The sequence below is a fragment of the Bidens hawaiensis genome, unplaced genomic scaffold (genome assembly GCF_021521415.1).
Source record: "Bidens hawaiensis isolate Kalapana, Puna unplaced genomic scaffold, B.hawaiensis_p1.1 tig00009513_1, whole genome shotgun sequence".
Classification (NCBI taxonomy): domain Eukaryota; kingdom Viridiplantae; phylum Streptophyta; class Magnoliopsida; order Asterales; family Asteraceae; genus Bidens; species Bidens hawaiensis.
Window position 1 is genome coordinate 551,910 of NW_027491706.1, and position 72,089 is coordinate 623,998.

Below are 72,089 nucleotides of genomic sequence, written 5' to 3' on the forward strand. Positions count from 1 at the left end.
AAACGATTGGTGAATAAATGAAAAACGTCAAAACAATAATTATGTGATAATTATGTGTTAGACTTATGTGTTATGTGATAACATTGTTATAAACGTTAACTCAATGTGCTAGAACTAGTTAATTAAGCTAGAAAAGTAACATTTGGAAGTTGAGGGACTAAAGTGTAACATGTTATTATTATTAATAACAATAAACCCTAACTCTCTCTTCTCCCTTTCACTCTACCCGACGGCAGCCCTCCCCCTCCCCTCTCTCGCGATCGGCAGCCTCACACACACACATATACACAAGATCTTTCAAGTTTGATCGAAGATTAAGGTGCTAGGAAGGTATAAACAACTATCCTATGCATTCTTCTTGCTTAATTTCGATTTTTAATGGGTTAATTGTGAACCCTAGGTTCCGAAAATTTTCATATATGGTGCTCATATGATTTGTTTGATTAGATGATGTATTGATTGTGATTTGATAACTAGAATTGATGTTATCACATGTTAATTGTTTGTGTCTTTGATTTGAGTTCAAGCAAAAACCCTAATCATGTATGTAATGTGTAATTGATGTGCATGGATAGTGATTATGGAGTCTATAGTGTTATATGAACGGATTATAGTCTATAGATGGTTAATATGTTGAGTTTTGTTGCAAACAGTTTCTGGACAGATTATGTTGTTGATGTTCAATTGACTGTAACGGGGTGTAAATGTGAAAATTGGTTGAGATTATTGATACTACAGTAAACTAGGTTGAGTCTAGTTTCTAAAGAATATAAATTTGCAATTTTTGAACGTGTAAAAGTTAACTTTTATGATTTTACAAAAACGTTGTGCAAAGCTGAGTTGTTAGACCTGCTGTTAGGTTGTTTTGTAAATATTATATCTCATGAACTACAAGGACAAATGGGTTGGTTCCACTTCTGGAAGTTAACTTGTTGAGTTAAGAACCAAACCCAATTGATCTTGCATTTGTTGGATTTTTCATTTAACGGGAATTTCAAATAAAATTCTGTTACGCATGAATTTGAATGTTATGAGCTTGCTGTAATGTTTTGATCATTATGAGAAATCTATGTGGAATAAAAATAAAATAAAATATGTTCTGGAAATCTAACAAATGCATGCTTTTGTGATGATTTTTGGTAAATTAATTGAGATGCTATGATCGGTGGAATAGTACAATCTTTCAAGTAGAATTTCTGTCTCGGTGAAACTAGCTGCTGAATTTTGTGAAAATGCATGAGACATGATAATTGCTAGTTAATTGTTATGATTTGACCAAATTTCCCCTGCGGGGAATACTTGCTAAATAGTTGTCGTGTTTTGACCAAATTTCCCTTGCGGGGAATAATTGCTAGTTAATTGTTATGTGTGACCAAATTGCCCTTACGGGGAGTAATTGCTAGTGATGTACATTATTAATACATGACATGTAAATAATTGCTCACACATGTAATGTATCACGAATGTACTTGTTAAAGTCACACACGATTCACAAACGAAACACGAAACACATTGTGTGCATAGGTATTATGTACCGAGTCTAGAGACTCGATAATAGTTCCGACACTTAGAAAAATCTCTTTGTTGTTATAGAACGCTAGAGAGAGTTTTTCTGTGACGCGCATCCTTTGGTGATTTATTTTGGGAATTCTTCGCAAATAGTGAGTTCACTTACCCCTTTTAAACTGTTTTCAAACGCTTTTCACTTGGGGGAGATAACATACTCCGAAAACGCTTTTAAGATTTTGTTAATATAAATTATATATCACTTGTAAAGAGTAAGTGGCAAACGCAATAACTAAAGTCCTTCATTCACATCGAACCGTTTAATATTGGATAATAGCGAGTCATTGTTGAGTAGTACTACTGGGTTTGACAAACCCCACCCAACGCTAAACTCGACTGGAGGTCGAGTGGGTGTAATCTTGGCTAAACACATACCATGGTCGGGATAGACCTGGTGGCAAGGCAAATGATAAACAGTCAGCTTCGGTGTCGAACACTTAGTAATACTTGTTTTATAGGCTAGCTACCTATAGATATATAATTGACATAACGCAAAACGCTGAAACGCAAAACGCTGAAACGCAAAACGCTGAACGCAAACGCTGAACGCTTTATTTTATATAAACTTGTGAACTCACCAACCCCGTGTTGACACTTTTAGTATGTTATTCTCAGGTAGCCGAGGCGGGCGCGCGGTTTAGGATCATGCATTGCTTGAAACACTTTTAATTATGCAAACTTATTTTAAACTGTTATCATTGGGTTTTAAGTCGTCCTGCGTGACGCAACATTGGTTTCTATGGTTTTACGCTTCCGCATTTGATTACTCGTAAATGTTTTTATGGTTTGATTATAACTAATGAATCCGATCTTATTAGTTCACACCCTCTGACGGTAAAACTCCGTTAGTGGATTTTGAGGGTGTGACACATGTAATACCTAGTGGGATGTTGATGCAAAAACCTCACTCGAAACAGTCCCGGAAAAGCTCAATTGGGCAGCCACCCGGTTAGCCTACAACACGACGTTTTTCGATCAATACGCGCAATATGAGGACCAATTAACGTGAAAAAGACTTGGGGAATCGTAGTACATACCTTGAATTGAAGTTCTAAGGTTTAGAATTGGCTGCAAAAAAGAAAAATCGCGGGTCTTGGCCTTGATGTTCCTGCCGATCGCAAACAGCCAAGGGGGTTAGGGTTTTGTTGTGTTATAACATAAGATATTACACTCTAGTCCCTCCAGATTGAGGTGTAAGGCAAAACGGAAGGAATAGTTAGGTTCTTTAACGTATCGGGATGACGTAAAGGCTTCCGAGAAACGTCGGTTAAGTCCCGAGAGTTATACATACTCTACAAGCTTTAGTTCTTGAAACCGGAATTAACGGGTGTTACAGCCAGTTATAGAATAAATTAGAGAGCAAACATAAATAGTAGTTAATGATATATTTTTTTGGCAAGTGAACCGTGAAGTGCCTCTGAACTTTGAAGAGAAGATGGAGGAAGAAGGTGATGAATGCGACTTTGTTTGAATTAAAAATGTCTTTTATATATATATATATATATATATATATATATATATATATATATAGATGGAGGAAGAAGATGATGAATGCCACTTTGTTTGAATTAAATATGTCTTTTATATATATAGATATATGTGTGTGTGTGTGTAATATGTATTTTAAAATTTAAAGGGTGGTGTGTAAAAGAGCAATATTGCCCTTTCATGTGCCTCGAAAAGTTCATTCCGCTTTTCGCCTCCAGAATGATTGGTCGGTCATGTTCTTATTGACTCAACCCATTTTTAACCTAATCCATTTTGAGCCAACCCTAACAAAAATTTCTGAACCCGCATCTGACAATGGAAAAACATGAATGATATACTACATGGCATTTGAGATTTCTTAATGTTAAAAGTCGTGTATGTCCGGTTTGGACATAAATAACAAATTTAATTTAATAACAATAACAATAATTTATTAGAGCACGTAATTACCAATTAACGACATAATTAGTAAGCGTTAAATAGTAACATACGGAAACAACAATATTCCTTTGGTCAATTCACAGTCCAAAAATGGCCACTTCACTTCTATCCTCTATCTTCTCTCTTATAATAAATAAATAAAAACTGTCAAGCTTTCTCTTTCTCTCTCACACAAACACCACAACACCTACCAAAATATCAAGCAAAATGCCAAAATAATAACTTTTTTCTGCTGCTCGTAAACTGTTTGAAATAATATTAATTCACCTTTCTTCTTGTAACATCCTAAGATTTTTATATGATAAATAAAAGAAAGTTATGTTTAGTAATTTCACGTTTTAGTTATTTAATGTCGAGAAAGGAACGGGTCATGGGCTTAGATTACGTAAGATGGGTTAAATGAGAATGGGCCTTGGGTCCGTGGGCTCGAGAGATATAAATACCCATCCCGAGCCCAAAATACCATTTCACTAACTCCCTTTCACACCCACACCCAAACACTCTCAATTCTAGAGAGAGAAACTAGAGAGAGAAAGTTCTCAAATCACAAATCCGAGTTCACAATCTTGTTCCTAGTCGTTTTTGGTAAGTCCCTCTCGAAAATCATCCGTTTTCATAACCATTTCGGCCTCAAATCGAGCAAAAACGTAACTTGAGTTTTCGGGTCAAAAACCGCCTTGTTTTGGTGTCAAAATGCAAGCTTTTGTGTTTAAAAGTACTAGGAATCGATAGCCCTTTCAATCCCGAGCATTTCCATGTCAAAAACTTCGATTTTGGGTCAAAAATCTGGAAAATCTGGAAAACCCGTAGTTTTCTCCGTCGCCCAGCTTGAAGGAGTCGAATCAGACTCATTCGATCGAATCAGTCGATCGAATCAGTCCATTCGATCGAATGTGTAGATCGAACAAGTCCAGTCGATCGAATAGGGAAGCAACCGAACGGTCTCCATCTTATTCGACCGAATGAGCTTCATATCCGACCGAACGAGTTCCTATTCGATCGAACAAGTGCCATGTCCGACCGAACGAGTTTTCCCAACTGGTTCGATCGAGTGTGTGTCTAGTTCGATCGAGTGTGTCTCAGATTCGATCGAATATGTCCCTATTCGATCGAATCAAGCCAGAACCAAGTTGTTTCCAAGATTCGCCTGAAGTGAAGTTCGTTTATGAAATAAATTAAAAACCTAATGGAAAATGTGTTAAGGCGGTTATCGAAAATGAGTAGTGGTAATAGTAGTAGTAGTAATTGATATGTGTAAATATTATACAGTTAGCCGAGCCCAGTTAAAGAAAGGAATTACAATCAACGGCGAGCGTAACAGGATCCAGGTGAGTTTCTAGCCCCACTTATGTGTTATGTTTTCGGGGCTGTGTGCATACTCAATATGTTTGTTAATACGCTTATCCTAAGAGATAAGTGTATGCCTTATGTGAATAATATGTAAGTACGAATGATTGCTTGATGGTGCGTGAACGATCTTCGGATATTGCACGTACTGTCAGGTTGTAAAGTTATGTATAAGGTAGGTATGTTATGCACGAATGATTGCTTGATGGTGCGTGAACGATCTTCGGATATTGCACGTACTGCCAAGTTGTACGCTAGCAGGAATGTAGATATGATATGTATGCTTATGTGTATGAATGTGATAATGTTAATAAAAGAAGGAAAGGACGGTTGTATGGTTACGAAAAGGGTACCGAGCCCTAATAATACTCGAAGTATGATGTATGGTTGTATGGTAACGAAGAGGGAATCGAACCCTACTAATATTCGAAAACATGGGACCAGACCCTAATAATATCTGCGATGTTAGGGACCAGACCCTAATAATATCTGTGATGTTAGGGACCAGACCCTCATAATATCTGTGATGATAGGGACCAGACCCTTATAATATCTGTGATGTTAGGGACCAGACCCTTATAATATCTGTGATGTTAGGGACCAGACCCTTATAATATCTGTGATGTTAGGGACCAGACCCTTATAATATCTGTGAGGTTATAGGGCGAAAGGCTCTTTAAAACGTATGATTATGAATGTAAAGAAAGTATGTAAGTAAGAAAGAAAGTATGTAAGTAAGAAAGAAAGTATGTAAGTAAGAATGAAGGTATGAGTACTTATGTGTGTATGAAAGAAAGTTATGAGGTTAAGTACATATGTATGTAACAAGATATTGTATGGTAGTGTATGATTAACTAGAACTCACTCAGCGTAGCTGACTTTTAGTATGCACGCAGGTGAGTAGGATGAGACAGCTGGCTTGAGTGGAGGACACATGGCAGAAGACTAAAGCCTGGCATCCGAAGATCCGATATGTTTTATAAGTTACGTTTTGATTTTGAAAGACAAGGGGAATGTTTAAAGACATGATTATGAATTGATATGTAATGTTTTATGAAAGTTTTATATTCCGCGTAAAGTTTTTAATTAACTCTGATATTTAGAACTGTGTTTATGAGTAAATCCAACACGAAAGTAGGGTTACCGGTAACGGGGCCTTACAAGTTGGTATCAGAGCAAAGTTCGAGAGATTTAAGCATCCTACATGCTTAGACTCGAACAGAGAATGGGATTTAAGTAAGAAAAGAAAGAAGATGCCAGTCCAAGAATGCCATGTGTCGCTCAAGGAAGATCAGTGAAGGTAAGGTGTATGATTAAATGATATATATTAATGAGAAAGGAAAGATATGTGAACGTCAGGGATAGGAATAATTGATTGTTTGATTTGACAAACTGCTTAAGTAGAACCAGCACAAATAGACTCATAAAGGGAAGTGTATAGGACACGGAAAGTAACGTGATCAGCTAATCACAACTGGCCACTGTTATTACCTGTTAGCCTTACTATCCTTGTACTAGATAGTTCCTTGAGTGATGATGTTTGTGTTTTCTCATATAGGATACTGATGGCTGGAGCTGGAGAATTTATTGAAACTGGGGGTCGCACTGGGCGTCGTGGCAGGCCTCGTCTTGTCCGGCAACCCTCGGTAGAAGAAGCTTCCCACACCGAAGATGAAGGAAGCGCAGCTGGAGGAGACCAGAACAACAACGAGGAAGTTCAACTTAGCCCTGCAGTTCAAGCAGCCATTGTTCAGGCTGTAGTTGCTGCTGTGAAGAACCTGAATCCCGAAGGATCTGCTGGAAGCCGTGAACGAACTGCCGAAGGAGCGGGTGGTGATGGTAGAAGGGATGGGGAAGGTGAAAGAGGGGCCTCGAGTGGGGATAAGTCTGTGAAAGTCGATGATAGGAGAGAAGGACAAGGTGGGTGCAGCTATAAGTCCTTCAAAGGTTGTGACCCGCCTAAGCTGACTGGTTTAGGAGACGCAATCGCTACTCTCCAGTGGATAACCGCTATGGACAAGGTTATCCGCATTAGCGAATGCCGTCCCGACCAAGCTGTGGGCTATGCTACTCAGTCATTCATAGATGAGGCTATGTATTGGTGGGAGAGTGTGGAGCAGAGGAAGACCCGTGAAGAGATCAAAGGGATGAAGTGGGAAGATTTGAAAGAGTTGGTAATGAAGAAGTTCTGTGCAGATGCCGAGGTTGAAAGAACGGAGATGAAGTTCCAGAATTTAAAAGCCGGTATGATGACGCATCGTGAGTATACCACGGAGTTCAACCGACTATCTAGGTTGGTGCCTGACATGGTTGACACTGAGGTCAAGAGAATCAAGTGTTATGTGAGGGGGTTGCCACAAAAGGTCCGCATGTTAGTCAGGGCGATTCAACCTGCTACTTTTGATTCGGCTGTTGGACTCGCGGAAATGGTCTATGCTGACGTGGCCGCGGATGATAGGGTGGAAAGGGACGAAGAGAAAGAGAAGAAAGGGGTCACTCCTGCTAAACGACCCGGTACTCAGTTATGGAACTCCAGGGATAAGAAACAAAAAGTGTGGGAGAAGAGATCGTGTAAGACCTGCGGAAAGAGGCATGGTGGTGAGTGCAAGTGGGGTAAAAGTTCTAATGTTTGTCTCAAATGTGGAAAGGCTCATGGTGGAGAATGCAGAATGGGGTCGAATGCCTGTTATAAGTGTGGGAAGGTAGGGCATTATGCCAATGAGTGCAGTGCGAAGCCAGCATGTTACAAATGTGGCAAGACAGGCCATATGTCAAGGGAGTGCACTGAAGGTGTAGCTGGAGGTAGTGGAAAGAAGGATGCCGATCAAGCTAGGCCCAGAACTAGAGCCTACATGCTGACCCAGGAACAAGCCAGGCAGATTCCGGATGTCGTCACAGGTACGTTTCTAGTGAACGATGTTTCCGCTTCTGTATTATTTGATTCTGGTGCGAATAGAAGTTTTGTAGCTACGACGTTTAGTAAACTAGCTAAAATGAAAGGCTGCCGAGTGTCTGAAACTTTTGTAGTAGAAACCGCAAGTGACACTTCGGTGAAAATAACAAAAATGGTGAAGAATTGTAAGATAGAGTTAGAGGGACATGAGTTCCCTGTTACTTTGTATGTTATGGCCTTAGGAGGATTCGATGTAGTCTTGGGTATGGATTGGTTGTCTGAGTTTGAGGCTCAGATAGTATGTAAAAGTAAGATGATAAGGTTAAAGTCATTGGATGGTAGTGCGGTGACGGTTTATGGTGATAAGGAGAGTTATGGACTTAATGTCATTTCGATGATAAAAGCCGAGGGTTTGTTAAGGCGAGGGTGCGGTGCCTACCTGGCGTATGTTGTCAACGCTACGGCCGAGACGAAAGAAATGAAGAATGTTCCTATTGTGCGCGACTACCCAGAAGTATTCCCTGAGGATCTTCCGGGGTTGCCACCTGAGCGAGAGATAGAATTTCAGATAGATCTAGTACCAGGAGCCCAGCCCGTCGCGAAAGCGCCTTACCGTCTAGCACCGTCCGAGATGAAGGAATTGATGTCACAACTGCAAGAACTCCTCGATAAAGGTTTCATAAGACCGAGTGTTTCTCCGTGGGGCGCACCGGTTTTGTTTGTGAAAAAGAAGGATGGAAGTATGAGAATGTGCATAGACTATCGTGAGTTGAATAAGCTTACGGTAAAGAATAGATACCCCTTGCCTAGGATTGACGATCTGTTTGACCAACTGCAAGGTTCGAGTTGGTTCTCTCGAATAGATCTCAGATCAGGCTACCATCAGCTGAAGGTGAAAGAGGTAGACATCCCTAAAACAGCGTTCCGAACGCGGTATGGACACTACGAGTTCCTTGTAATGTCATTTGGTCTAACAAATGCTCCTGCAGCATTTATGGACATGATGAATAGGGTGTGTCGACCGATGTTGGATAAGTCGGTTATCGTCTTCATCGATGATATATTGATTTATTCAAAGAACGAGTCTGACCATGCTGAGCATCTGAGAGAGGTATTGGAGACACTGAAGAAAGAGAGGTTGTACGCCAAGTTTTCGAAGTGCGCGTTCTGGTTAAGAGAAGTGCAATTTTTAGGTCACGTGATTAATCCTGAAGGGATTACCGTGGACCCAGCTAAGATTGAAGCGATAACGAATTGGAAGACTCCGCAAAATCCGACTGATATACGAAGTTTCCTAGGGTTAGCCGGCTACTACAGGAGATTCATCGAAGGTTTCTCCAAGATAGCCGCACCGCTGACCGGTATGACCCGAAGGTCGATAGTATTCAGCTGGGGAAAATTTCAAGAAGAAGCCTTTGAAGAATTGAAGAAGAGACTCATGCAAGCTCCAATCCTTACTCTACCCGATGGTGACGAGGATTTCGTTGTTTGTGCTGATGCTTCGCATCAAGGATTAGGTTGCGTGTTGATGCAACGAGGGAAGGTGATAGCTTACGCGTCCAGACAGTTGAAGGTCCATGAGAGTACTTATCCGACGCATGATTTGGAGTTAGCAGCTGTAGTGCATGCTCTTAAGATATGGAGGCATTATCTGTACGGCACTAAGTGTACTATCTATACCGATCATAAGAGTTTAAAGTACTTCTTCGAGCAGAAAGAACTGAACATGAGGCAGAGAAGATGGTTAGAATTGATAAAGGATTACGACTGTGAGATTAAGTATTACCCCGGTAAAGCTAACGTGGTCGCTGATGCGTTAAGTCGGAAGAATGAGGAAGTCCTTGCAACAGTGAAGTCATACAAGTTGATCATGAACCCGAGTCTTTTTGAAGAAATCATCAAGGTGCAGTCAGAAGTGTTAATAGATGAAGGGTTAGTAAAGAAGGAAAGGATTTATGGCCAGCAAGATGAGTTGGTGGAAAACACTCATGGAGTTAAAACTAGGTTCGACCGTATGTGGATCCCACGCCATGGTGATCTTAGAAGTCGAATCTTAGATGAAGCTCATAAGTCAAGGTACTCAATCCATCCAGGAGCTACAAAGATGTACCAAGACTTGAAAAGAGATTACTGGTGGCCAGGATTGAAGAGCGATGTAGTGGATTATGTTGGTAAGTGCTTAACTTGCTTACAAGTCAAAGCCGAACACCAAAAGCCTTGTGGGAAGATGCAACCGCTAGAGATACCTGAGTGGAAATGGGAACACATCACCATGGATTTCATAACTAAGCTACCTCGTACAGCTAAGCAACATGATACCATCTGGGTGATTGTGGACCGTTTGACCAAGAGTGCTCACTTTCTGCCCATACGAGAGGCCATCTCGTCAGAAACGTTAGCAAGCTTGTTCATTAAAGAAATTGTAACCAAGCATGGAGTACCGTTATCGATCGTGTCTGATAGGGATACACGGTTTACTTCGAGGTTCTGGAAGAAATTTCATGAAGCTATGGGGACGAGGTTGAACATCAGTACGGCGTATCATCCTCAAACCGATGGACAGTCTGAAAGGACGATCCAAACCCTTGAGGATATGCTACGTGCTTGCGTTTTAGATTTTGGTGGAAGTTGGGATGATCATCTGCATCTGGCAGAGTTCTCCTATAACAACAGTTACCATTCGAGTATTGGTATGCCACCGTTTGAGATGCTGTACGGTAGACGATGTAGAACCCCGGTGTGTTGGGGTGAGATTGGTCAGAAGGAAATGGGAAGTATAGAAGTGGTTCAAGAAACGTCTTCAAAGTTCGATCAGATCAAAGCAAGAATGAAAGCCGCTCAAGACAGACAAAAGTCTTATGCGGATAAGCGGCGACGACCAATTGAGTTTAACGTTGGCGACTATGTGATGCTTAAGGTCTCGCCTTGGAAGGGGATTATCCGTTTTAAGAAAAGAGGAAAGTTGAGTCCGAGGTACATTGGACCGTTCAAGATTGTAAAACGTGTGGGTGAAGTAGCTTACAAACTGGATTTACCCGATGAGTTAGAAGGAATTCATTCAACCTTCCATGTTTCTCATCTGAGGAAGTGTCTAGCTGATGACACGTCTCACGTGCCCTTAATGGACATCGAGGTTGATGAACAATTGAACTACATCGAGCAACCGATAAAGATCGTTGATCGCAAGGAGAAGCAGCTTCGTCACAAGATTATACCCTTGGTCAAAGTGATATGGAAACACCGCAAGGGATCAGATGCTACTTGGGAAGTCGAGGATGAGATGCGCAAGTTTTACCCTAGTTTGTTTATGTAATAGTTAGGTTTCGGGGACGAAACCTCTTTAAGGGAGGAAGACTTGTAACATCCTAAGATTTTTATATGATAAATAAAAGAAAGTTATGTTTAGTAATTTCACGTTTTAGTTATTTAATGTCGAGAAAGGAACGGGTCATGGGCTTAGATTACGTAAGATGGGTTAAATGAGAATGGGCCTTGGGTCCGTGGGCTCGAGAGATATAAATACCCATCCCGAGCCCAAAATACCATTTCACTAACTCCCTTTCACACCCACACCCAAACACTCTCAATTCTAGAGAGAGAAACTAGAGAGAGAAAGTTCTCAAATCACAAATCCGAGTTCACAATCTTGTTCCTAGTCGTTTTTGGTAAGTCCCTCTCGAAAATCATCCGTTTTCATAACCATTTCGGCCTCAAATCGAGCAAAAACGTAACTTGAGTTTTCGGGTCAAAAACCGCCTTGTTTTGGTGTCAAAATGCAAGCTTTTGTGTTTAAAAGTACTAGGAATCGATAGCCCTTTCAATCCCGAGCATTTCCATGTCAAAAACTTCGATTTTGGGTCAAAAATCTGGAAAATCTGGAAAACCCGTAGTTTTCTCCGTCGCCCAGCTTGAAGGAGTCGAATCAGACTCATTCGATCGAATCAGTCGATCGAATCAGTCCATTCGATCGAATGTGTAGATCGAACAAGTCCAGTCGATCGAATAGGGAAGCAACCGAACGGTCTCCATCTTATTCGACCGAATGAGCTTCATATCCGACCGAACGAGTTCCTATTCGATCGAACAAGTGCCATGTCCGACCGAACGAGTTTTCCCAACTGGTTCGATCGAGTGTGTGTCTAGTTCGATCGAGTGTGTCTCAGATTCGATCGAATATGTCCCTATTCGATCGAATCAAGCCAGAACCAAGTTGTTTCCAAGATTCGCCTGAAGTGAAGTTCGTTTATGAAATAAATTAAAAACCTAATGGAAAATGTGTTAAGGCGGTTATCGAAAATGAGTAGTGGTAATAGTAGTAGTAGTAATTGATATGTGTAAATATTATACAGTTAGCCGAGCCCAGTTAAAGAAAGGAATTACAATCAACGGCGAGCGTAACAGGATCCAGGTGAGTTTCTAGCCCCACTTATGTGTTATGTTTTCGGGGCTGTGTGCATACTCAATATGTTTGTTAATACGCTTATCCTAAGAGATAAGTGTATGCCTTATGTGAATAATATGTAAGTACGAATGATTGCTTGATGGTGCGTGAACGATCTTCGGATATTGCACGTACTGTCAGGTTGTAAAGTTATGTATAAGGTAGGTATGTTATGCACGAATGATTGCTTGATGGTGCGTGAACGATCTTCGGATATTGCACGTACTGCCAAGTTGTACGCTAGCAGGAATGTAGATATGATATGTATGCTTATGTGTATGAATGTGATAATGTTAATAAAAGAAGGAAAGGACGGTTGTATGGTTACGAAAAGGGTACCGAGCCCTAATAATACTCGAAGTATGATGTATGGTTGTATGGTAACGAAGAGGGAATCGAACCCTACTAATATTCGAAAACATGGGACCAGACCCTAATAATATCTGCGATGTTAGGGACCAGACCCTAATAATATCTGTGATGTTAGGGACCAGACCCTCATAATATCTGTGATGATAGGGACCAGACCCTTATAATATCTGTGATGTTAGGGACCAGACCCTTATAATATCTGTGATGTTAGGGACCAGACCCTTATAATATCTGTGATGTTAGGGACCAGACCCTTATAATATCTGTGAGGTTATAGGGCGAAAGGCTCTTTAAAACGTATGATTATGAATGTAAAGAAAGTATGTAAGTAAGAAAGAAAGTATGTAAGTAAGAAAGAAAGTATGTAAGTAAGAAAGAAAGTATGTAAGTAAGAATGAAGGTATGAGTACTTATGTGTGTATGAAAGAAAGTTATGAGGTTAAGTACATATGTATGTAACAAGATATTGTATGGTAGTGTATGATTAACTAGAACTCACTCAGCGTAGCTGACTTTTAGTATGCACGCAGGTGAGTAGGATGAGACAGCTGGCTTGAGTGGAGGACACATGGCAGAAGACTAAAGCCTGGCATCCGAAGATCCGATATGTTTTATAAGTTACGTTTTGATTTTGAAAGACAAGGGGAATGTTTAAAGACATGATTATGAATTGATATGTAATGTTTTATGAAAGTTTTATATTCCGCGTAAAGTTTTTAATTAACTCTGATATTTAGAACCGTGTTTATGAGTAAATCCAACACGAAAGTAGGGTTACCGGTAACGGGGCCTTACACTTCTACAAATCAGTTTCAGTTCATATTATTATTATTAGAATACAAATGGCGTTCGTTGTAGGATTAGTGTCCGGAATTGTAGTCGGAGTTGGACTGATTGTTGTGTTCGTTCGCTCTGAGAATGCTCGATCTAAACAGCGTTCTGTACTCGTAAGTAGAGGTGCACAAACCGGTTTTTTTAAAAAAACCGGTTCGGTTATTAACCGGACCGGTTTTTTTTGCCCGGAAAAAAACCGGTTCGGTTAATAACCGGACCGGTTAATAACCGGTTTTTTGCTGTCAAAACCCTAACCGGTCTAACCGGTTAGGACCGGTTTAGAAACCGGTTAGAACCGGTTAATAAACCGGTTTTTTTATTAACCGGTTTTTTTTATTAACCGGTTTTTTTTATTAACCGGTTTTTTTTTTTTTTTTTAAATTTCGCGGTTTCAAATACGAATATTTGTTTTTTATATTTTGTACTTAATGAAGACCATTATTTTTTCACAGTACAAGGCAAAACGGTAACTACAAGGCAAAACAGACTGACCGAAGCCATTCTTTGCTTTCGTTGTTAGGGTTCTTTGCTTGGAAGATGAGTATGAGTGTGTGTTGGTGAATGTGTTTTCAACAAACCAAAGATTAAAAACACATAACTTTCATTTATAGTTTTTACATTAAAAATACAAACATTAAATCGTTATCGCATATTCGTAACTCAAAAATACAAACATTAAATCATTAACACTGAAGAAATCTCTGCCAAGAACTGTTGTTCATGATTTAACTCAAAAATACAAACATTAAATCGTGAACTAGCAGATGCTCCTATTGTTCCCAATCGCAGTTTGTTCATGATTTGCCTCCATGTTTGCTGTTTCTTTAACTAAATTAGAAAAATCCAAATCAACAAGTAAATAAGAGCACATATTAGGAAAAAGAATGCTTAGACACGATTACATGAACAACTTGCTGTTTCTTACTCATGATTTGCCTCCATGTTTGCTGTTTCTTTAACTAATTTTCTTCGCTACCCGATCCCGAGCTATTTCTTAGGTAATCGTCGTACGCGGCTTCTTCATCGGTCATTGGTTGAGTGTGTCCTTCATTGACCTCGTCTTCATACAAGCCCGCTTCATACTCCATTTCCCCCTCGAGTGAGCGTTGATGTTGTGCCCTATCTAAAGAGTCCAAGTAATCCTTGTAGCAAATCGACATCTCTATAGCTGGTGCAGTGAGTCGAGTCCTCCTAATCGATATAACCCTGCCAGAAACAGAAAAAGCAGACTCCGAAGCTACCGTGGAAGCTTGGACCGTTAGTAAATCTTTGGCCATGGCGGCGAGGATCGGAAACTCATCCTCCTTACCTCTCCACCAAGCCAGCAAATCAAGACTTCTAAATTCATCCGGAGTCATGTGTTTCACAAAGTTGGTACCACCATACCTTCCAAGTTCACTGCTTGGGGTGTTTACCTTTTGACGTTTACCGGCGTCTTCCCAAATCATGTAGTACATCCCCATTTCAAGGTCGGTTTGGGATTGGGATTGGGCAACAGCTCTTAACGAGTCATGAATTTGGGAAGACGACCCGTATTTTGTAAGGTAGACATCATACATGTTTGACAAGGTGGTGTTGAAAGCATTCTTTAAAGTTTGGCTATAATAGGGGTTTTGATCGTCGTTTAACCCTAGCTCATCACAAATTTTTTCTATTAAAGCTTCAACACCACCAACATTGATGCAAGGGTTTAACGCAGCAGCACATGTCAAAACAGCGGGTAGTTCTTGAAAATATTTTCTAAATTTTTCTTTCATTTTTACACCCATATCAAAATAAGGTGCACCCCTACAATGAAGTTCACTCAACTTTGTGCACATGACAGCAATTTTTGGTAAAGCAATGGGGCTTGTTGGATAGTAAACCCCGGATAAACTAGTTGTGCAAGATTTAAAAATTTGAAGGACCTCCGTAACGATCTCAATCAATAACCAGTTTCTAGGATCGTACGGTGCACATTTACCCCTACTTGACAAAATTTGATGAAACGCAATTAATGATTCTTTTTGTTGGATGGCTTTCTCAAACATATTACAAGTCGAGTTCCATCTTGTTGGACAATCCCAATTTGGCTCCAACCATTGACAATTAGCTTCTACACAAAATTTTTTGTATCTTGAAAATGTTTTATTGTTGCTAAAAACATCTCGTAACATTCTTTTAAAATTGTTTCTTTGCGTTTCGATCACGTTTAACCCATCTTGCACGGCCAAGTTGATAATATGTGCAATGCATCGGCTATGAAAAAACGCTCCATCACAAATAGCTTTATACTTTAATTTTAAATGGCCAACCGCGGCCGTATTGTTGGACGCGTTATCAAACGAAATTGAAAAGATTTTATGTTCAATCTTGTATTGTCGAATGACTTTATCCAAGATTTGAAAAATATTTCTACCCGTGTGCGGGTAATCAAACAATTGAAACGCAACGGTTCGTTTCATCATTTGCCACGACTCGGGGTCAACCCAATGAGCCGTCACACAAATGTATGAGTCGGGCGAACCATGAGGTACCGACCACACATCCGTTGTTAAGTTTACACCAGTTTGTAAGTTTGAAAAGTATGAAATTAGTTCGGATTTAGCGTTTTTCCATGCTTTAAGACAATCTCTTCTAAGGGTCGAACGACTTACGTGTTGGTAGCGTGGTTGAACATAGTTTTGCATCATCTCCGTGAATTGAGGGTTGTCGAAGTGGTTGAAAGGAAGTGTTTGTTGAATCACAAAGTTTGAAAACTGTTGACGTACCGCTTCAACGTCGTACGTAAACACCGCTCCTTGATTCGTCATCTCCGGCTGCGAACTACTTCCCGATTCGTCCTTCAAGGCCTTGCAAAAGGGCCTTTGTACATGCGCTTTTAAAGTGGAGTTTGCATCTTTGCCATAAAACTTCAATCAATGTTTGCATCGAGCTTTTTGGCTACCGTTAGACATTTCGCATAGGTCGAAATGTTGCCAAACATCATGGTTTCGTTTCGTGGGGATGACCCGAACGACCGTTTCTCCCGTGTTCGAGGCACCCATGTTGACGGATGAAGCAGCACTTTGGGAGGCCATGATAATCGACTACGAAATAAGAGTGGTATACTCGAGTATGAAATAAACGACTACGAAATAAGAGCGTATGGAGTGGTAATGTGGTATAATTGAGCGTGAGATAACAAAATAATCGCGTATGAAATAAACGTTTAGAGCGTTTGGAGTTGTATAATCGAGTGTGATCTAACCAATACCCAACCTAAACTATATATAGATGTTTGTGGGGGTAAAATGGTAAAAAAAAAAAAAACGGTCCAAAAACAAAAAAAACGGGCATATAGCCGTTATAAACCGGTTTTTTTATAAACCGGTTAACCGGTTTTTCCATAACCGGTTAATAAAAAAAACCGGTTTTTTTATAAACCGGTTAACCGGTTTTTCCATAACCGGTTAATAAAAAAAACCGGTTTTTCCATTAACCGGTTCGTTAACCGGTTTTGGATCTAGAACTTGTAACCGAAAGACGAACCGGCGGTTTCTAAACCGGTCAAACCGGTTTTTAAAAAACCGGTTTTCGTAAAAACCGGTTTCCGGTTTAAACCGGTAAACCGGTTCCCCAACCGGTTTTTTTGGCCATCTCTACTCGTAAGTTTGATTGATTTTACTTTTAGTTTTCTTCGTGTTCGTATTCGTATTTGTAATTTAGATGAATTGATGTGTGGATTGTGGAATTGGAACTTGATAAGTTGATATACTTTGTGTATCATAATAATTGCATTTGTATGTTTGTAGATTTTGTTACTGTTAGGTTAATTAGGTTTACTGTAGCTTACATGTTCGTCAGTTAAGCTTTTATCGGACAAGTTAACGGTTCACGAACAGCTAACAAAGAAATTTTGTGTTTGTTCGTGTTCGTTCTTTAAGGAAATGAACCTGTTTGTGAACATAAGCAATGTTTTATTTGATTTGGCAGTCAGTGCCAATGGTTCAGTATGCAGTGGCGAAGCTTGGACTAAGACACCGGGGGGCCGAACTCAAAACGTATACAAAATTTCACAAACGAAGGGGGCCGTGCTCAAATTTTCGGCCAAAAACGGCTAAATTTAAACTACGTATAAAAAAATTCGGCCGAAAACGGCTAAATTTACACGACGTATAAAAAATTTCGGCGAAAATGGCTAAATTTTACACTACGTATAAAGAATTTCGGCCGAAAATGGCTAAATTTACACTACGTATAAAAAATTTCTGACAAAAACGGGTAAATTTACACTACTGCGTAAAAAACAGGGTGGGGGGAGGGCACCCCGGGCCCTAAGCAACCTTCACCATTGTCAGTATGAGAATTCTCGATCTAAGCGTCGCTCTGCACTCGTAAATTCAAATGTTCGATTACTGTTAGTTTTGTTCGTGTTTGTACTTTAGATGACTTGATGTGTGAATTTTGGAATTGGAACTTGGTAAGTTGATGCAGCTTGTGTATTGTAATAATGGTTGTTAGGTTAATTAGGTGGTTTAGTGTAGCTTTCATGACCTAAAACTGTTTTGAGTTTATGTTAGTGATGAATTTGTATGCAGTTATGGATAAACTGGCAGTAACAGTTATGTTAACACACATACACAAACAGTATATGCATATTACTAGGGCTGTAAACGACTGAACAAGGGGTTGTTTGTGTTTGTTTGTTAAGCTAAAATTGGACAAGTGAACGGTTCACGAACTGTTAAGCGAACGAAATTTTTGTTCGTGTTCGTTTATTAAGGAAATGAACTTGTTTGTGAATGGTTCACAAACACAAACGAACGAACACAAGTGAACACAAAGTCGAACAATTTTTTTGAGCTTTGAATTTTTAGGTTAGTCTATCTGGCTTTAGTAGTTTAGTGTAGCTTTCATGACCTAAAATTTGTTGTGAGTTTATGTTAGTGTGCTGAATTGTATCCGTAAATTACCAGTTATGTTAACACACACAAACAGTATGTGCATATTACTAGGGCTGTAAATGAACCGAACAAGGCGTTGTTCATGTCTGTTAACCTTTTATCGGACAAGCAAACGGTTCACCAACAGCTACCCAAACGAAGTTTCTTGTTCGTGTTCGTTTATTAAGGAAATGAACTTGTTTGTGAACGGTTCACGGACAAAAATGAACACAAACAATGTTTTATTTGATCTGGCTAACTGAAAATGGTCAGTGTCAATGGTTCGGTCCGGCTACTGAGTTTGTGTGTTTTTTAAATATTTATATTCATAAGTAATCCATACTCTTTAATAAAAAGCTACAATATTTTGTCATTTGTCATTCTGAAGTTAATCCTCACAATTTGGAACCAACTAAATCCTTAAAATTATTCATTACCACTTTTTTGTTAATTGATAGCTAGTACATATTAATTTGAAGTGCAAAAGTAACTAAACAAATGCTAAAATTCTTTTACAAAATACTGTACAACGGTTGTCTATTGACAATGTATGATAAATTTATTGTTAATTGTATTTCACTTTATTATTAAATATTATTTTTTTCATCAGTTACATGTGTTGTACACGGGTCTCAAGCTAGTTTGCATATAAATTAATCATATATTTTTGTTTGATAGTTAATGATTTTGCTTAAATGTATATGATAAGAACAGAAAAGTCGTTAAAAATATAAAACAACCTTTAATGAACAAACATAAACAAACAAAATTCACAAACATAAACGGACGTAAACGAACACATTATTGATTGTTCACGAACACAATTGAATGAATATGGCCTCTGTTCGTGTTCGTTCATTTAGTTAGTTGAACGAAATTTCTTGTTCATGTTCGTTCATTTATTAAACAAACAAATATAAACCAACTTCCTGCTCAATTCACGAATAGTTTGGCGAACGTTCGGTTCTTTTATAGCCCTAATGTTACCGAATGTATGCCCTAAAACATGACACTAAATATATGTATCTAATTTTGGGCTAAAATGCATGATGAAGGCGGTGACAATTGCAAGTCTTGCAAGAATGACTGTTGAAGATTCAAAGAAGTTGCTGGCACCAGAATATTATCCTTCTTGGGTTGTTTTCTCACAGAGACAGAAGTTGAGTTTTTTATAATCCTCCTGCGTGGTTGCTTTATGTCAATGCTGTTTATATTTCTGGGGACTGATTATGCTGTTTAATATTTCAGTTGACCTGGCTTAATGCTCATCTTACAAAGATCTGGCCATATGTTGATCAGGTCAGTTTTGCACATACCGACTACATTTTTGCAACTAGTATGAAAGTATTATTAAAAACTTATTATTTAGCATTTTGCTTATTATGTGATTTTGGATTGTCATGTAGGCAGCATCTGAACTTATAAAGGCTAGTGTGGAGCCAATTCTTGAGCAGTATAGACCAATAGTATTATCTTCTTTGTCATTTTCCAAGTTTACCCTTGGCACAGTTGCTCCACAATTCACAGGTATGATGTTATTACCAGTTGCTTCTATTCTTATTTGTTTTCATGCTTTAAGTTCTTTCATTTATTTCACTAGTTATAGCAATTAGGTATCAGGGCTGTGCCATGACAAAGGTATTAGGGCTGTAAACGGACCGAACGGAACAAGGCCGTGTTCGTATTTGTTCGTTAAGCTTTTATCTGACAAACGGATGGTTCACAAATACATAACTGAACGGAATTTCATGCTCATCTTCGTTCGATAGGGAAATGATTTGTTCATGTTCGTTTGTTAATTTTTTGAGCGAACTTGCACGAACATAAATTTAGGGTCAGTGAGTTAAGTTGGTAAAGCGCTAAAAAATAAAAATTGTAAGTGTTTAAATAAACAAGTATAAAAAGCCTTTAATGGACAAACAATGAAACAAACATGAATGAACGTAAACAAACAAACATTAACTAACACATTACTGGACTTTCATGAACATAAATGAACGAGCACGACCTTTGTTCATGTTCATTCATATGAATTTTGATTAATCAAGCCGAATTTCTAGTTCACGTTTGTTTGTTTATTAAATGAACTTCACGCCGAACGTATAGCTTCGATTCGTTTACAACATTAGGTAGTAGCATGCTTGGAATCTAAGAAGATTTCACCTAATTGTCATGTATAATGTTTAGGAGTTTCTGTTATTGAAGATGAATGTGAAGGAATAACTATGGAATTAGAGATGAATTGGGATGGAAACCCGAGTATAATACTCGATATCCAGACCCGACTTGGAGTTGGATTACCTGTGCAGGTAATTTGGGTACCCAATATCCTTTTTTTTTAATTATTTTATAAGAAATACAATTGGTTCTAACTTTGTTTACCAGTAACACCAATACGAAATACATATTTAATCTTATTTATGAAAGAGTTTTCTTTTTTCTTAGCAAGACATTATATAAGAATGTTTTGACGTGCCTAGTAAAAATGATTATCGCAATTGGTCATCAAAATATTATCAAAGATTGATTATATTTATCACAAGATCATGAGATGCCATAACACATACAAAAATGAGAATTTTTTTTTTGTATAGGTGAAGAACATTGCTTTTACTGGCGTTTTTAGGCTGATTTTTAAGCCTCTAGTTCCCGAGTTTCCTTGTTTTGGAGCTGTGTCGTTTTCCTTGAGACACAAGGTACGTATTCCTTCTCCATTAGTCTTTTACTTTTGTTACACATTTATTAACAAGAGTAAAATGACTTTTTTCCCCGAATTTTTACAGAAAAATTTGGATTTTAAACTGAAAGTAGTTGGTGGTGACATTTCAACCATTCCTGGCGTTGCTGATGCCCTTGAGGTACCGAAATTTTTTATCATCTTCGCTCTGATCATTTTGGGTTGCTAATATGAGATCCAAAAGGTGGGTCAAATGTGTTGACCCATTGTCCAACATGTTCTATTCCATAAGTAATTAACCTATTCACATAATATGTCATATAACCAGACACAACTTAACAAGGCTAAGATTTCTATGTTGCATTGCAACTCCCGAATAGCATATGTTTGCATTTTGTTCAGAAGTTTTCTTGTTAATGCAGAGTACTATATGCGATGCTATTGAGGATTCAATCACTTGGCCAGTTCGAAAAGTTATTCCCATTTTACCTGGAGATTACAGGTATGTTTGCGATATGAAAACTTAGACCATCCTACTTTTGGATGGATTAACATGGTAACGGGTCAAACGGGTCGAAAAGTATTTGTGGTGCATAAGTCCTTTTACATTTTATAATTAAAATAATTATGTTCTTATTGAAATAATTTAGTTTCTATGTTCACTTTTGGCACAATATTACTATTAAAAATTGATGGTTTTTTAGCCTATGAGGAGACAATCTTTTTATTTTTGGGTTATGTTTGTGGTAATCGGCTATCACAAAGATAAGATATGGAGAAAAGAGTGAAGTAAAATCCTGTTTTGAAGATGTAGCTGCAAAGGTTGTTGATTTCCCACAGATTCAACGGCTGGATTGCCTTGAATGTTGGTCAACGGCGTCACAACATCTGAGCGAATATGTTTAACGATTGGGTTGAGTTGATCGGCTCTGAAGGTCCGAGTTTCACAGCCTTGTCTGCTATAGTAACTTTGTTTCATGATTCTTCTCATTTATCTTTTGTTTTTTATTTCATATACTTGAAGTAGTTTGTTCTTAGTATATGATGATTATGTTGGTAATCAGAGAAGCATAAATTGAAGAAACAAAAGATAGAAAGAACAAAAGAGTGATAACAAACTTCTGATGTTATTACTTGCAGAAAGGAAAAGCAAATTAAAAGTACATCTAGACATTGAACCTACCATGCTATTTATAATTAAGAAAACAAGTAACATAAGAAAGTGAAACATCTTCACATTTATTTATTTCTTGACCTTTCTTTTACCCAATCTTTTGACATTGCCAGCTCTTTAACTGCCCAAGTCAGCATTAAGTCACACTCTCCCCCTTAATGTTGACCTGGATCTCCAAGAACTTCAAGACCCATCAGTGCTCTCATATCCATGAACTTGACTCGAGGTAGTGCCTTTGTTAATGTATCAGCCTTTTGAAGTTCACCACTAACATGTTGCACTTGAATTTGTCCCCGTTCGATACACTCTCGAATAAAATGATACTTTGTATCTATATGTTTGCTACGACCGTGGAACACGGGATTTTTCATTAGTGCGATAGCCGACTCGTTATCAACCAGTGACTTCACCCGTTGGGGTTCTTCTCCTGTTAAATCACTTAACAAACTTCTCAGCCACAACGCCTGACAAGCGGCTGATGTAGCAGCCATGAACTCCGCTTCACACGAGCTCAACGCGACACTCCTTTGCTTCTGCGAGGTCCATGTAACCAAACTATTTGAATAATAAAACACCATACCTGAAGTTCCTCTCCTGTTTTCCACATCCAAACCATGGCTGCTATCACTATACCCCAATAGTTTACCATCACCTTCTCTTTTGTACTTTAAACCAAATCCAATCGTACCCTTCAAGTACCTTAAAACCTGCTTCAGTGCTTGGAGATGACAAACCTTTGGTTTTTCCATAAATCTGCTCAAAACACCAGTCGAGTACCCTAAATCAGGAATTGTGTGGAGCAAATGACGGAGGCTACCGATCAGACGACGATACATAGTTTCGTCCACACATTCACCATTCTCATCTTTAGTTAACTGTAGCTTCGGATCCATTGGCCACTTTGAGAGATTACAATTCTCCAACCCAGCTAACTTTAGAATTTTTCTAGCATACCCGGACTGATTCAGACTTATTCCATCTTTATTTTGGTTCACCTCAATCCCAAGATAGTAAGACAACAGGCCCAAATCACTCATATCAAATACTTTCATCATTTTTTCTTTAAACCTTTTAACCTCTTGTTCACTTGTCCCGGTCACGATGAGGTCGTCGACATAGACCCCTACAATAAGAAGTGAGTTCGAACACTTATTTTTGTACACAGCTTGTTCTTGAGCGCATCGCGTGAAACCGAGATCTTTGAGTGATTTGTCTAGACGAGCATTCCAAGCCCTCGGAGCTTGTCTCAACCCATAAAGTGCTTTCTTGAGCCTGTGTACCTTATTTTCTTTTCCCTTCATTATAAAACCTTCAGGTTGCGAGACGTACACTTCTTCTAGTAAATCTCCATTAAGAAATGCGGATTTAACATCAAGATGATGCACAATCCACCCTTCTTTAGCTGCCATCGACAATATGAGCCGGATTGTTTCTAACCTAGCCACGGGAGCAAAAACCTCTTCGAAATCAATTCCTTTTCTTTGGACATACCCTTTCGCGACTAATCGCGCCTTGCACTTTGTTATCTGACCATCTGCATCTTTTTTCAATTTGTAGACCCATTTCAGACCGATAGGCTTGTGACCTGCTGGTAAATCAACTAAGGTCCAAGTATGGTTCTTCTTAATTGATTCCAATTCAGCCTGCATTGCTTGTTGCCAATCAACATACTGCACGGCTTCATTAAATGTTGTGGGCTCATCATCTGCCAGCAAAAATTCTTGGTCATAAAGGTCTCGTACTTCCTCATAGTCATCTGTGTGGTCCTCTCGTAAATACCTTGAACTGATCGAAACCCTTGTAAAGGTGTGTGATCGAGAACACTAGGTGATTGCTGGATGTTTCTACTTTGGGTTGAACTCGACACCGGAGTAATCGGGGTCTGCTGTTCGTTTGAGGTTCCTCAACCATCATGATCAGATAGAAATGGGGATGAATTCGGGTTAACTGGTGTCACAGGTGTTGAATTTTGACTCTCTTCATTATTGAATGAGTTGGTTTCAGTGGTTCCCTCCTCTTCATATCCTGGAACGTTTATACAACCCACCTTGGGTATGGGCTGCACTTTATCAACATTACTCCATTCCCATCTCCTCTTTTCTTCAAAAATAACATCTCGACCCACTACAATCCTTTTTGTATTTGGATTGTATAGCCGATACACTTTACTACCCGCTTCGATTCCCAAGTTTATCATTGCAACACTTCTGTCGGCCAATTTCGTCACTTGGTTCCCATCTTCTTCACGTATGCAACACAACCAAAAACTCTAAGGTGTTTGAGTGTCGGTTTTCTTCCTTTAAACTTTTCATACGGTGTCATGTTTTTCACTCTTCTTGTTGGAACCCGGTTGAGAACATACACCGCATGTCGAACAGCCTCGCCCCACAAAGTTTCTGGCACACACATCGTCTTTAGCATAGCTCTAGTTGTTTCAGTAATTGTACGATTACGTCGCTCTACTACTCCGTTTTGTTGCGGAGTGCGAGGAGCCGTTAGTTGTCTTCTAATTCCTTCCTGTTCACAAAACTCTTTAAACGAATTAGAATTAAACTCACCACCGCGGTCTGATCGAAACATTTTGATCTTGTGAGAACTTTCTTTCTCTACCAGCATCTTAAATTTCTTGAATATAGACAATGCTTCATCTTTGTTTTTAATCAAGTATACCCACATAAACCGGGAATAATCATCAACAAGCAAGAAAAAATACCGGTTTCCACCTTCTGTTTGTGGCGTTATCGGACCAAAGAGATCACCATAGATAAGTTCTAATGGGTGATTAGCCTGCCAAAGTGATTCTTGGGGAAAGGGTTGTCTTGCCTGCTTAGCCATTACACACCCTTCACAAACTTGATTTGGGTGTTTAATTATTGGTATGCCATCAACCAGTTTCTTTCTTCCCATTGTTTCTAAAGCATGAAAGTTTACATGCCCCAATCTTGCATGCCACAACCAAGCCTCGTCATCCAAACTTGCATGTAAACAAACAGGCTTAGTAGCTTTGAGGACAATTTTGTACAACCTGTTGACCGCCCGTTGCACCTTCATGATCAACCGCCCTGGTTCGTCATGTACAGTTAGGTGTTCACCCCGCATTCTCACATCATATCCCTCCTTGGTCAACTGTCCCAAGCTAATAATATTGCTATGCAAAACAGGAATGAAATACACACCTGTGATGACACGTTGTTCGCCATTCTTGCACTCAAATAGAATGGTTCCTTTACCTTTGATCTGAACTTTCGACCCATCGCTGAAACGTACCGATCCCGTTATCTTCTCATCCAAAACAGAAAACAATTCCTTCCTTCCCGTCATGTGGTTGCTTGCCCCATTATCGAGGTACCATGTGTCGCGGTCCTCACCAACCCGTCCTTTTTATTGGTTTGGAACCACTTTGTCTTCATTTAATAACACCATAGTGGGCATTTCTTCTCCATATATGCTTAACATCACTGCACCCTCTTCTTCTTGTGCATCAGTTAAGTTTGCTTCTTCCCTTCTTTCTTTTGTTTCTTTGCAATCCGATGCATGGTGACCATATTGTTCACATTTAAAGCATTTAATGTGTTTCTTATCTTTGTTTCTTGAGTTGTTTCTCTGATCATTTTGCCCAGCATATCTGCCACGATTACCCCTGCCACGGTTGCTACCTCGCCCTCTTGAACCACCTCGACCACCCCGGTCGCTTTTCCCTCGAGTACCAGAAAATTGAGTCCTCCCCGGACCCTTTGAACTCGAGTAGTTTTCTGCTTTCATGAACAGCAAACTACTATCACTACTTTGATTACTTTGGCGAAGCCTCAACCTGTCTTCATACGCCTTCAGTCGACCGACGGCCTCTTCGAATGGCATATCATCCACATCCGTTGTTTGTTCTATCGATGCCACCAACTGAATGTATTTTTCAGGAACCGAATCTAACAATTTTCTTACCAAAACCTCGTCCTCGAGAGTAGCCCCAAGGCTACTATATTTTGAGATCATCCCACTTAGTTTTCCAGCAAATTCATCAATCGACTCACCGTCCTTCATCTTCAGGGCTTCAAACTCACTCTTGAGTGTACGTAGGCGTGCTTTCTGCACACATTCAGCGCGTACGTACCTTGTTTTCAATGACTCCCAGATCTCCTTCGCCGTCCTTTTCTTTGCCACCTGCAACAGGACGTCTTCTGGGATTGCTTGAAATATAAATGCACGTGCAGTCTTGTTCATATTTTCATCAAGAACTGCATTGAGCGGTGGTTCAACAGAGTCCCACAACCCTTGTGCATCCATAACAGCCTCCATCTTGATGGCCCAAGTGGTGTAGTTCGTGGATGTTAAGGTGGGTATTTGTAGTGAAACTGAACTGGAATCTTTAGGGTTACTAGAGGTTGTAGCAACAAACATGTCTTCTGTTCGGATGTATTTTGGCATAAGCTGGACTGATCAACCGAGCTCTGATACCAAGTGTTGGTAATCAGAGAAGCATAAATTGAAGAAACAAAAGATAGAAAGAACAAAAGTGTGATAACAAACTTCTGATGTTATTACTTGCAGAAAGGAAAAGCAAATTAAAAGTACATCTAGAAATTGAACCTACCATGCTATTTATAATTAAGAAAACAAGTAACATAAGAAAGTGAAACATCTTCACATTTATTTATTTCTTGACCTTTCTTTTACCCAATCTTTTGACATTGCCAGCTCTTTAACTGCCCAAGTCAGCATTAAGTCACAGATTATTGTATGCCTCTAGCCTGGAGAAGACTTTTTATTGCTCTAATATTGGTGATTGGATTTGAAGCGACTAGGAATCTTGTGGTTTTTACTCCCATTTTGAGGGTTTTTCCATGCTACAATCACAATGTCGCTTTATAATGCAACTAAGATTGCCCCAAAACAATATAACTAACTATAAAGAGACATCGGAATTTTAGCACGGAATCCCCTGAAAATGAGAGTGAAAACTACAAACTACTAGAGTTGCTTCAAATCCACAATCATTACTATTAGAGCAATACATATTTTTTTCACCCATTCGAGAGATATACAAATCATCAAATACTTGAAACAAACTACTTTAAGTTTTTAGAATAAAAAAACAAAAACATGTACGAAGAATCACTAACCGAAGTTACTGGAGCAAATGACGATGTGACACTCGGACCTTTGGAATTGATCGGCTCAATCCAAAAATTGAATATGTTCACACAGACGTTGTGAATCTTCTGTCTAAAACTCAAGACGATCCGACCATTGAATCTCAGAGAAACTAACAATCTTTGCAACTATGTAGTTAAAATGGGATGCTACTTCTTAAAAGACAAACGTATATTCTGTTTACCTAATCTACGTGGGTTTGATCATTAGTGACCTTGAACTAAAGCCCATTGGAACACTCGAGGTGAAACTCATTCAAGCTCAAGGTTTAACAAATAAAGACATTATCGGGAAATCCGATCCTTTCGCTGAGTTACACATACGTCCGCTACGTAACAGAACGCAAACTAGTAAAGTTATTGTAAGTCATCTCTTTTACAGAATTTCCAGTCTTTTTATAGATATATAAACACAATTAATATTTATCACATTATCTTCAGAACAACGACTTGAATCCAATTTGGAACGAACATTTCGAGTTTGTGGTTGAAGATGTTTCCACACAACACTTGACAGTTAAAATATATGATGATGAAGGGCTTCAAGCAGCTGAACTTCTTGGATGTGCTCAAGTACAACTGAGTCAACTCGAGCCCGGTAAAGTTAAGGATGTTTGGATAAAATTGGTTAAAGATTTGGAACTCCAAAGAGATAATAAAGATCGGGGGAAGGTAAGTTTTAATTTTTGTAACGGGTTAACACGTAGCAGGCTTGTGAATGAACTGAACAAACACGAAAATGGCGTGTTATTTTGTCTGTTTAACTTTAACCGAATTAATGAGCGAACACGAACAGTTGAACCGATGGGATTTTCTTGTTCGTGTTTGTTTTTTAAAAAATGAACGTGTTTATGTTGGTTTATTCTCGTTTCTTAATAGTATAACCGAACTGTTCAATAATGTAAACGGACATAAACGAATGAATATGAGCATGGCATGTTTGTGTTTGTTTGTTTAACTTTAACCAAATAAATAATCGGACATGAACAGTTAAACGAACAGGGTTTTCTGTTCATGTTCGTTTATGCCATTCGTTAGTAGTATAAACTTGAGTTTTGTCCGAAACTAGTGTTGGTGGAAAAACTATTTACCATTTTAGTGTTCTTTGAAAACTATTTACCAAAATAGTGTTTTTCATTTATTTTGTATTCACCTTTAACTTTTAAATTATCATATTATAGTTGTTTTTAATTATTTTCTATTTACTTAATCTTTTATTTATTTTGTAACATGATTCTTATATATTTTTATCTGATCAATCCAACAAATTTTTTTTCACCGATCAACCTTTGTAACTAGTTATAAATTTTCTCTTGTTTTTTCAATTTGATTTTTTTAAGTATATTTACTTTACGAATTTTTCATTTGAGTTTAGTTCAGATATTGTAACAAGCCTAACTGATGCCGACCGAATTCGTGTCAAATAGCCGCCGCAACGCTCGGGTTTCTACCAACGCATTGTTATTTTTTTTTGTTTTAAATATGTTCATTTTACGAATTTATTTTTGAGTTTCGTTCCGGTACCATAGCGAGCCTAACTAATACCGACCGAATTCGCGTCGAATAGTCATGCAACGCCTGAGTTTTACCAACGCCGGGTTTTACTGATTTTTTTTGTTTTAAATATGTTCATTTTACGATTTATTTTTTTGGGTTTAGTTCTAGTACCGTAAGGGAACCTAACCGATACCGACTGAATTCACATCAACTAGCTCCGCAACGCTCGGGTTTAAAACATATTTAAAACGATAAAACTCGGGTGTTGGTAAAACCCGAGCGTTGCGGCTGCTGGTCGATGTGAATTCAGTCGGTATCAGTTAGGTTTTGTTATGACACCGAATTTAAACCCAAACCAAAAAATAAATTAGTAAAATGAATTTATTTAAAAATTAAAAAAAAAATAGTAAAACCCAGTGTTGATAAAGCGTAGGAGTTGCAGAGACTATTTGACGCAAATCCGGTCGGTATCGGTTAGGTTCGTTATAATACTGGACCTTAACCTTATAAATAAATTCATAAAATGAACATATTTAAAGAAAAACAAGATAAATAGGTACAACCTTGGTAAAAACCCGAGCATTGCGGCGGCTATTTGTCGCGAATTCAGTCGGTACCAGTTAGGCTCATTATGGTACTGGAACTAAACTCAAATAACAAATTCGTAAAATGAATATACTTTAAAAAGAAATAAAAAGATAACGTTAGTAAAAAAAAGGTTGATTGATAGAAAAATACAAAAAGAAAAACATATGTTGGATTGATCAAATATATAAATTAAAAAAAAATGATACAAAAATAGATAATACATTAACTAAACATAAAAGTTAAAAAGACTACATTGTTTTAAGAACTTAAAACAATGTTAAACTGGAAAACATAAATGAATGTACATTAATGAAATTAAATAAACGAACATTCAAGAACGTAAACGAACGAACGTGACATGTGCTCATGTTCTTTCGTTTAACTAAACGAACATTCCTGATCTTGTAGGTACACTTGGAATTACTATATTGCCATACGGAATGGAAAACGGGTTCACGAACCCGTTCTCTTCAAACTTCACCATGACATCACTAGAAAAAGTTCTTAAAACCGGAGAACCCGAAGATGGCGATTTGGTGAATAAAAAGAAAACCATAATAATAAGAGGAGTGCTTTCGGTCACTGTAATTTCTGCTGAAGACTTACCACCTACAGATCTTATGGGAAAAACCGATCCTTTTGTTGTCCTCACTATGAAGAAAACCGGGATGAAAAACAGCACCAGGGTATGTTTTCACCCCTTTAACGAGTTCCCTTTACGGGGTTGTTTTACATTATTCGTTTCTAATATTTATATACTTTTTGGATTTTAATTTTATTTATTGTAAGGAAGTTAATAATATACTTAGGGTATGATGATGAAAGAGTTTCACAAATAAGTGAGATGTTATAACCCGATTTAAAAGCTATTTGGGTCTGGTGAGACCCATGATCCGCTTATTTTTTTTACTATAAAATTGTTTCTTAATAATAAATAATATCTTTTTTAAAAAAATCGATACTAATTTTTAGTATATCCATATTTTATAAAATTTTAATATCAAATATTTGGTGAGATTAATTTTTTAATTTAATGAGATGTTATAAACCGTTTAAGGGCTATCTGGGTTTGGTGCGACCCATACCCGTGAATTCAGGTCAAATATATGAGAAGCCTCCATTTACAAATAAAGCAATTTGATTGCTTGATAAAATGTAGGGAGGTTTCGTTTATATATATTTAAGATTGTATTTTGTTTTTTCCTAAAAAGAATTTATTTACATGTTTAAAGGTTGTGAACGAGAATTTGAACCCGGTTTGGAATCAGACTTTTGACTTTGTTGTGGAGGACGGGTTGCATGATATGCTCGTTATTGAAGTATACGACCACGATACATTGGGAAGGTACACACATGTCATAAAATTATGTTAGGGACAAGTTCATATATACCCTTCATATTCGAAAAATAACATATATACCCATGCAAAACTAAAAATATAGTAGTTAGAATATCAACTATACCCAATTCATCAATAGCAATTTAATAAATGACCATTTTACCCCTATTTCTAGAACTTTAAAAATTTCATATATGCCATCTTTTACTTCACCCATTTTTGGCTTATATTTCTGTTTTACCAATATTTAACTTCTTTTCTTTTCTTTCTTTTTGTTTTAACCTTTAACAATTTTCGTTTATAACAAAAACAAACAGAAGTTGGTAAAAAGATGCGATAAACTAACCAATGCGATAAACCGAAGCAATAATATGCCTTAATGCGATAAACAAATGGAGATAGATGCGATTATACTTGGTTCGACTATCTAATTCGAGTTAGATTGCTTATCGTTCGGTTATCATGCGATTATACCTAGTTCGTTTATTTGATTTAAACATACAGATTCGATAGTTCGATTATCTACTGTTGTGAGAACAAAAGAGGAGAGACGATGGTTCGGTTCTCGCTTTCTTATCCTCAATGTCGCTTAAAATCTAAATAAAAAATATGGTTTAAGCAAATATAATGGAAAGTGCACTAGAAAGGTCATTAAGTTAAAATTCATTAAAGTTGGGTATATGTGATATTTTTAGTTTCCGTCCGATGTATTACGAAAAATTTCATGTTTGTAAGGGTATATATGAAATTAGTGGATTCTATTATCTGAGCCTACAGGACGTGTACTAATAAACCCTGGTAATAAAACAATTAATATCATTCTCAACAATGTGCAGGACTACATAGGAAGATGTATATTGACACTAACAAGGGTAATATTGGAAGGAGAATATAGAGACTGTTTTCCGCTTGACGGTGCTAAATCTGGTAAACTTCATTTGAACCTTAAGTGGATGGCTCAACCGATTTACCGTGATCCTTAGGATTTGAACGCTACACGAACTTGTGATCTTAAAACGGCTGTCGAATATCGAGGTACACATTGTGCACATAGTCTCTGTGAAAATTATGGTGAAAACATAGGTGCTATTGATTTGGATTGAAGATAATAAGTACATTTGTTGAGTAGTAAGATTTTGGTTTTGTATTCTTGTTCTTTATAACTTCTGCAGTTTTTGGATTTACAACCAATGGCACACAATCTTCATCGTCTTCGGTCTTTCCCTTTAAATATTGTTGAAAGTTGCTTATAAGTTATAACAACGGAAAATTGGATTTTAATAATCCAAACGATTACCTATTGGCCAATAATAATCCCAACTACCAATCTAATCAGTGTTAATTCCAACTTTCAGTTTTGTTACCAATAACAATCCCACACTAACGAAAATTAACTCCGTTTATTTTTAAATACAAAAGTAGCCCCTCACATTTACTCATATTATCTATTTGATAAAAAAACATAAAAAACGCCATTGAATCTTTATGAGAAATAGATATGTTTATCAAGTTCTCTGTTTTTCTGGTCACCAAAACCACCGTTTGCAATCAGCTGCCACCTTGGGCATGAACCGCCAATTTGAGCTCGAAGTTCAGTCGAGAAAGAAAAACTAACAACAGTTTGTATCAAATTAGGTTTTCACTCATGTATTCAAATTTTCACCGATAACAGTTATCAAATACAAGGATCTTCTGTAAAACATATTTTCACCTAATAAGAATTCTATGAACATGAAAGTCAAAGAGGTGTACTCGATCAGATTTAAAACCATTGAGCACTCAGCTTATTAAAATTCAATTTTCCTATAACATACGAATAACGAAGGGGAAATATGTAATTAATTTCTTGAATGAGACCCACAAAATAAAGAACGGAAAGAACTTTTTAAGCTCTTGAATTTCGAATCATTTATCATTGTAAACTAAGATCAAGGATTAAACAAGATTTTCACAACAACAATCAAACCCAAAAGGTGCCACATCAACTTCTTCAAGTTCTAAAGCACCCTTTACTTAAATCAATAACTACAAAACTTACAATTTCCCACACTCAAAAAGCTTTTTTCCAAGCTCAAAGAATGTTAGATAATAATATTCTATAAAAAACACATGCACATCTTGTTAGGTTAAGTTTGAAAACGATGACGTCAAAGCGTATGTCACGTCAGCAAGGGGCCCACGTTGGCACGCCAAGTCATGGATGTCCCTAACAATGTCAAACACCACCTCCGGTTGAGCCAACTTGAGTGCATTTTCAGACATTCTCTTGAGCTCGTCTACATTGGTGCTGAACCACCCTGCCACTATCTGAGCCGTCTCTTTTGGGCTACGGGTGAAGGCACCTGCACCATTGTTCACCACATACGGGACGTTTCCTTTTTCCTATTGGTCCAAAATGAAACAAATGTTAATGACATTTTCTTGCACAATATGTTATGAGAAAATCATCAAAAATTTAGAGGTAGTGTTTTATATACTTGTCCGGGAATATAGTCATTGAGGATGATCGGTAGCCCTCTGATCAACGCCTCCGCTATCGTGCCCGGGCCCGCCTACAAAAACCAACAAAAAGAATTAAAATCCTGAAACTTTTTACTGGTTTAAATAATAATATAAGTAATAATGTGTAATGAAAAATATAGCAAAAAGATTGTACCTTTGTTATAATGCAGTCACAAGCACCCATCCATTTTTGCATCTGAGTCTCAAATCCTCTAACCTACAATAAAATAACATGAAACTAAAAGATGAAATTTCAAACCATTTAATTGTTACTTAATTGCTTCAAGTTATGTTTTATCACTAGCAGGTAAAAAATATATTATTTTAAATGTTAGCTTAAAAGGAAATAGTTAAAACTAGCCCAAAACTTTATTATTGAAACAATATAGTTTTATATATTTTTAATCATATTTGACACACTTATTATTTAGAAAACACTAAAAAAGTTTAACAAAGGTGTTTTGTTTTCATAAGGCGTAAAAAATAAAATTTTGTTTACCCGACGTAAAAATATTTTTTTTACCTTAACAGGGATCTTCCACTCTAAGGACTCGAGTGAAGAAGCTAAAGATTTGTTTCGACCGCATATTATAACCATTTGTCCCAATGGATTCCCCGTTTCTTTATCGAATAAAGAGTCTGCAAGAGCCTTTGCGGTTTTCTTCACGGGCCCCATTCCTTCACCACCTCCCATTAATAAAACCGCAGGTAGTATCGGATCGAGTTCTAGCTCTACTCGTAAGTCATCCTGTAAAATACCCATATTACCCTTAAGAAAATATTACCATGACAAAGAAAACTGGCAAATGAAAATAAGGATCATACTTTCAAAAATCTAAACTTAGGGCGCGTTCGTTTCACAGAATTCGTGGGAATTCAAAGGAATTGGAATTAAAATCCCACTACATGTGTGTTCGTTTCGTTGGAATTGGAATCTTAATTCATGGGAATCTAAAATGGTGTGTTCGGTTGTCAAACAATTGGAATTGGAATTGGAATTCAATTCCTTCAAATTTCTTTAAATCAAGGGATTCTAAATCCTTCCAAAATGTGGAGGATTTCAAGTGAATTCGTTGAAATCTTTTCTCGAGTTTATTTATTTATTTATTTATTTATTTATTTTAACGAGAACAAAAAATAAAACATTTTAGTTTTTTTTTGTTTTCGATTTATATTTTGAGTGGTTGTTATGAATTTTTTATTATTATTTTTGAATATTTTTTTGAGGGGTTTTCAAAACCCCTCAAAAAAATATTCAAAAATAATAATAAAAAATTCATAACAACCCCTCAAAAAAATATTTAAAAATAATAATAAAAAATTAATAACTCAATATATAAATCGAAAACAAAAAAGTAAAAAAGATAAAATGGTTCCGCCGTTATCCTCGTTAAAAAAAAAACGATTCCAATTCCTTTGTCAAACGAACAAATCAAGAATGAAATGGGATTTCAATTCCTTCAAATTCCAATTCCTATTGGAATGTTTAGATTCCAAATCCAATTCGTTCCAATTCCAAATCCTATGCAAATTCCAATTCCAATTTCATTCCATTCCATTCCGTGAAACGAACACGCCCCTAAGGTAATTTGTACAGGTTATCAGGTTAAAAAGAAAGTGATTACGTGGCGGTGACAATTGAGCTCACACCTTAACAAAAACCAAAAAAACTGGTTTTTGGGATTTTGAAAATTGTTAAGATTCGGTTTTACCATTTGCGCTTGAAAATTTTGGCCCCCCAAATGAATTCGGGCTTAAAACTTTTGGTAAAATGCTTTTTGTTAGTTAATGATAATTGATTATTACAATTTGGACCAAACATCTTTAGGTTACATCATTTATTAATTTCTTATAAATTACTTAAACTTGGGTTTTTCGATTCGGTTTTTGGCTCATGCACATCCAAAAACGAACCAAGAAATCAGTTTTTGATAGATATAACCAAACCCTCAGTTTTTTTTATTGGGTTCGGTTATTTTGGTTTTGTGCACACTCGTCTTACAAATACACCTGGCGCTGTATTTCTCTCATCTCTTTACATGTCAGCCTTTTTATCAAATAAACCATAATATTCTCATCCTTTTGATCCTTTTTACATATCAGTCTCCTACATACCCTAATTTTAAGACTAGTTTTGACCAACTTTGACCCAAATGTACATGAAGCACCGCCCGCCTTGGGTGCGCTATTTAAAACTAAAGTCACATTGAATTAAAAATTAAATCGAAGTTACTTAATTGTTTATGCAATAACCATAAGAAAAATAAAGAAAAAGTGGTAACCTTATTAAGAACAGCACGTGCAAACGAGGGTCGAACTGGCAATCCAAAAACGCGTACTTGGTTAGGTTCTAAACGGTCCAACAATGCCCTCTTTGAAACCTCTTCGGAAGGACAATAACATCTTTTGACACCCGGGTGAAACCTAGTTACGTTACATTAATTTAAATATATATTTAGAAAGATCTAATACTATAAAAAATTAAAAGCTTAAAAAGGTTTAATGACAAGTTATATATGTATGTCCTTTACCATGTCTGGTGGCATGTATTAAGATCGGTTATAACCGTCACAAAGATAACTTTCTTTTGTAAGCCTTGCCACTTAAGAACCCGTAACGGTATGTGTTGCATAAGTGGATGAACACTGATGATAATGTCGGGTTTGTACTCCATTAAGCCCACTTCAACCTCCCTGAAATTCAAGATTTCCCAATAACATTATTAATAGTCAAAGGAACTGGTCGAAATGAGTTGACTTTTCTGCAAGTCAAACGGGCCACCAGGTTAAGCTGATCTGTAAACAGCTTTTTATCCATATTTTTGTATTTTTATAATTAATGTGTTATATATGTTTAAAAATACTAGACTTTTATAATAATAATCTTAGTTAAAAATAACGGTTTAGGAGGTTTTGATGTTTTGTGCATTTAATTTTTGATCCGTTGGAAATAATAATAGGATGAGGCTAAATATATACTTGGCATAGAAGGCGGCAATGGCAGCAAGATAAACACCATGTATCCATCGAGGAGAAGTGCCGTGAAACGCTACATTCCAAAGTTGGACATGTTTAACCATGAACTTGTACTGGTTTTCCATGTCGTTTAGCGGCCAACCCGTGTATTCCTTCCAAACATCCTTAACAAATACCTACAAAAACCGAACAAATGTATAAGTGTGTTTGTTATTATTAGCAATATGTTACTTTAATCAATATTCACAATCAGTAATTTGCCTTGATTTACCACCCAATGATTTGATGCAAAATAACCTTAGAAAATGATTAAATATGTTGGCTTGATCAGATACAGATACACAGTTACATAATGGTCTTATGTATTGAAGTTAAAGCAACATGTACAAATATAGTTTTATGTACTCAACTAGTTGATTTAAAAAAGTGTGTAACACTCTGGTGCTTTTGATCCCAAAAGCTAATGCCAGTCGCAAAGTGGTAGTTACTGAAAAAAACTAAAAAAATACTCTCTCCTGTCCCATTAAAAGTGTCATGGTTTGAAAAACACAAAGTTCAAGGAAGATTGAATGATTACCTTTTTTGCTTACAAAATGATAATAATGCCCTTGAAAATTGGGTCCATCAACATTGTTATTAATGCTAGTTATGTGTGTTTAAGGGTAAACTTGGAAATTGGCTAATAAATTTTGAAAGTGGACATTTGTAATGGAACAAATGGGACAACTAAAAAAGAAAATATGGACACTTTTAATGGAACGGAGTGAGTAATATTTATAGTTAATATTTTAACTTATTAACCTTTAAACATTAAAATATAAGATATTCTGATCATACCTTATCAGATTTGTTCAACCAAAAATCTAATTTGTTCAAATGCTCAAACTCATTGCTCAATCAATGGTTAGAAACATTCAATCAGATTTGAAAAACTCAGACCTATCACAATTGATGGTCAAATGTGTTCAAATACTGGTCAACCGTCAACTGCTTAAGGCAAACCGCTTCACGCGCCTCACGCGCCTCATACATGATGTCGCCTCAGGCCACATCATGTGATGTGTGCATTTTAAAATCAAGCTTATGTATCAAAGTTAAATAAACATGTATAAGTGTTTATATAGTTGTTGCATTCTATGCTTAAACAATGTTGTTGAGACTGGCCGGTCGAACCGGTCTGACTGGGATTCGGTCCACCGACCGGTCCGGTTCTATGCAGCTAGTTCGGTTCCTAAAAAACCGGCCGGTTCGAACTGGTTCACCAATCCGACCGGGGAACTGGACCGGATGAACCGGTTTACTATGAAAAAAATTACTTTTCTTTTTTGAAAATTCTTTTTTTCAAACCTTAACGTCATTTTTGGGGCAAAAGTTGTTCGGCTGGTCCAACTGGTTACCCATCCGGTTCGCTGTCCGATCCGGTTATGGAAACATTGCTGAAATATATGTAAATCTTGGCATGGTTATATTATTACTGAAATTAAATACGTACAAAGAGTATAGATATATCCCTATGCAGGGGAAGAAACTTATACCTTATATTCATCACCAAATTCCATCTAAACGCATCCCGAATCGCCTCAGCAGACGCACGGTGGCCACCGCCAGTGTCACTCATCAAAATAAGCACATTCTTGGTTCTCTCAGCACCAATTTGCACCATTTCCATGGTATCATCTTCATCATGAATCTCATACCTCACTCTTTTCTCACCGAAACCATACACTCCCACTCTTTCAAAAACCGCCTTTATCGAACTCTACGGTGGCGCCACCATCATCACCATCTTCTCCACCACCACCTATATATAATAATATATGTAATATACAACTAAACTAACTATATGTATATATATTGAATCTTTATTAAATAATTTTAAAAAAAAAAAATTTAAAACCCACATCAGATCTTTTATTTTAAGCAATTACCCAGAAAGGAAAACTTAAAAAGATCAATATTTTATAACTTTTGACAAATGGGTTTCTTCAAAGAAACATTAATATTTGTATCTTTATTCAATAACTAGGCTATAGCCCGTCTAATATATGGGTGGTTAAAAAAATACAAAAGAAAAATTAAATTTAATAATATACGTAATAACATACATTGCCGTCTCAAAAGCATATTAAAATATATGTATATGTCTACAAATATGTTTAATATAACATATTTTTATCTTATTGATTAATTTATAAATAGATTAAAATTAAATAGCTTATTAGATATAAATTACAATTTTGGAAATTGTTTGGGTGGAATCTTATTTAGATAGCATAATTAAAAGCCATGTAAAAACCATATTGCTTTAATATAATAGTTAGATTAGATTTTTAAAACCCACATCAGATTTTTGATTTTAAGCAATACCCAGAAAGGAAAACTTAAAAAGATTAAATGTTGATATGATTTGACAAATGGGTTTCTTCAAAGAAACATTAATATCAAGAAAGACTCAACAAAGAAACTGGGCCGGTTTTTCAGTTAACATTTAGAGGAGAGAGAAAGGGTTTTATGGTGGAATAATACCTTTTGTCATTGGTGGCAGATTTAAAGATTTGTTGTTGAAAAATTAACAGCCGTACAATTAGGGTTTTGGGGTCGGAATGTTCCATTGTCTAGATTCGGATCTTTTTTGAGTTATTTGTATTATTATTTTGAGGTAATATATTATTATTAAATGAATAGTGTAATGATGGAATCAATAGTTTGAAAGGAATAAGTATCATGGTTTTGTGAAAAAACTATGTGATTATAATAATTTAATGTTGGAAACATTGCTATTATGTCCTTTAAGATTTGGTGATTTCTAATGTTTTGAAAAACAATATTAGATTATTTTTGGGTCCTGTTAGGGACACCCTTCACACCCCACTAATACGTCACGTATAGCCATATACGCGGCGCATTGGTGGATTTGACAACCTAGCCGGAAAAAGCTGGGCTAGGTTGTCAAATCGTACCCTAATACGCCGCGTATAGACCTATATGTGGCGTATTATTGTTATGAATTATTGGAGCCCGGCTCCCCTCCCTTCCCCTCCTTTCCTTTTTTACATTATATATACATGCACTCCTCGGTTCTTCGATGTTCAACCAACAAACAACATAACTACCCACAATGTCTTGGTTTAACCATTTATTTCCAGAGGAGGAGCCGGGTTACGCCGCTAACGATCAGCCTGGCACGTCGTGGTTACCCGACTTTTCGTTATATATTTATTTTGTATAAAGTTGGTAGTTTTTTTTTAACTAACACTTGCTACGTTACGTTTTATTAGGAGTATGTCGGGTAGGATACTCAGCCCCAACAACCTTACGGTCAGGCTAGCTCGTCGGGCTTACCAAATTTAAACCAGATTTCGTTATTTGTATTTATTTACTATGAAGTTGTTAGTTTCCTTTTTAACTAAAGCATGCTACATTACGTTTTGTTAGGAGCAAATCGGTTATTATAGTCAGCCCGAACAGTTTTACGGTAACCCTGGCCCGCCGGACTTCCTAAATTTGAACCAGGTTTCCCGTACTATTACCTTTATTGTTTTTTTTATACAGTATTACTAGTGTTATTGTTAAAATGTGATTGTTATTAAAATATTATTATTGTAATATTATTATTATTATGAATATTATGATTATTATCACAATATTAGTATTACTAAAATAATATTATTCTAAATATATTGTTATGTTATTATTATTTTAATATTATTATTTATTATTAAAATATTAAATTTTATATTATTATGGGTATTACAATTTTATTATTATTATTATTGTTACTAACATTGTTGTTTGATTTTCTAATTTATGCATGTTAGGAGTACTTCGTGTCGGATTATGTAGATCAGCTAGCTGGTGTTTACGGTAGTCAGCCGTCGTACCAGTCACCTGTCGTCGGGTCGGATTATGGAGGCCAGTCTTCTTCATCGTACCAGAGTACACCAGTAGCAAATGATCCGTTTTACGAAACCGAATCTTCATCGTACCACGGACGAAACGATCATGCTGGGGCAAAACTAAATGATGATGATGATGAGGATGCCATGGCAAACCCAAATAACGAAGATGAGTACGACGATGACTACATACGCGAGGTGACGGTTTCGTATAAAACAGATGTTGTAAGACACCATGTGTTTTGTTTAAGTTAATATTACTTATTTGTGTATTATTTAATAAACGACTTAATAAATAGCGTAAAACTGTTTCAGATTTTTGAGAGCCGCGATGAGCTGAATAAATGGGTCAAAAATAGAGGATGAGACCATGGGTTTGTTGTTGTGGTCCAGCGGTCAAAGAAAAACAGATGTTGTAAGACACCGTGTGTTTTGTTTAAGTTAATATTACTTATTTGTGTGTTATTTAATAAACGACTTAATAAATAGCGTAAAACTGTTTCAGATTTTTGAGAGCCGCGAGGAGCTGAATAAATATGTCAAAAATAGAGGATGGGACCATGGATTTGTTGTTGTGGTCCAGTGGTCAAAGAAAAACGGTGTTGACCTTGCATGCAATCGTGGAGGCGAACCGAAAATAAAAGCCACGGTGAGACGTACCGGCAGTATTAAAAAATGTTGTCCTTTTAAGATCCTGGGCAGGTACGACTCGAGGGGTGCATATTAGAGTTCAAGTGGTAAACGAGACTCACAACCACGATCCCGTTGAACTCAAGGAGGGGTGTGCGGCTTTTAGAAAAATAAAAAGCGAGCAGCTGGATATGGTTGCGAGTTTACACTTGACCGGCGTGAAGCCCCTTCAAATCCAAGCAGCCCTCTGCGTAAAGTTTCCTGGTCTGCAACCCGCACTAAAGGACATATACAACCACACGGGCAAGATTAGAAGGGATGCGTTACTTGGCGATACCCCTATGAAGGTAGTTCAAAACCTTTGTAGTTTTACTGTGTAATTTACGTGCTTGTAATATTTACTAAAGTTTTATTTCATCCAATGCAGGCGCTGGAAAACTTTCTCGCAGGCAACGGTTTCACATTACATACCCGGGAGAATGTAACCGACGACAGGACGGAGGAAATTTTCTTCTGTCATAACAAGTCACATAAGATGTGGCGTACGTTCCCCAAGGTGTTGTTGATCGACACGACGTACGACACCAACATGTATGACTGGTCGTTGGTTCAGTTTATCGGTGTGACGTCGACATCACAGTCGTTTTGTATCGCCCACGCGTTTATGATCAGGGAACGACAGAGGAACTTCACCTGGGCTCTAGAGAAACTTAAATAAATGCTCGAGGATTGCATTGAGCCACGCGTGATTCTGACTGACGCGTACTAGGCCCTCATGAACTCCTGCGACGAGGTCTTCCCTAATGCCACCAAAAATTTATGCAGGTGGCACATATCCGAGAATATAAGGAAAAAAATTGAAGAGTCTATACAGGACGGATATGGGGGCAGACTTCGCGTACTGGTGGAAGGCATGTCCTTAAAAAAATTTAACAACTCACTCGACACCATTGCCAAGCATGTCCTTAAAATGGTCAACTCGCAGATGAAATAAATCGGTCGATCTTTTCAAGACTCCCATTCCAAGGTCATGGAAGGACATCGACAGCATGCCTGGTTGAAGAAGCTACTATACATGGTGTCGATTCACGCTCTGAATCTACTTGTGAATGAGTATGAGTTGATACACAAGATGCGTGACCACGGCGCTTCATGTGACCACCATTTGTATTCGTCTTCATGGCTGCCGTGTGCTTGTCGGATTGAGGGATACATAGTTAACGACACGTATATCCCAATAAAGGATGTGGACCCGTTCTGGAGGAGGCTTAATTTTGATCCAGCCTATCCGCCGAACGAAGAGCCAGACTATGAAGCAGGTCTACGGGACATCAGAGATACGGTATCGTCCATAGATGACCCTAATCAAAAGAAAAGTTTTTTCTCCAAGCTCATATATGCTATTCCAGGGAGATCTAAAAAGAAGGAGCCTGAAAAAAGAGAGGATCCTCAGGGGCGTCCCAAAAAACCAGATCCCCCGAGGCACAGCTCATACACCCCCGCTCCAGATCTCCCTAGACATAGCTCCTACACCCCATCTCCGTCACAGGGGCCCAGCCAAGAAACCCCCACCCCATCCTCGCTATCTTGTTCGTTGTCCCAATCAGCATCGCGGTTTAAAATTCCTCGGGGGCGACCTAAGACATCGAAACCTACGGGAGCTCACCTCGGGTTTCCTTTGATGGTTTCGCCAGCACAAGTACCGGCGATAGAAGTGTTTAAGAGCCTCATTCCTAGCTGTGCACAGCTGTTCGTCTCGGACATCAAAGACGTACGCCCAGACGGTAACTGCGGTTTCCGAGTAATCGCCGTGGGTTTGGGGAGGCATGAGAAATACTGGTCGGATGTTAGGCGGGCAATGCTGAATGAGCTGGAAACGAACGAAGGGTGGTGGAGGGCGATGTTCAAGAAAGATGATGACAAATTGTATGACTGGGTTCGTTCCAGCCTTCCATACTACAACACGGTCAAACCGGCGCCGCCGAGTCGTTGGTTCAGCGTACCCGGTCACGGGCACGTGGCTGCTCAAACATACGAGTGTGTGTTAGTCAACCTGCACGGCAATGACACCGAATGTTACTTCCCGTTGAGACTCGGTCCTGACTCGATTCTGGATCCGGTGGTTATAGGCCTCGTGTAAGGCCCCGTTCCCGGTAACCCTACTTTGGCGTTGGATTTACTCATCAACACAGTTCTAAAATCAGAGTTAATTAAAAACTTTCGCGGAATACTAAAACATCAACCATCAATTTACAAAACTACAAAATCTTGTCTTAACAAAAGTTGAATCGTCTTAACATAACATCATATTTCATAACATTTCTTCCCCGAGATGCCAGTCTCTTTAGTCCATGCCATGTGTTCCTCCTCAAGCCAGCTGCCTCAACCTATTTTCCTGCATGTATACTAAAAGTCAGCTACGCTGAGTGAGTTCTAGTTAAGCAGGTAACATACATTACGTTCATATTCTTACACATGTTTATATATATATATATATATCCGAAGACACATATTACGTTCGTTCTTACTTTCATACTTCCATACATTCATATCTTTACTTACCTTCATTATTTTTATACATACATAACTGTTTCTACGTTTTAAAGAGCCTTTCGCCCAATGACCTTCGCAGATACTATTAGGGTCTGCAACCCTTTACTCTTCGCATATACTATTAGGGTCTGCAACCCTTTACTCTTCGCATATATTATTAAGGTATGCAACCCCGTACTCTTCGCATATATTAGTAGGGTATGCAACCCCGTACTCTTTGCATATTAGTAGGGTATGCAACCCCATACTCTTCGCATATATTAGTAGGGTATGCAACCCCGTACTCTTCGCATATATTGTTAGAGTATGCACCATTTACCCATTCAACCATACCTGTCTCATCAATCATTCATATAATAATAACATTCAATACATGGTCATACACGTATCATAAACTTACCATTCAAGTAACTGTATTATCTATCACATAGGAGTATGCACACAGCCCCGAAAACATAACGCATAAAAGGGGCTAGAACTCACCTGAAGTCGGTTTCTCTAGCCGTTAACGGTAATGCAATTCCTTAACTGTACACGGCTAACTGTACAACACATTACGCGTGTCAATTGTCCATTACTACTACTTCTTACATCTAAGTTAATGAAACCCTCAGCTAACGGTGGTCTGGGGGCAGCGCCCCTGGTAGCGGGGTCTAGGGGCGGTAGCCCCTAGCAGGGTCCAAGGGGTAGAGCCCTTGGCTGGGGTGGAGCTGCCAGGTCAGCTCGGAAAAATTTTATTTTCATTAACAGGTCTTTCATAAAAAACGCATCAGAAAATGGATTTCATGTAATTTCGCATGGCCATTTCGCTTGGAATTTCGCTTTGCATGGACCATTTCGCTTCGCATGGTCATTTCGCTTCGCATGGCATGCGATGCGAAGTACTTAGATTTCGCATGGCATGCGATGCGAAACCCTTTTCGTGCGAAATAGACCCGATTTACCTTATTTTGTTAATTTAGAGCCATTTTACCCGAGACTCTCCCTTAGAATCCGTCTTAGACCTTTTATGGGTTTCCGGTTGTACCAACTTTGTATACCCGTGTTTCTCATAGTCCAACCGTCACCTTTTTAGCTTAAAACGCACCCAAGAAGTTATAACTTACCAAGTTTATGTTTTTCTTATATTTTACAGCCCGATCTACCATTCTATCAGTTTGCATGTCGAAACCGACCTAAACTTAACCTTTTTAACCAAAACCCACCTTCGGTTCCCGGGTTCGGTTCAGATTTGAAACAACTCGAGGACCTGGACGTGATTCTTGATGTTTGATGGCGTTCACACAGGAGGTTCTTTTTTCTTTTAGCTCGGGATTGGTTTCGGGTGTTAGAGGGAAAGTATGTGTTTTAGTGTGTGTTATGGTGGAAAGAAATGGTGAAAGGAATGGGAGATGGATTTATATAGGAGGCTATGGGCCCCACTATCTACTTCCATACCAACCCAATCCTTATCCAAATACAAACACGCACACACTTAAGCTAACGACACACCGCTAATAATAAAACTTTCCGTTATTTATTCAGAGAAATGCGGATGTTACACGTCGCTAACTGGGAGGTGATCACTGGATACATATCAAACTGGTAGTGGATTTCCCAATGCCGACGCCGGACCGTAATTGGGAAAGAAACGCCGAACTAGCAGCGCTAGAATGGAAAACACGGTACGGACAACGTTTGAACGAGTACGAACAGATACGCCAGGGCTGGCAAATGGAACCCTCTAACGTAGATCTAGACATCTTGTCGTAATATCATTTGTATCAATGTATATGTATAGATATTCACACACACACATATACATTGAAATTTGTTTGACAATAATACAAATAAGTAATAATAATAATATAAATAATAATAACAATAATAATAATAATAACTAATAAATAATAATAACTAATAATAACAAATAATGATAATAGTACATAAATAATAATAAATAATAAATACTAACAATAATAATAATAATAAATAAATAATAATAATAATAGTAGTAGTAATAAATAATAATAAATAATAATAATAATAAAATTAAATAATAATATTAATAATAACTAATAAATTATAATGATAATACTAAATAATAATAATAAAAAAAGGACAATACGCCACGTATAGATCTATACACGGCACATCCTAACCCTTATAACCCGATCGTCTGCTCCTGTCCCCCATTATATTCAAATTTGAAACTCCCACTTCCGAGCATCCGAGCTTAGGAGATTTGACCCGACACCGACACAAGCCTCTATTGGACCAGCACCACACGACACGAGCCTAGGTGATTTGACCCAACACCGACACGGCATGGAGGTAATTTTTTAATATTATGTTGATGATGATGATGATGATGATGTTGTTGGGATGATTTAAAACCGTCGGCCGGAGGCCGGCCGTAATATGGCCGGACTCTGGCCGGCGGTTTTCAGGGAAGGTCATACGCGGCGTATAGCCCTATACGCCGCCACGTCTGATATATTTTATTTAATTAATTTATTTATTACTATTATTATTATTTATTTATTATTATTATTATTCTTTACTATTATTATTATTATTATTATTGTTACTGTTATTAATATTATTTATTATTATTTACTATTTATTGTTATTATTATTTATTTATTTTCATTTATTATTATTATTATTATTATTGATAATATGTATTATATTATAATTGTTTATTTGCTATTATTGTTATAGTACGAGGACGATGAGATTGAGATGGAGATCGAGCAGGAGCAGGGCCGGGGCCATGGCCGTGGCCAGGGCCAGGGTCGTGGGCGTGGCCAGGGCCAGGGTCGTGGGCGGGGCCACGGCCGGGGGACCCCAGAGGGTGACCACGTGTTGATCAACTACCCTCATTTGCAGTTTACGGAGGGGACCCCAGAGGCTATACGATACACACGCCTGCGACAGATGTTCCCGTTTAACAACACGGTCATCTGTTGGCCGTTTTTGGAGTCCTACGACGTTCACCAACAGGCGGCTGGGTACATCGGAGAGGGTACGCCCTGGAGCCGGTGCTTCAGGATGTCTTTATCAGTGCACCGGGAGCTGACACTGAAGGTTTACTCCACGATACTCATTAGGTACGCTTACTTCACGTTATTATATTATATTATATTATATTATATTGTTACGTATTGTATTGTATTGTATTATATTATATTATATTGTATTATATTGTATTGTATTGTATTGTATTATATTATATTATATTATATTATATTATATTATATTACTAGGATATAGCCCGTGTAATACACGGGTGATTAAAAAAATACAAAAATAAAAAGTTAAATTTAATAACATACCTTGCCGTCTCAAAAGTATATTAAAATATATTTATATGTCTAAAAATATGTTTAATATAATATATTTTTATCTTATGGATTCATAATAACATACCTTATGGAAGGATGATTTTGTTTTAATAATATAAATAAGTAGATTAAAATTAAATAGATTATTAGGTGTAAATTATAATTTTGGAAATTGTTGAGGTGGAATCTTATGTGGATAGCTTAATTAAAGGCCATGTAAAAACCATGTTGCTTTAATATAATAGTTAGATATTCACCACACATTGGGAGGTTTTCTTCCGCAAGTTCGGCCAGGATGTCCACCTTTCCATGGAGGAGTTCACGGTGGCTCTGGGCTTATACATAGAGCAGGAGGTACGCCTCCCGATATACATGGAGAGAATCCACCATATGCCGGACAAAGACCTCCGGAACTGGTGGAGGGCCATCAGCGATCATCCGTTTGGGAGTAGGGCCTTGGACACCAAGGCCAAGGTCTTGGCTATCAGGGATCCGCTGCACAGGTACATTCTTAAATGTTATTATATTATATTATATTATATTATATTATATTATATTATATTATATTATATTACACAAGTACCTACACAGGCTGATTGCGACGTCCATCGTGGGTCGCAATCAGGGTGCGGAGCACTGCAGCCTCCGCAACCTATTTTTTTTGAGGTGTTTGCTGACTGGCACGCACTGCAACCTCGCTAAGGGGTTTGCAGACTATTTTGCAACCTACTTCCACAGGTAGGCACGAGGGTCCTTGATGGGTCGCGGGTATGTCACCCTGCTTACGAACTCTCTGGGCCATGGAGACCTGGTGGATGGCCTGGTTATCGCCTCGACACCTCCGAGCCTGTTGGACTGCAGTCGTTGCACCAGCATGCACATTGTGCGTACGTTCCACAGGCCCAACAGCCAGTACGACAGACTGGTGGCCGGGCCGGGGGCACGTTCCCTTTACGTCCCGGTGCCTTTAGTCGAGCCTCCCCCGCTCGCGGCACCGGAATTGCATATCATCGATGAGCCTGTCAACCGGGGGGGGGACAGGGATTCGGACGACGGTGGTGACGGAAATGAGGATCCGGCCGCACGTCAGGTGCGTTTTAATATATTATCGTTTTACTGTTTCTTTTAATTCGTCTGCTTATTAAACCTATTTTTATTGTTTTGTTGTAAGGCGCTGCCGCAGCACGTTCCATGCACATATCGCGCGGTGCATCTGGATCCCGCCACCGACGCCAGGTTGCAAGCCGTTGAGTGTCGATCGCTGAGCACGGAGCGGGAGTTGTTGCGACAGGGGCAGCGGATGGACCATATGGGGCGCCAGATCAGCTGGATGGTCGGCTGTCTGGCGGCTATGCATTCTGGACAGCACTACCCCGTGCCCGCGCCACCCCCTCCCAGTTTTGACCACGAGGCGAGCACGTCTGGTGTGAGACACAGACGGGGCAACGACATGGATGCCGTTGGTGAGGTTTCGGGGGCTAGGCGCAAGGCAGAGGACGACGCCGACGTTGGCGACGCGGCGTTCAGGGCCCCCGACGACGTCTTCGACGACTTTGTGTAGATTTTTATGTTTATTTGTTGTATTTACTTTTATCTGTATACTTTATTTATATAACACTGGTTTTTTGTGTATATATGTGTCAATTGTTTTCACCGAACTTTTACCAAACGATTTCGAATAATAATAAATAATAAATAAATAAATAATATTTAATAATAATGATAAATAACAATAATAATAACGAAATAAAAGAAAACAAAAAAAACATAATAAGACAAAATTGGTGGTGTTTTCTAGAAACAACAATAACTTTAAACATTCGAGCTATTAATTAAATACTAATTAATTAAATTTTTTCACTTAGTCCCTTTAACTTTCTCTTTTAACTCCTTTCAAGATTAACTTTCAACAATTCAACATCCTAATAAGTAACTTTAGCTATGTAAAGATTAACTTTCAACAATTCAACATCCTAATAAGTAACTTTAACTATGTAAGACACATGCAAATCCAATGGGCAATGAGTACTGAATACAGAATGGGTATGAGACCAACATTGAGACGCATTTTTGTAACTGAGTTTGAGAATAAAATTACCACATTCGTCTCATATAGTCATACCGAGCCAACGTCATTCATATTTATCATTAAATTCAAAAATTTTTTATCTTACCGATATTTAATGTAGTTGTTTTGTTTTAATTTGGCACATTTAACCATACTTGCTTGTATTTGACATGTCAAACGAAAAATCATAGGCTATTGCATAATATACAATATAAATCACAGGCTAGCTATTGCATAAAATACAATAATAATTAAAGATTTGTTCAAATTTAACATTCTTCATTTTAACTTACGATATTTAATTAAGATAATTTGATAAACCTTCACCAAATTAAAATTATGAATGCATATGCTTTTTGGATCACCGTTGTTTCTTTAAAAGAAGACGTTATAATGTCAAGTATCAACATTTAGGGGCATAAGAGCAAAATGCTTTCCAGGTTGGCTGCCAACTGTTTAATGGGTCTCAGGTTCAACTAAATAGTGACAAGCCAAGAGACAATCCGTCCCCTTGAGCTGGCTAAAAGCCAAGTGTTCAAGATTATGGAAAAATCATAATTTTTTTTTAACTTTTTATATTACTGTCGCAATTGTTTTTTTTTACAAAATCTATAGCTAATTTTTTTAAAAGCTTTCTGAATTTTATAAACCTAATGCATAAAAAATGTTACGTAACCAAACTAAAAATATCTTTCATCATCGCAACCAACATTATTTTTAAAAATTTTTATACCGTGTTATCGATAGTATATAATTAATAAGCAAGATGTATTTTTATATAGACCAAACAAACTCTGTCAAGCAAATATTTGACATAGACCAAGTTGGCATCCTTTGATGGGATCATGTACTTAAATTTTGTATGAAAGAAAAAAAATGTCACATTTAGATCCGCTCACGCTACCAAGAACATTTTAGTAATAGTTCCACGGTGCTAACAAGTTTGCTAATTCGATTAGAAAATGAATGCTTGTTTTATCATTATTAACTATATTGATTAACTATATATATTTTGATCATCTATGATTAACTTCTTTTAATATAGACATGTATTAATCTAGTATCAAGATAATAGATAATGATAAAACATAAATAACTATAATAATACTCAAACTAGAGATGCGACAACGACTAATAAATAAACTTAAATAAATTTGATAAATCAAATCATAATAACTATAATAGATAATAAGTTAATCGACAATTTTATTAACAGTAAAGTTTATATGATCAGAACGTGAATATACTGACGAATTAATGACGTATTTAACGGTCTAGTGATACTTTATTTTATAGTGACGGTCATCGCATACCCTTAAGAAAGCTGATTTTTTAAGAAACTTAAGAAAGCAGCGCACACCCTTAAAAAAAGGTTAATAATAGTATACTGTTTGAACAACTTAAAAATCATTTCTTACTCTAGGCAATGTAATTTTGTTTTCTAGCTTAATATAGAAACTATTTTCTTAAAATGGAGCTCATTGTTCATTCACCTGGCAATTCAAAACATTCAATTGATGTGCCCCATGTGATTGATGTGATAGTTGGCACTTGGCAGGATTGTTATATATCTTAGGCTGAGGGGTGTGGGGGGCGCGAGAGGGGGCGCCAGCCAATAATATTGTGACGTGTGGCAGAGAGAGAAACTTGATAAGATGGGTGTTGGTTGTGGTGCTCGCGCCCCGGGACATGGTGTGGAGGGGCGCGAGAGGGGGCGCGAGCGGTTTTTTTTTATTTTTTTATAAATGTATTAAAAAAACGTATTATTAAAAAAACTCATAAATTATTTAAAAAAACACACATTAATTAAAAAAACACATTAATATCTAAAAAAAAAATTAAAGTACTAAAAAAAACATTATTCTTATTCTTCGGCTTGGTCTTCTTCGATCAACCTCTTCCGGATACGTTCCTTTTGTTTTTCCATTAGCATTTGGTCGACCGGATTTAGGTTACTGAAGTCTCTTGTAAGGAAGTCCAAATCTCTCATTCTTTTTTTTTTTCCTTTTTGTCATTAGAGACCACCTCCATGGTTTTGTTGAATTTATTGAGGGATTCAACAAGATCGTTGATGTTTACGGCTTCCCTCTCAGCCGGTTTTTTCCCCCTGGCGTCCCTTCCCAATGGCCGCCTCCTCGGCGTGAAGACGTTTCCTCCCCCGCAACGTTTAGGTCGAATCCAACCCGGCAATCCGACCCGGCGGAAGTGCTATACGCTCCAGACGAACTAGTTTTAGTCCGTTTCGGCCCTACTTCCGCATCAAGGTCCGGCGCCACCAGCTCAACCCACTTAGAACACCTTCTCAACCTCTCCCACACCTTTACACCGTCGCACGTCTTCACCGTCCCATACCTCCGCAGGCACTCCTGCTTCCACTCTTCGACAGTGAAATTATAAACCGCCAAATCGTCACTGCCACTTGGTCTCATACGACCGGCGTTCCTGTTGAACAGATTAGTAAACAAGCCGACAAATTTTCTGATTTCGGTCCACCGACCCGAAATCATATCGGCGTTCCGCTCTGTACTCCCAACGAGCGAATAGAACGTCTCCCTAACCTTTGTCCAAAAGACCTTGCTCTTTTGGTAGTCCGCTGCAAAATGCATAAATAAATTTGTAAGTCATTTAACTTTTTTATTTAACTTTTTTATTAAAAATCATTTTTAAAAACGTTAAAACAATTACCGTAACGCCGATCCTCAGAAATGACTATCCAAGCCCGACACAGGGCTTCCTTCTCATCCGATGACCACGGAGTGGTTTTCCGTTTCGTCCTTCCAGTCGAAGCCGAACCCGACCCGTCCGTTGCAACTTGTTTTTTCCGGTGGACGCGTCTTCTTTGTCCCGCAGCTTCACCTTCTGGTTCTTGTGTCTCCGGAACTACAAAGTTAGGAGACGGTTGTTCCATGGATGGTTGAAAGCCGGATGATTGTTGCGACCCCGAATAAAACATCGGTTGGTCCGGTGCCGACCATAAATCGTCGTAACTGTAATCTGAATCTAGGTTTGGGTACCAATTTCCAGCCATGTTTTTAAAAAAAGGTTTGGAAGATGGGGTGATTTTGGGTTTTGGGTGTGGTATGTGATATTGGTATGTGATATTGGTGTTGGTTTTGGTTTGATATTGGTTTTATAGATGAAAAAAAAATTTTTTTTTAATAAAAAACGAGCCCAACGGCTCTATTTACGCATTCCCAGGCCATTTACGCGTTATCCCAGCCGCTAGCCCATCCGCGCCTGCCTGGATTTCCGCGCTCGCGCCCCTCTCGCGCCTCGGTGGTGTGGTGCTCGCGCCCCGGGGCGCGAGCGGATGGGCTCACGCGCCCTTTCTCGCGCTCCACACCCCTCAGCCTTATATGCATGCTTTTCATTCATGTTGGATTTTCTTTTTCTATGAACATTGATATTTATAGTCACTTAAAAAATAGTTTTCTACAAATGAGAGCTCATTCTTCTATTGAATTAATCAACTAAATACAAGATGATCTTAGACACCAATATCAAGCCGAAGACATACAAAATAGTCTAGCAGTGTGCATGGGTCGGTTTTGAGCCAAACTCATAACCATATCTGATTTGTCAGTTAATGGATAATCATAACCATAACCGATCCGTTGAGGCGGTTTCGGTTAATCGGTTTTGAATGTTAAAGCAAGTCACTTATGGTTCGGTTAACCGTAACCAAAACATTGTAATTAAGCCTAAAAGTTTGGTACCAAATATTACAAGAAAATGACATGACATAATCCAACAAAATATATATCCATAATATTAATATCATATATTTTATAAAAAAAAACGGCATTATATAATCCAACAATGAAATTCAAGTTAATTCAATAACAAACATTGAACAAAAAAAACATCAAAATAATATAATCCGACAATATGTTTGGTGGAAGTTAAAATAGTTAATCCCAGACATATTGTCGGTTAAAAAATGGGTCGGTTTGGTTATGGTGGGTTTGGAATTATCTTTAACCAAAACCGACCCTCATTAAACGGTTTCTAAAATTTTATTAAACTGACCCACCGGTTATGTTGGTTATAATTCAATTAACGATTATGACGGTTAAGTTATTCACCCTACAAAATATAGCCAAAACTAAACAACCCTTAGCGAAACATTCGAGCCCGTGCCCGTCATTGCATCCAAGACCAACTAGTCAAAGCGGTTGGCCCATTAAATTCATATGGGCACATAAAAAAAAAACAAAATTGAAGAGGTAGGTCCCAGCAGAGCCCAGTTGGATCCGCAAGACTCACCTTGAACAGGGACGTCTGCGCAATGACCAACTGCTCCAGCAGGACCCACCATGCTCAGAGAACCTTACGCGCAGTACGCCAGCTGTACCCGCAGGGAAAGCCTCCCAATGAAGTACCCCGCCTGTTCCAGCAGCTGCGGATACAAGCCATCAGGGAAGGCTACCCGCACTAACAGCAAGGCTACACGCACAAGGCATTAGCTACTTCAGTAGTCACATGAAGGAATGAGCAAGGCGGGAATACTCCCGCCTAAATGGGCCAGTCCGTATGCTTCTGGAAGGTCTTTCGTATTATACCTACTAAGGTATGGGCAGAACAGACGATTTGACCAGAACAGCCCATGAACCAATCACAGGGTGACAGCTCACCGACAACAGTACGAGGAGGAGCACCCTCTAGTACTGTTTGTCACTATTAGCCGCTGCCTACTCACCAACCCTTACAATGGGACGTGCGCAGCCTACAGTTGGTGGAACAGTGCATAGCCGGCAGTAAAAGAACAGTGTACAGCCGACCTTGTTACTGTTGGCCGTAGCCTATCCACCAACCAGCATGGCCTGTGCGTAGTCCACTGTTGGTAGAACAGGAATACTATTCAGCCGGCTGTACCTTCTAGGAAACCTACCTTCGGCTATAAATACTCCAACACCTTGGAATGGTAAGGACATCATCTGATATCTCATCTTATCTAGCAATCTCTTAATATATACTTATATTCAGAGCAATCTAGTCTGATTCTCACGCCGGAGGGTGGTCACAAGGAGGAACCCCCCCCCCTTCTCAGTGACGAGCTTACGGTGTCTGTTTTGCAGGTCATTTGAAGAACAATCTTCTCTGCTGAACCTCATCCTCATGGGAAACATTACTTAACCCCCAGATTATCTATAATCTGCCCAGGGTTCACTTAGTGTTTCTTCATTGGCGCCATCCGTGCATAAAAGCTAGAACTAATTAGTTTTTTCAAAATTTCTGAAGAAATGGTTAACGTTACTCCGGTCCCAAGGCCAGTAAGTGACCAAGAAACCCCGGTGACCACAACCCCAGTAACTGGGAACACCGGCGGTTATACAAATCTTACGAACACTACCCCGGCTACCCAAGCCGGGGCAAGTGCAGTAAATATTCCACTGGGGTTCACTGATGCCCAGTTGGAGAAACGAACGAGGGTCCCTCGCCAAACACTAGATCAAGTTAAGGCGTGGGCCGAAGCACGTCAGAAAGAGTTCCAGGCTGAGTTGGATGAACGCTTGCGTTCAGTTCAACAGGCTGACGAATTCGGCAGTACTCGCCAACATCTCAATATGAACAGTGAGTGCGAGTACTCAGACGATGAGCGGGAAGAATCCGATACCGACGCAAACCCTCGCCATAAGGCAAAAGGGAAGCGTAAGGAAACGGACTTCCAGCCAAGGAATTTTGGGGAAGCCTTTAAACCAACAAATGCGGAGAGAAACCCGCGTGACTTCTCTAAAACCTTTAGACCAACTGCTACAAATGCAGGAAAGTCTAAGTTCGCAAGGGACATTGCGGAAGCAATCGCCCCGAGAAGTGCCAAACAAATGTCCAACATCGGCACTTATGATGGTCTATCCGACCCAGACGACCACTTGAACAGATTCATTGCGGGGGCAACCGTCAGTAACTGGACGGAACCCACGTGGTGTTATATGTTCCAGATGACTCTGGTTGGAGTGGCCAGGGCATGGTTCGATCGTTTACCGGTCCACCACATTTATGATTGGGCGGACTTTCAGAACAAGTTCAGCCAGCACTTCAGCCAGCAGAGGAAATATACCGAAGAACAGTGGACGATCCTCAGCTGCGTTAGAGAGGAGGATGAATCTTTACTAGACTTCATCACTCGCTTCAACTCCAAAAAGCTAAGTCTCGGCAACATAAGTGAAGATCTTGTTCGCGCCGCTTTCATCCAAGGCGCCGAATACCCAGAGCTTATCCGCACATTGACGGGTAAGGATGGCATGCCATCAACATGGGATGCCATCATGACGGCGGCCAAGCGCTTTGCCGAGACGGAGAAGCAACTGGGAAGGGATCTTCCCCAGAGTACACACCTCTACACGCAGAGGACAAGAGAGAACAATGTTCGGATCGCCCGGCAGAACAAAAAGAGGAAGCTAGGTATCTGGCAGTCAAGGGTAAACTTTGACACCTCATCCAGCTCTCACCCTCTTGTTGGCGGAAGAAATCACACACACCCTTCAAGCCAAGAGCACCGGTGGACGCCACTCACCAAAAGCGTCACGGAGATATTTGCCACTGAAAAGCTACCATGGCCAAAAGCTCCAATGATCCGGCAACGACCTAATGCGGATCAGAGTAAATCCTATGACTTCCACGGGACAAAAGGTCATAGTACGGAAGAGTGTACATCCTTGAAGGATATTGTTGAAGCATTCGTCAAGGATGGAAGACTGGCACACCTGGTGGCATCAATCAAGAAGGGAGGAAGGAACGACAACCGGTACCGAGGCAACGGACGAAAGCCCGTTGACATCAGCATCAACATGGTTCATGGTAAGATCAGAGGAAGAAAAAGGCGAACGACAGAACCATGTGCGTGGAAGGAAGCTGAGGTGCGCTTCCCGCGAGTGCCAGGAGGACCCAGCAAAGAAGGCCCTATCGTCATCAAAAGCCAGCTGGGGCACTACATCACTTCTCGCACTCTTGCTGACAACCGGCGCCTCGTCAACGGTGATGTACAGGCAGTTCTTCGACAAGCTAGATGACGAAGACAAGGAACGCCTGGAAACGATCTGCGCCTCGATGGAAGGGTTTGATGGCAGCACAAACACCCCCTGGGTATCCTATCTTTCCCCGTCACTCTTACGGATGGGAAACACTCCCGCACAGAAGATGTGGACTTTGTCGTGATGAGGAAGCCACACCACACATACGACATTCTCTTCGGGAGAGACGGGATGGCAAGATTCAACGCCGTGGTATCCTCAGTCCACGGCATGATGGGATGGCCAACAGCTGAGGGTGTAGCGATGATCACCGGCATTCCCCAGGTATGCATCGCATCTGTCTCATCTAAACCCAAATCAAAGATGGCTAAACCAACCATCACCGAACCAGAAAGATGGGCCTTCAACGGCAAGTACCCTGACCAGGCCGTCTCCATTGGCCCAACAATTGTTGATCCCACACGCACTTTACTCAAGCGCTTATTAAAAAAAACGCTGACATCTTCGCGTGGACACCAGCTGACATGACTGGTGTACCCCGAAGTAAGGCAGAGCATAAGCTCAAATGCGATCCGGCTGTTACGCCGATCGTACAAAAGCGCAGAGTAATGGGGCCAGAACAAACTAACGCGTGTAGAACCCAAGTCAAGGAACTCCTTGACGCAGGCATCGTACGCATTAGTAGATATCAAACTTGGGTTGCAAATCCCGTTATGGTACCGAAGAATAACAAACAATGGCGCATGTGCATAGATTTCAAAGACTTGAACAAAGCATGCCCCAAAGATTGTTATCCGTTACCCGAAATTGATCTTAAGGTGGATTCGTTGGCACCGTTCCGCCTTAAATGCTTCCTGGACGCGTATGAGGGGTACCATCAAATCCACATGGCCGTTGATGATCAGGACAAAACCGCTTTTCGGACGCCCGATGGCACATTTTGTTACCAAATGATGCCATTCGGACTTAAGAATGCCGGGTCCACATACCAACGCCTGATGGACAACCAGTTTCATGCCCAAATTGGGAGGAACTTGGAAGTCTACATGGATGACTTGGTCATCAAAAGCCCTGACCCAGAAGCGATGTTGAAAGACATCGAAGAGACTTTCAACACGCTCAGGAAGATAAACATGAAGCTCAACCCGAGCAAGTGTGCCTTTGGAATGGAAGAAGGGAAGTTCTTGGGGGTCATCGTCACTAAAGATGGCTTCAGAGCGAACCCTGAAAAGGTCGAAGCCATTATCAAAATGGAATCACCTACTACCATCAAACAGGCTCAGACACTGAATGGACGACTAGTGGCACTCAATCGCTTTTTGGCAAACCACGCGGATAAGTCGTTTCCCTTTGTGTCAACGTTGAGAAACTGTTTAAAGAAAACGCACTTCCGCTGGACACCAGAAGCGGAAGCAGCTTTTCAGGAGATTCGGTCACGCTTGATCGAACTCCCAACGCTCACAGCACCAAAAGCGGGAGAGGAGTTAATCCTATACCTTTCCGCAACAGATAGAGCAACCGGGGCAGTCCTGCTAGTAGAGCGAAAAGGCATCCAGATGCCAATCTATTATGCCAGTCGTATCCTAACAAACGTAGAAACCCGGTACTCTACCCTCGAAAAATTAGTCTTAGCACTTATACACGCTTCACGCAGGTTAAGACGATATTTCCAGGGTCACCCAATCACCATTCTCTCCAACTTCAAACTTGCAAACGTTCTAGGCAAACCCGAGTTATCGGGACGCCTAGCCAAATGGGCAATTGAGTTGGGGGAGTACGCGATAAAGTATAAGCCAAGACCAGCCATAAAAGGCCAGGTTTTGGCCGACTTTATTGCAGAAGTGCCTGCATCGCGGGAAAAAGAGTGCCAGGAAGAGGCTCAACCCTCTCTAGCACAAGACATCAATGATGTCTGGCGACTCTACACTGATGGAGCAGCCAGTAACGAGGGTTCAGGCGCAGGGCTGAAACTAACCAACCCAGCAGGCCAAGAATACACTTACGCTATTCGACTGGACTTTCCAAGTACGAATAACGAAGCCGAGTATGAGGCATTCTTGGCGGGGCTGAGAATTGCGCGTAAGATGGGAGTGAAAAACTTGGAAGCCCACGTGGATTCCATGTTAGTAGCCAATCAAATCAACGGGACGTACACGGCCGTGAACGACACAATGGCCCTGTACCTCGCACAAGCAAAATCCCTTATGCGCGATTTCAACGACTGCAAAGTCATACACGTCAAGCGAAGTGAAAACAAATCTGCGGATGCGTTAAGCAAGCTTGCATCATTAGCCTTTACCCACTTAGGAAAGGATATCCGCATTGAACTCCTCGAGGCACCTTCGGTCCCGCACAAGGAAATTTGTGTCATCCAAATCGGCACGGAAACGTGGATGACACCAATAATAAAATACCTTGCGGCATGCACACTACCAGAGTCAAAAGCACAGGCAAGAAAACTACGCTGTAAAGCGCTGAATTATCAACTCATTGATGACATCCTTTACAGACGTAACTTTCTTGGCCCACTCTTGAGATGCGTGGACAACCAAGATGCTGACTACCTCCTAAGAGAAGTACACGAAGGCATCTGTGGAGTACACGCAGGTCCCCGCGCTGTTGTAGCTAAGCTAAACAACGCGGGATACTTTTGGCCGGGGATGCATACGGATGCGCTGGCATACATCAGAAAATGCAGGTCTTGCCAGCTCTACGCACCCAACACGCACCGCCCGAAGAATGAACTTGTTCCAGTCACCTCTTCATGGCCATTTCAGAAGTGGGCCATCGATGTGACAAGCCCGTTTCCTACAGCAGCAGGAAATGTTCAGTTCCTAGTGGTAGCCATCGACTACTTCACCAAGTGGATAGAAGCAAAACCCTTAGCCCAAACAACCGCAAAACATATTAAAAAATTTATTTGGGAATTTATTATTTGTAGTTTTGGACTTCCACAGAATTTGGTGAGCGATAACGGCACCAACTTTGCTGACAAGAAGCTACAACAGTGGCTGAAAGAACTTCAAATCACCCACACCTTTACCTCAGTGGCACACCCGCAAGGTAATGGTGAGGTGGAAAGAGCAAATAAGAGCATCGTCGAAGGCATCAAGAAAAGACTCTTGGAACACAGATCCGGCTGGGTGGACGAGCTTCCGCACGTCCTTTGGGCAAACAGAACGCTAAAGAAGGCCAGTACGGGAGAAACCCCGTTCAGTCTCACTTATGGCACTGAAGCCATGGTCCCGGTCGAAATTGGTTTACCCTCACCAAGGGTCTTGATTCAGCCAGAAGACAATGATGCGGAAAGACGGTTGGACCTTATGCTAACCGAGGAACGCAGAGACTTAGCCGCAGTGCGTGAAGAGAACTACAAGCGACAAATGCAAAAGTACTACAACACGCGGGTAAAACTCTGCAACTTCAATGTAGGAGACTACATACTGCGTAACAACGAGGCTTCGAACCAAGAACGCCCGAGAAAGCTGGCCCCGGTCTGGGAAGGGCCATACATTATCAAAGAAGTCCTGGGAAAGGGCGCATACCAGCTCGAAAGGCTCGATGGCACTCCCATCCCAAGAACATGGAATGGAGCTCAATTACGCAAATGTTATATGTAGATCAATTCCAAACTTGTAAAGAAAAGGCCTAGAGCCACTTCTAATGGAAATGATTCTCCTTTCACAATGTGTTGATAGCCTTAGCTTTATACTTATGAACTTCCCGCACTAATGTGCCGGTATTCACCGCATAAATGGGGGAAGAAGTAAGTCGTTACGTGTGGAAGGCGGCAAAACCCGCATAAACACAACGCTAGAAATCTCAAGTTTTAAGGAAAACCTACACGCAGGTCAGATGTAAGTAAAGTCCAGCCATCCTTGTAAGTGCAAGTGACGGTCTTACCCGCACAATCACGAACAAGGAAGCAAAACTTCAACCTACCATCTACCACGTTCAAAGGTTAACTTATTCTGAACACTTAGAAAATTTCAAAGGAAAAGATGAGGAAAACTTCCACGCAGGTCAGATATAAGTAAAGTTAAGCCATCCTACTAAGTGTAAGTGACGGTCATACCCGCACAATCATGAAAGAGGAAGCGAAACAAACTTATAATTTACCACGTTAAAAAGTTAACTTATCTAAGTACTAAAGAAATTGCTAAGTTAGATCAAAACATGCGTAAAATAAACAAGGCAAAGAACTAACACAATCTTTATTCCATCAAATTCAAATATTACAAAGATAGTTATACAAAAGCAAAAAATCTACGCTAATGGTGGAAAGGGATCTTCAGAATCAAGCTTCAGGACCACTTCCACTTGGACCCGCTCCATCAGTAGAGCGTGGCGGTTCAAGGAAAGCTTTGAGAATAGCTAGCCCATCATCAGCAGCAGCGACTTCGTTCACCTTCTCCACCACCGGATGCGGGAAGGCGGCATACTGGTTCACTGCTTAGTCGTAAATAGCTTCAGTATCCACATCATACAAAGGGAAGTTGGAAGGCGGGATGCCTTTCTCAACGAACCCTAGACCAAGCAGGAAGCCGGCCTTTTCCCCATCCTCATGAGAAGCGTTGAGGGCTGCGCTCATAGCATCGTCATAAGACGTCTCTGAGAAGACCCGATGCACAACCTACAAAGAAAAAAATACAAGTATCAGAACCTTTTCTATTTACAAAGAAAAGCGTAAAGACATGAAAAGCTTACCTGAGACAACGCTTCTCGAAGAAGCCATTCCTTGGCAACCAGAGCTTCTTGGAGGGCGGCTTGAGCTTGGGTACAGGCGCGTTCGGCTTCACTTTTATTAAGGTTGGCAAGCAACACTTCCTTTGCAGCAGCCTCTTCGACGCCCTTTAGCTTCCGCTCAGTGTGGTCAAGCACGCCCCTCTGGTCCAGGATTTCTTGGAGCTTCTTCGCGTCCTCCATCGCCAAGGCATCATGAGCCTGCTGGAGAGCCTCTAATTTGGCTTTAAGCTCTTCATTCTCCAGGCGTAGAGGCTCAGCAACAGCATCAGCCTTGGTGGCCCTTTCAGTTGCGTTCCTAGCAGTTTCCTTAGCCAGCCGAAGCTGTTCATTAACAGCTTGGGCAGCCTTGGAGCGAGCCTCGAGACGGGCCTGAACCTCAACTTCAAGGGCCTTGAACGCCTTCTCCTTCTCCGCCGCCGCGGCGGAAAGCCTCCTATTCTCCTCCCGGACAGCCCGCGCCTGAGCTACTTCCTGAAGACGAGCTGCTTTAACTTGTCGTTTTCACGACAAAGCAGCTCGACGCGCGGCTGCATTCGGGCCAGGAGAACCCGAAGCTCATTGCTTAGCCTACCCTCCTGGTAGCTAGCCATGGCTTCCCCCAACGCACCACTAGGAGCAGCGTGACGAGCCCACTCCACGCACTCCACAGGGGTGCGAAGGGTTGTTCCTCGGCGAATGTTCCATCGTGGAACATACACTTCATTGGAATCCGACAGTGCAAAAAACAAAGAGCAGTTAGGAAAAGATGATTGAAAAATATAAAATAGTCCAAAAGAACCCTACGCACCTGTAGAGTCAATAACAAGCCGATAGCCGCCGAACCCATCACCTGAACCCAAGGGAAATCCATCCAAGAGGTCAGGCAGATGGGAAGGTGTCAGAGTTTGGCGATACGCCCCATGCATACCTGAAGGATCGGCCGTCGTTGCCGATGACGGAGGAGGCATGGTAGCGGCCGCCGCGGTCGCCGCTACGGAATCCGCAGCAATAGTAACCGCCGGCTCGGTGAAAGATGCTGTAAAAATAGCACTCACAGCCGGCGGTGACGTCATCACAGCTGGAACAGTCGGCTCAAAGGAGTGAGCAACTGAACCAGCGGAAGCAGGCGCAGGCGCCTAGGTCGTCGCCTCAGGTAGGCTGACCAAGCCTACCGTCATTGGTGGAGAGGTACTCCTCTGCGCTCCACCCTGGAATGCGTCAACATCCACGCCTGCGTAAAGAAGATAAGTGTTAATGATATTAAGCTATGAAGTTAAAGAAAAGAAGTTTGTACTTACGGGTTTTCTTGAGCCTAAAGGTACGGAGAGGCGGGGACGAACCCGATGGAGCCGGCCTCTTTGCGCCTGTTACCGTCGTCTTCTTGGGCTCTCCGGAGGTGACAATCACAGCCTCCGGAGCGGTGGTCTTATCACCACCGGGATTCCCCGCCACCTCTTCGCTCTCGGTCTCCGAATCAAACCGAGGCGCCGGATCGGCAGTGGAGGCCACCTTCTCCTTTCCCTTCCCGCCGGCAGCCTTCTTCTTCCGCACCAACGGAGGACCATCTACGGATTCCTCATCAGAACATACGATTAGAGGAATTCCAACAGAGGTTTCAACATTGAGGGGTCGAGGGTTGAATAGCGCCTTACCTGGCCGCCTGGCGCTCAGGATCTCGTGGCCTAGCGGGTAGACCTCCACGAACCGATCCGCAGTTTGTTCTAGGATGGGCAACTCGTTCTCGTCTAGAGCGCGAGTACCCATCCGAGCGGGACCGTCAGCCTCCCGCGGGTTCAGGAGCGACTGCAAGTCGTTCCCCTCTGAAATAAACAGGAAAGAAGTTAGAAGAAACTCAGAATCAACAAAAAGAAACAAAGCATACCGTAAGGAACAGAGTTCGAACCGTATTCGAGGACGATTGGGACCTTTTGCGCATCCGCCGCCTTCCACACCCGGCTCATCCCCAGCATCACCATCCCGGACTCCGCAAACCGGTAAACCGGAGATTGGACCCGGGATATCTTCGAAAACCATTCCGCCTCCTCGTAGTTGGAGGCGTGAAGGCTGGGAAGTGCTTGCCCGTTCTTGAATTTCATGGCAAGTGGGATGGCGCGAGCGGAGATGTAGAAGAACTCCCGCTTCCACGAGCGAAGACTGCGCTCGGTTGCGCAGATTTTCAAACCCTTAATCCGGGTTATCAATGTATACCACCCCTGGATGCACCTCCAAGTGTAGAAGGTCATCAGGCGGTCAACATAGGGCTCAATGCCCAGAATCCGGCACACCCACTCGAAGTGCCGAATCTTGGCAATCGCCATCGGGTGCACCTCGGTCAGGTGCACACCGTGCCTCTCCAGGACACGGTAAACAAACTTTGTCAATGGGAACCTAAGATTCCCATAAACAAAGAATGCAGCATATACCCCGATCTTGCCTCTGGGGGCATCATACACCGTTTGATGGGGTTCAGGAAACTCAGGCTCGAGAGGCTCGAGCATGAACTTCCTGACGACGTACAGGTACAGATCGACAGGCAGAGCACACTGGCACTCGCCAGCAGTACTCTTGTCATCGGCTGTAGATTCGAGATCACGAGACGACATCTTGCAAAAGAAAGAAGAAAACGATTTCAAGAGAATGCTCGGCTGAAAGATGAGTATTCGCCGGAAATCGTTCTGAAGATGAAGAGAAGAGTGAAAGTATGAATTACAAAGAACCCTCTCCCCTTTATATACTAATCGCAATTAATGCGATGAATTTAATGCGGAGGAGAGAGAAATCGAAGGTGCAATGAAACTATGACACGTGGCAAAAAGCAAGCTGGCAACAGCTGTTGAAAGGACGCATACCATTAATTTCGCGGCCACGCGCCCGAAAAAACGGGCCCACGCGCCTGAAAAAGCGACTGGAATGACCAGGTACTGTCACGTTACCATAACTTCCTGCACGTCCTGACACAGTCAGAAGAAACCGTCGCACGACGTTTCAGAGGTTTGGACTGTTCTTATCCTTTCACCAACTCTTCGAATTTCAAAAAAAAAAAAAATTCAAAAAGATTCAAAAGTAAGCGGGAAAATACCCCTTACCTTGGCAACCAAGTAACCATAAGACGGGTGCGGGTACAGTGTCAAGGCAAAACCCTTCACATACTTAGCACCCGCAGGGAATTGACGCCAGGAATACCTTGGAAGTAAAGTAACCGTAAGACGAGTACGGGTACAGTGTCAAGGCAAAACCCTTCACATACTTAGCACTCTGCAGGGAATTCAAACCAAGAAGGATCTTCTGGGCCATGCTTGCGGAAACGGGAATAACATCCCCGCATGACGGGAACGTCGAGAACTATATTGTTTGAAACTCCATGATGGGATTGGTGGTTTTAGCATAATTGATCAATATGTTGAAAACTACCAAAACCCCATGGAGAATCCACACAAGTGAGACTCAACGCTCCTGACGTGCGAGGAGGTTACAAACCTACCCGCTTCACACTCAAAGATCAAGCAGAAAAGTCGGGAATTTCTGCGTGACATCAGGAAAACCGCGGGAAGAATCACCACGGAAAACCTAAAAACTAAACCCTTTTCAAAACCCCTTGCTAAGTCCAAAAGTTCACCTCACTTATTAATAATTCATGAGAAGAACATTGGACTGGGGGGACTTGAAGAGGTAGGTCCCAGCAGAGCCCAGTTGGACCCGCAAGACTCACCTTGAACAGGGACGTCTGCGCAATGACCAACTGCTCCAGCAGGACCCACCATGCTCAGAGAACCTTACGCGCAGTACGCCAGCTGTACCCGCAGGGAAAGCCTCCCAATGAAGTACCCCTCCTGTTCCCGCAGCTGCGGATACAAGCCATCAGGGAAGGCTACCCGCACTAACAGCAAGGCTACACGCACAAGGCATTAGCTACTTCAGTAGTCACATGAAGGAATGAGCAAGGCGGGAATACTCCCGCCTAAATGAGCCAGTCCGTATGCTTCTGGAAGGTCTTTCGTACTATACCTACTAAGGTATGGGCAGAACAGACGATTTCACCAGAACAGCCTATGAACCAATCACAGGGTGACAGCTCACCGACAACAGTACGAGGAGGAGCACCCTCTAGTACTGTTTGTCACTATTAGCCGCTGCCTACTCACCAACCCTTACAATGGGACGTGCGCAGCCTACAGTTGGTGGAACAGTGCATAGCCGGCAGTAAAAGAACAGTGTACAGCCGACCTTGTTACTGTTGGCCGTAGCCTATCCACCAACCAGCATGGCCTGTGCGTAGTCCACTGTTGGTAGAACAGGAATACTATTCAGCCGGCTGTACCTTCTAGGAAACCTACCTTCGGCTATAAATACTCCAACACCTTGGAATGGTAAGGACATCATCTGATATCTCATCTTATCTAGCAATCTCTTAATATATACTTATATTCAGAGCAATCTAGTCTGATTCTCACGCCGGAGGGTGGTCACAAGGAGGAACCCCCCCCTTCTCAGTGACGAGCTTACGGTGTCTGTTTTGCAGGTCATTTGAAGAACAATCTTCTCTGCTGAACCTCATCCTCGTGGGAAACATTACTTAACCCCCAGATTATCTATAATCTGCCCAGGGTTCACTTAGTGTTTCTTCAAAAATATTAATATTGAATTGTATAAATAACATGTAGCCATTTTTAACATATTTTTTTATGTGGTTGATGGTAAAATTAAATGTAAGAAAATGACAGTGCTAAGGGATTTATACGACACTATCTTACAATGCGGATGTCATGTCCAATTACAAATCAAATAGTTAAAAGACTATACTAATAACAATCTTATACAATATAAAAAATCTCATTTAGAGCCCTAATTTCGAGTCTGAATCGTATCGTTTAGAGCCCTAAGTTGGAGCCCTAATTACGAAGTCAAAGTTTCCTTTGTGAAAAGCGCACAAATCTTTTATTTGGGTAACCCAAGGTTTCAATTATAAAGTAAATTTCATAATTAGATGATTAATTTCAATTTTTAAAATTTAGCCCGTGTCATATTTAGCTTCACCCTATAAAAAGACGTGATATCGATTTTTTCCGGTTATTTTCTTTAAACCAAAACCAAAAGAAGGAAAACAAACAACGCAGCAACCTTCAGTTTACAAAGCATCTCATTCATTAATTAATTTTTGTAATTAGATATTTCTTTTTTCTAGCAACAAAATATAAAAAAAGAAATAAATAACACATGTTAAGTTAGTTACAATAAACAAACTGTCATCCAAATAAACCTAAATTAGCTGCAGCTTTAGCCCACTTCCATATCTTCCCAATGCATCTCCAACCAAAGATTATTCTTCCAAGAATTGAATTTTTCATCATATACAACCAAAGAGGATGCCCCACCATTAATAAAACTGAAACTAAAATCAATTTATTATTTTTTATCCTTATAAATGTCTTCAAAATGGTAAGGATGTATAATAATAAGCTGAAAGAATGTACAATCATCCCCTTCACATCATTGTTATAGATAGACTGGATTAACAGAGCAAGGTTCCCAATCACCACAGTGCCACCAAAAAATGGCCCCTAAGAATAATCACAAGGTAATTTTTAGATGCAAGTAGCAGTGTAAACAAGCGGACCAAGCCTGAGCTCGTCTAAGCTCAACTTAGCTCGTTTAACTTACAAGAGCTTGAGCTTAAACTCGGCATGTTTCGAGTTTTGCTTCTAAAGCTAGAGCTCGTCTGATGAGTAGTTTTCTAAGCTTGAGGTTGTCTCGGGTTCGGCTCGTTTATTAATTATTGATTAATTTATATACAGATATACAATTATAATCCATGTTATGTATAATGATAAATTATATTATAGTTTTTTATATGTAGCATAACATATATTATTTAGTTATTTTATCATAATTTTATACATAACAATCATTGCGTTATATTAAGTATATATAATATCAATATTACGCTCGTTAGACTCACTAACCCATTCAAGCTCGATAAGTGAAACTCAAGGCTAGGAACGTTTATTATACAAGCTTATTTTTAGTAGGGGTGCAAACGAGCCGCTCGTGAGTCATTTGATCTTGGATTGATAAAAAGCTCGAAATGAGCCGAGATTCTTCGAGCTCGAGCTCGAGCTGAGCCCAAGCCTCAAATCAAGCTCGTTTTGTTATCGAGCCTTGTTTGGGAAGCTAATTTAAGCTTGTCGACCCTTAACATGCCTTGTATACTTTTAAGTGTTACCTCTATTGGATTTCTATTTATTAATGTCACACCGCACAGCCGAGCTTGGCTCGTTTAAGATACTACACGAGCTCGAGCCTAGCTTAAACTCGTTTAAGGTTTTTCGCAAAATATATAACGATAACTAAAAAACATATATACATTAATTAATAAATAATAAACAAGCTGAACCCGAGATTAAAAAAACAACTCACAAGCCAAGCTCAAGCTTTTCTTATAAAAGGAACTCGAAACGGGCCGAGCTCGAGCTCTCTTAAGTTAAAACGAGCCGAGCTTGAACTCGTTTAAGCTCACGAGCAGCTTGGCTCGTTTACATCCGAGATATAAAAGACTTCAAGAATGAGTATTTAGCAACTAAAACTATAAATTTAATAGTATCTGTATCTTCCATCTATTTGAGGCATTTCATCAAACACTCAATACACAACTAAATTCCTCTATAAAAAAAAAAAAAAAAAAATTATACCTCACACGAAATCGATTTCAAATTCTTCTGAACCGAACCCGTCTTTCGTTTCATGGGTACGCTCCAAAACCGCTCAACAAATCGTCTAATCTTCAATTTAATCGAGTTTTGTCTCGCGGGCTGATTATTATTATTATCGGAGCTCACTCGAATAATAAGAGAAGAAATCTTTAAAAAAATTGTAAACTGAAAGAAGTTGTAGCAGGCGGGTAAGAAGCTAGTGGCTTTGAATTTGAAATTAAAGGTTTTAGATTTGGCTTGAAGGTTAATTGACCATGGCTGGTGGTGAGTTGGGTTCATTGTTGGAATGAAGATGGAAGAACAGAGGACAAAGTTAAATTTATTTATTATAGCCGTTGGAATTGAATTTGTTTTTACTAATATTATTTTTTGTGGTGAAGTAAAGTGGGCCCAGAAGAAAGTTTTAGCCCAATAACTTCCTTAGTGCAGGTACACATTTATAATGTAAATTATTTTTATGTATATTATTAACTACTCTATGTTCTTTCTGAAAGCGTGCTAACCTTCAGAGGTGGCCCAACCTTTTTGAAGGCCTAATACGAAATAAGAACTCACGGCTTTTTCCAATTTTATTGCTACAAATCAAAACAAGTAACCACGAATAAATTTGCCTTTTTAAATAGCTTAATAGTTTGAAAGTTTCCGTTTGGGAAAAAAAATAGCTTAAGAGGTTTTTTATTGTTTAATTTTGGTTTAAATTAGAGGCACTATTCAAAATCCAAATATACAATTTTTGGACTAAAATTGAGATTTGAGCTAAACTATACAAAATATAACTTACTCAAAGGAAGGCATACTCCTGTTCCTGTATGCAATTTTATTTTATTAGACTAGCTAACTCGGAAAGACTCTAAAACTACTTCTAGATCCATACGTGATAGTCATTTCTATTTTGGTGGGATGGTAAGGTTATTAAGGTGTTAAATTGGAGATCAAGGGTTCACACCCCACAATACACAAATATTTATTCGTTCGAAAAAAAATCTATACATTATCCGTCATATATTATACAACTAGAACACTTAATTATTTGAAAAGTAACACATTTTTGCATACCTTGATACCGCTTCGATAGAACCTGTTGATGTGAATGTGATCATGTATGATTTGGAAAGTAACATTTTTTTTTTGGAACTGTTCAAAGGGTAAGATCCGATCCTTTTACCTAATATTCTATCTGGACCCTTTACCCTTTTAGGAAGAAACGTGGACCCAAGACCCTACCCTCTAAACAATGAAAGGATCGGGTATCAATAAGGGTTTCAAGGGTCCAACCCTTTACCCTTTAAGATAGTAATTACATCTTATTTTCTGTATTTACTAGGCATATCTCATATCTGACTTTAATGCATAAATCTTAGAACAATTATAATTTTTTTTAATAAAATAGTAAAGTCTAACTTCGAAAGTTTATCAACCGTCTTAACTGATACAAATAATATTCACAACCACAAATTACCTGTATAGAACAATTCAGTAATTCCCACATATATGTTTCCAATCAGTAGTATTGCTCTTTATTTTTATTTTTCTTAGTGGTTGGAAAATTTCTGATGAACTTTATATGAAATACAAACATCTCATAAATTTCAGATTAATCGCGAATATGATGTATATCTATCTAGAAACTAGTAAACGGGTCAAGGGTTTGAAAAATGGTCGGACCCTTGAAACCCTTTTACCCTTTAAGGTGAAATTTAAATACCTTAACCTGACTCTTATTATATATTCGGATCTAATTAAGGGTTTTACTAGTTAGGTAACCGAGTTTCAAAGACCCGACCCTTATCTTGCTCACCCCTACCTTTTTCACCATTTAATACCCCCATTTTGTAATCATTTATGCTCTTGCTACATGTAACTTTTCTTTTGAGTTCCAAATTCGATGGATTGTTTTGGCTTTTTATATGCAATGTGAACTTATACGGTACAACCTGTGTCTCTATCAGAATCATAATTTAAAACAATCATTTCACTTTATGTTTGTCAATTTAAAGGTTGTTGCGTAAAAAAACTTCTGATTTAAGAACCGTTCTTTATATGTAACAAAAATTAAATGTTTCTTTATTATGTTGTTTAAGTGAAATTTCTTTTTGAATAATTATCATCATATTGTCATTACGCTGACTGAATTAGATCTTATTATTATATTTATAGTTTTTTTTAAAAGTAAATTAAACTTGTTAAATAAAAAAACACATAAAAGACGACAATAAGTATAATAAATTAATAAAATACTTTAGCCACCTCATAAGACTTCTCGCTATGGGACGGTTATGGGGCGGCGTAGGGGTGGTTTTCCGGGGGGGGGGGGGGGGGGTAGGAGGAGGAGATGGTCTTGTTAGGATGGGCGGTAAAGGGGGTGAGTGGTGGACGCTCTTTCAATTCCCATGATCATTTGACCGTTTAAATTAAAAAGTTGACAATATATTTTTTTTATATATATAATCATTCACTTCAACTTTACAAGTATCACATTCATCTCTTTAGACTTGTAAATTTTCTCTAAAATTATGAATTCCAACTCATCTTCAACATCCTTCTTTTATTACCCCGAGCCCGACGCTATTTCGGATTCGGATTCAGAGGATGAAGCGATATTTAGTATGATTCGAGAGGCTGCTCAGCTCTCAATCAAGCATTGCGAAAGCTCACAACCACGAACAAGACGACCTCATCTTGAATAGGATCGTCTAGGTGCTCATACCAATTGATAAGAGATTATTTTTCTCGGGACTCAATTTTTTATTTGGAAAGATTTCAGCGTCGTTTTCGGATGAGTCGTCAACTATTTTTACGAATTGTTGGTGATTTATAACGCGGTCATGTATTTTTCCAACAAATAGAGGACGCGAAAGGTAAACTCGGATTTTCTCCTATGCAAAAATGCACGGCGGCGATTCGTCAACTAGCATACTGGACTGCGAGCGACGCCATGAAACAGTAAGTCGTGAGGCTCTCCACATGTTATGCGAATGTGTGTATTATTATCATTTTAATTATTTGGTTCTAAACCTTATTATTTTTAGTGTTAATTTTATTAATTTTGTTAAAATTATTATTATTATTATTGAACTTTTAGGTAAAAAATATTTGAGGAGGACAATTCAGAGTGACATACAAAAAATATACAAGGTTCATCAGTAAAGACACGGTTTTTCGGGATGGTTGGTAGCCTCGATTGCACAAACTGGCCTTGGGAAGCCTGCCCAGTTGCTTGACAAGTATCATCTGGATGATTATGATGGTCCGACACTTATTCTTGACGCAGTCACATCATTTAATCTTTGGATATGACATGCTTTTTCTGGGATGCCCGGCACAAACAATGATCTAGCTGTGATACATTTGTCCCCTATTTTTGACTACATCATAGACGGAGCTGCACACGACACCTCATTTTCGGCAAATGATGTCAACTACGAATACATATATTATCTAGTAGACGGTATTTATCCCGATTTGGCCACGTTGGTTCTTAGTTTTACATGCCCGAATGATGATAAACGTCGATACTTCAAGAAAAAACATGAGTTTGCAAGAAAGGACATTGAAAGGGCATTCGGGGTATTAAAGAAATGTTGGTCTATCATTAAACAGCCGGCTCGTTTTCACCAAACGGATAAGTTAAGAAACATAATGGACACTTGTATTATCTTACATAATATGATATTTGAAGACTCGGGTAGAGCAATTGTCAAGGCGAGTACAACGATGAGCCAAAGCCAATCTCAACACTAAACAATGATAAGAAACTTGCTATTTTATTAAATACGCGAAAAAAGGGATACGAATTATAATCTTTGATCGAATTTGATTGAACATATTTGGAGGAACAAATAAAATACTGACGACGACTAACATAATTATAACTGGGTTTAAGACCTTACTTTATTATTTGTTTTCTTTTTTTTTATATACTCACAACAAAGTATAGAAAGTAGAATGCGAGCCTTTAAACAAAAGGTATGTATTTTAATTTTCTAAAAAATTTTCTTAATAATAAAGAATCTAATTTAGTCGTGTTCTAGTTATTTTCTTTATATTGTATAGAAAGTATAGATATTGAGGTTCCACTGTAAATACTCAAACATTTCAATAACCAAACTTGTTGATGAGTAAATCCTCAACTTCTTGAGAAATCAAAACATGACTTCTAGAGAACCATCCTTTTTAATTTATCGTAAATCAAATTTGGCATGAGAAAGTGACATAAATCAAATGTTATTGGTAACATTATAGGCTAATTTTTAGGAAAGGATTTAATGTAACTTTATTATTTTACAAGCCGTTTGATAACTAAATCTAACGAATATTCATATACCAAGTGTACGTTGAAAGCATGGTCAGGTCCCAGCAGAAGGTCCTTCAGTTTCACTTTCACCTTAACCTCTACCGAATCAAACCCAACCCAGCCCCACCAATCCACTCAATTAAAATGAAAGAAAAAGTAATTTATATGAAATAAAATATAAAAATATGAAACATGTTTCTACGTAGGGATAAGAAAAAAAAGATCAATCAGATTGAAATTAGAATAATTGTAGCGCAGCTTGCTGTACGCTTACATACTATTTTATTGTAATTTTTTTGAGTTTCTAGTAATCAGATGTGTGTAATGAACATAACAAAGAAACAATATTTGGCTAACACCCAAACTTTATTGATCAAAAAATCTGACTCAGAAACTTGATACCCACTATCCCATACCCTAAAAACGGTATGTATAGCTAACATAACACGTTATACCATAATCGGAATTCTAATTAATTAATTCCATAATAATTATCTTCCTAACATGTATCAAATAGGAAACTAGATAATCATCCATAAATAGATTAATATTATTTAATCATTAACTTGCACTCCAAGTTAATATCCTAACTGTCACACACATCAAGCCACGGGCCGACTCGGGAATTCCCAACAATCACCCCCTGAAATTTTGAGTCGTACAGGGGAGATCTTCCAACTTTAGCAAAGCTTGCTTCTCCTTGAAATTAATTCAGGCGAGAGCAACTAAAA

The 72,089-nt window shown here is 39.4% G+C and overlaps 2 pseudogenes across 2 annotated transcripts; one reads left to right on the forward strand and one right to left on the reverse strand.

Annotated features, from left to right (window-relative positions):
- The first annotated feature begins 13,384 nt into the window (after positions 1 to 13,384).
- On the forward strand, positions 13,385 to 31,821 carry LOC143532618 (synaptotagmin-5-like; annotated as a pseudogene). Its single transcript, XR_013135206.1, has 13 exons — positions 13,385 to 13,495; positions 19,342 to 19,444; positions 19,533 to 19,585; positions 19,693 to 19,813; positions 20,474 to 20,595; positions 20,881 to 20,982; positions 21,070 to 21,144; positions 21,386 to 21,465; positions 27,496 to 27,646; positions 27,726 to 27,956; positions 29,778 to 30,055; positions 30,602 to 30,724; positions 31,545 to 31,821. The product of XR_013135206.1 is annotated as a synaptotagmin-5-like (transcript).
- A 930-nt stretch (positions 31,822 to 32,751) lies between these two features.
- Positions 32,752 to 37,952, reverse strand: LOC143532612 (monogalactosyldiacylglycerol synthase 2, chloroplastic-like; annotated as a pseudogene). The gene is made up of 8 exons (XR_013135205.1): positions 37,721 to 37,952; positions 36,189 to 36,361; positions 35,742 to 35,903; positions 35,493 to 35,634; positions 33,734 to 33,958; positions 33,365 to 33,427; positions 33,186 to 33,260; positions 32,752 to 33,090 (listed from the first exon to the last, which is right to left on the reverse strand). The product of XR_013135205.1 is annotated as a monogalactosyldiacylglycerol synthase 2, chloroplastic-like (transcript).
- Positions 37,953 to 72,089: the final 34,137 nt, after the last annotated feature.